A 72,089-nucleotide genomic window follows, 5' to 3' on the forward strand; every position below is an offset into this window, starting at 1 on the left:
ATCAAGCAGAAAGTTCAGAAAAATCCCATTATGTTGTGTCTGTAAGCTGTAGTTCATAAATGGTAGTAGTTTTATACTGGTTAACATACGTGCTTTATGAGACATGTTAGCTAAACTAAATGCGTTAAGCAATTGCTTTTCAATGGCTTTTGTTTCAAGATAACGCAATGAGTTAAGAAATTTGAGTTAAAGGGAACCTGTCACCAGTTTTATGGTGTCCTAACTAAGGGCAACATAAATAAGTCACTGATTCTCTTAGCAAAATGTTGGGTCACTTTCTTTAATTGACCCAGTCAATCTGCCAACATCTTGTATTGAAAAGCTCCAGCTGATAATGATGAGTCCTGAATATTCATGAGCTCCTGACTCTCCCCGCCCACCTGCTGCTGATTGACAGTTATTTTCCATATGAATCAGCAGCAGGTGGGCAGCGGAGTAGCTATAGCTCTGAATTAAATATACGCTGGACTCAATGACATCACGCTGGACTCAAATCAGTTCATTAGCATGCGGCATCTTTGTGTGTATATTATGAGGTAACCATCTGTCACACCAGTAAGTGAATACATCTATGGTACTTTTTTTGTAGTTAATGATTGTATATAATTAGTTAGATTATAATCAAATATCCACATGACAGGTTCCCTTTAAGAGTGAGTGTGTTACCCCTGCTACATCTGTAGTTCCACGATTTTGTATTTCTGGAGTTTAATAATATTACAGGCTATAGCTACTAGAGATGGGTTGTTGATCCAGGGAGATATTCTGATTGCCTGATTGGAGTCGGGAAGGAATTTTTTCCCCTAAAGTGTGGAAATTGGCTTCTACCTCACAGAATTTCTTCGCCTTTCTCTGGATCAACTTGCAGGATAACAGGCCGAACTGGATGGACAGATGTCTTTTTTCGGTCTTATAAGCTATGTTACTATGTTAATTATCTGCCTGTAGGTGTTTATGATGACACCACAGGAGCATCATTGATGTGGAGAGGAGACGAAAGGCACCTCTAGGCCATGCTGTACAGTTCCAACAAGCAAGCAGCTGCATGCGTACGATAGAAGATCCCGAAAGGAAGACAAACGTTGGTAATTATGGCCCAGAGTGAGAAACCATAAAAATTAACCTCTAAACCGTTGTCAAATCGGATCCGAGCTCCAAAGGCTGGCATAATCCAGAACTGTGAGAAGACAAGAAACAAGACTCAGTAAAGGAACAGCACAAGGACAGTAACTGCATTAAACTATCAGATGTAAAATAAGATATGATCATTAAAAAAGAATGGTTGAAATAAAGGCTGCAACTAGATTGGAAATATTTTTGTAGGAAACCAAACCTATGCCATAAATTTCCAATAGGTGCCATAAGTGTAGAAATCTTCTTTACTTTAGACATAGAGGATGTCCTGTTCTTACTATCCTGAGTATAACAGATCATGGGAGAGATCTCTGTATTGACCTTAATATATTTACACATACGGCAATTATTAGACTAGCTGTTCTCAAATTCAAGTCTGCACTCAGCTTTTCTAAACAGGACTACTTTACTACTCTGATATCCTCTTTCTCCCGTAAACCCTAACAACTGTTTAATACCTTTAACTCTCTACTTTATCCCCCATGGCCCCTCCAACAACCCTCAAGTCAGCTGAAAACTTTGCCATATATTTTAGAGACAAAATCAATCTGTGAAATCTTTAAACACCCCCACTACACCCCTACACAGCCACCCAATGCTCTTCCCATATAACCCGGTTTACCACTGTCACAGAATAAAAGCTTTCCACCTGTGTCCTTAACTCATTCCCATCCCACCTCATCCCTAATTTCAACACTATAGTTATCCCTGTCTCAACCCACTTCTTTAACCTATTGCTAACCACTGGCATCTTCTCTTCTTCTTTTAAACACTGCAACCGTCACATCCATACTCAAGAAGCCTCCCCTGGGCCCATCCTCTTTATCCAGCTATCGTCCCACTTCACTGCTCCCATTTGCATCCAAAGTCCCTGAACAACATATCCATCTCGAATTGTCCTCTCACCTTTTATCGCACTCACTTTTTGATTCGATGCAATCCGGATTCAGACCCAAACACTGCACTGAAACTGCCCTAACCAAAGTCACCAACGATCTGCCAAAGCTAAACGTCACTACTCGGTGCTCCTCCTTCTTGACCTTTCTGCTGCCTTTGACACTGTTGACCACTCTCTCCTCCTATAAATCATCCTTGGCATCAAAGACCTAGCCCTCTCCTGAATCTCCTCGTACCTCACCAAGAGAACCTTCAGCGTTTCCCATTCATACACTACCTCCTCATCACGCCCCCTCTCTGTTGGTGTCCCTCAAGGCTCTGTCCTGGGTCACCTACTTTTCTCCATTTATACATTCGCCCCGGGGACAGCTCATAGAGTCGCATGGCTTCCAATACCACCTCTATGCTGTCGACACTCAAATCTACCTCTCTGGCACCAATGTTTCTTTGCTGCTAACTTTGCATGTGTGTCAGCTATATTCTTCTCCTCCCGCTTTCTAAAGCTTAACTCAGACCCCCTACCTGACCTATCCATTACAGTTATTAGCAGAACACTTTCTCCAGTCTCGCAGGTCCCCTGCCTGGGGATAACACTTGATTCTGCCCTGTGCTTTAAGCCACACATCCAAACCCTCACCTCCACCTGCCGTTTTCAACGTAAGAACATCTCTTGTATTCGTGCCTTCCTCACCTCTGAGTCAACTAAAATACTATGCTCTCGTCATCTCCAGCCTGGACTACTACAACATTCTCCTGTGTGGCCTCCTATCCAGCACTCTCGCTCCCCTCCAATCTATTCTTAACGCCCAGTGAATTCAGTTTAAAATACTTACAACTACATATAAAGCTGTGCACAACCTGTCCCCTCCTTATATTTCTGACCTGCTTTCCCGATACATCCCCACACGTAATCTCAGCTCCTCACAGGACCTCCTCCTTAGTTCTCCTCGACTACAAGATTTCTCACGTGCCTATCCCCTACTCTGGAAATCACTACCCCAACACATCAGACTCTCCCTTAACATCCAAACCTTTAAGAGTAACCTGTAAACCCACCTTTTCAGGAAAGCCTACCATCTGCAATGAGCATGCCACACAGCTACATGAGCAGCCTATACCATTACCTACTATGTTCTTCCCTTTCCTTATAGATTGTAAGCTCTTGCGGGCAGTGTCCTCTACCTCTCTGTACAAGTCTGTTGACACTTTCTTGTTTATTATATTTTTAGATTTGTATAACCCCATCTGGATGTACAGCGCCATGGAATTAATGGTGCTTTTAAACAAATAATAATAATTACCCCTCAGCCATGTTTTTTTTCTTTTACTAATTAACTCTATAATTTGAATCATCTTTTTAGATCCTGTAGTCTACCCATTAAATGTATTCCTTCAGTTGCCCGCCTTTTAACCCATTCAAGTTCTTCTATGTCTCTCTTGTGCATTCTTGCCAAAAATTGTACACACTGGGGAAGATTTACTAATCCTATAGGTGGCTGTCTAGACCTGCAGCAGATTTGTCACAGGGGCTCAGGCTGGATGATAAATTTGGTTCATGACTATGGAACTTACTGGTTGGGTTATGAGAGTATTTTATGACAGAATTGTGGTGCCAATTTGGTGCAAAATATCACATCTTAGGCCACTTCTCTTGCCCACTAAACCACACCCCTTGATCCCTTGTGGTACCTCACTAATAATGGCAAACCCTCAAATACCCACCTCTGTAGTACCCCACTAGTAATGGTGACCCCACCAACACTGACCCATGTGCTACCACACTGGTAAGGGTGACCCAATCTGAGTATGTACCGTTAATAACCCTCCTCTGTTTTCTATCATTAGCCAGTTATTTACCCCAAAACATTATATATTTTCACCCAGTCCAAGCATCCTCATTTTATGTACCATGTTTTCTGGGATACAGTATGAAATGCTTTGGGGGGGAAATCTAGATGTATGACATCCAATAATTGACATTGGTCCAGTCCATAGTTGCCAACTGTCCAGAATTTGCTGCACCTGATTTTTAGAGACAGTCCACGCAAATTTGCACTGTCCCCAGTCAAAAAATTGGTGGGGCTAACAAAAACTCCATCCATAATATAACCTATAACTTACTATTATGTTAGTGAGGAAAAGAAACAAGTAAATGTCTTTCATGGTTTTTCTTTTCTTGAGGTGAGTTTTGATGTGAGCTGTCAAGGTTTCTCTTCTTGTCATTTTCTGCTTTGAATTTGTGGAGGCACCAGTAAGAGATTGTCGTTTTTCCATATCTATCTGCTTTATGGTTTCATGTGGTTCCGTATGCCTAGAGGGCCTGAATAATACATTGGGTGGAAGACGATGGAGCCCTTCAATGATAAAAAAGTTTTGTATAGAGTGCTGAAAGATCATCAAGACTGAATAACTAAGGGTTAGTCCACACAAAAAGCTGAAGGGTTGTGTAGACACCATGGCTATAATAGAATAATAGGAGATAGAGTATTGGCCTAATGTTGCCAGAAGTAGTAGAGCCATATCCAGCGTACGACTTGGGTTCTTCTCATTGTCCATGCTTCTTTTATCTAATTTGAAGATAATAAGCCCCATTATATTGGCCAGGCACATGAGAATGAGGCTGACCACGTGAAAAATGTAGAAGGTAGTCAGTGAGAACCATTCAGCATGATTTGTATCCCTACTCATTTCATACAAGATGAACATCGCTAGACCAATTATCAAAATGAACAATCCAGATAAAAGTCCCAGGAGGGGAATATGTTGACGGATTCCTGGTCCTATTCCATGGTAGTGGGATGCACTTTCATCAATTTGACGTCCTACATTCTTCCACATGATGTAAAGCATAGCTGCAGCGAACAGATTATACTCAATGTTGAAGGGGTACAAATAGCTAATCGTAGTGGTGATGATTTCGCACAAAGATCTGCAGGCACATGTGTTCAAGTTCTCATCTTCTTCTGTAAAGGCAAACAAATGTGTTAGATTGTCTGACAGAGGCATATAGTCTACTACTATTGCATAAGGAAGAAAAATGTACATGTATTTTTTATTAAAGGGGGTCTGTCACTTTGAAAATAGTGTCTGAGCTGTAGACACCATGTTATAGAGCAGGAGGAGCTGAGTAAATTGCTATATAGTTTTGTGGGAAAAGATTTAGTGTATTCCTGCTTATTCTGGGCTTCAAAATCAAGGAGGCAGGCCTATCGGTGATTGACAGCCTTCTCCCTAACACTGTGCAGCCAATCACTGATAGGCCCGCCTCCTTGATGTCACAGCCCAGAACAAGCAGGAATTTTAAATAAATGAAATACTGAATCTTTACTCACAAAACTATATATCATTCTGCTCAGCTCCTCCTGCTCTATAAAATGATGCTAGTGACAGGTTGCCTTTAACCAGTTAGCAATAAAGCTTTATTTTTGCACTTTAAAGAGAGTCAGTCACAAGAGACTTCCTTATCCAACTAGACACATAGCATTAGTCCACCCTATTAAAGGGCAGTTTTTCTTTTGTTGATCTGCGGCTTTATTTTTGAGTTATGATACGTTTTCCTAATATGCAAATTAGACGTTTGGTGCAACAAGGGATCATTTATGGTCTCGTCCTACCCAATTCAGATTCCAAAAAATATTAGTGAAATTGTGAATTTACTTGGATATCTGTATTGATTACTAATAAAATGCGGACTAATTGTTATCTAAGTCACAATTAGCTATCCACAAACACAATGTAAATACATTATTACATGAATAAATACAAGAAACAGAACTGGATCGCACATCCTCAATACTATGCTTTTATCTAACTGCTTCTCAGCGTATTTTATCGTATACCTACCCCTATGCTGCATGCTAGACATAAGGCATTAGTATACAATTTCCAAGAGGCAACCTTGTCGCGGTGAGTGGGCCTATGCTTTTTGATCAAATTGTATACTAATGCCTCATGTCTAGCGATGATCACAAGGTATCCATGCCCTGAAGTAGCAAAGCAGCCCCAAACCATGATGATTCCTCCATCATGCTTCACAGTTGAGATGCAGTGTTGGTATGCAGTGTTCTTTTTCCTCTAAACATAACATTGCGCATTTAGTTCAACTTTTGTCTCTTATGGCCCTAAAACATTTCCCCAGAAGCATTGTGGAACATTTTGGTGGTCTTTGGCAAACCCGAGTGGCTTCCTTTGTGGTGTCCTTCCAAGAACCCCACTCTTGTGGTTTTCTAATAGTGGACATATAAATGTGTTCCACAGACTTCTGTAGGTCTTTTGCTGTTGCCCTTGGGTTCTTTCCCACCTCTTTCTTAACTCCTTAAGAACCGGGCCAGTTTTTCTTTCTGTGTTTTTTTTAATCCCTGCTTTCCAAGTTCTACAACATTTTAATTATTCAGCTCACATAGCCATATAAGAATGTATTTTTTGTGAGACAAGTTGTACATTAAAATGGCACCATTTAATTAACCGTAGATACCTTGTATTAGAAAACAAATACTTTTTTTGTGATGTGAAATTGAAAAAATAGTTTTTGGGGTTTTGTTATAACAGCGTTCACTATGTGCTAAAAATAACGTTACAATCTTATTCTGTAGGCAATACCAAATCTCTGCAGTTATGCTTCACTACTTTAAAAATATATAAAAACCTTTGAAAAGGAAATTGCATCTCATTACTCTGACGCTTTTTAATATTTAGGGTAGATATGATGTTTTATTAAATTTTTGAGAAGAGAAGGTGAACATATCGCACATTTTTGTTTTCTTTTTGCTATGGCAGTCATTATGCAAGAAAAATATTTTTAGATTTTTAAGTTTACATTTTTGGAAGTAGCAATACCTATAGTGTTTATTTTTCACTGTTTACTTACTTTTTATATGTAACATTGGGAATGGGGTGATTACCGTATATTTTCAATATTTTTGTAATTTTTTTTTAAATAAAAAAAAGTTTTTTAAATATGCTAACCTCTCATTGCTTGTGCCATAGACTGCAATACAATACTGTTGCACTCCATGGAATTTTTACAGGCTGCCTGTCAAGCCATACTTCAGGCACAGCATGGCATGCAGCTTAAAGGGGTATTCCCATCTGAGATAATAGGGGCATCTCACTAGGGATACCCGCACCTGGGGACATGCACCTACACTGAGAATGGAGTGGGAAAGGTGGTGGCTGGAGGACTCAGGGTTTCCCCGGGTCAGGCCACCACCAAGCCCTGTCCCCATAGTAGTGAATAGGAGTGCACAGCACTTGCCCAACCACCGCCCCCAATCATTTATATGAGGCTGACAGAAATGGCGGTCCCATAGAAATGAGTGGAGTGTGGCTGCGCATGCACAGTGAGCCCTCCACAACTTTTGGATCACCCCAACAAATTCTTTGCAATCCCCTCCTCCTGTAAAGCCCTCACTCCTGAGGCTAGTCGCTATGTCCGTTTCCTACAGTGTCTGTGTATATAATGTCATTTTATAATACTGTTGAGGGGGCCGTGTGAATAAAATCTTTTAGTCCTCCTCCTGGGTGGGCCCCTTCTGAGTTCAGGCCCCAAAGCAGCTGCTTCCCTTATAGCTATGCCCCTGTCTATAACATATATTCTGAACATTTGTTTCTTTAAGGCATGGTCCACATTCACACTAACCAATCTTTCTTGAGAAGAACAGGTTTGTCAGTAACCAGGCTTTGTGTGCCTTTGTTTAATGGATAGAGCAGCCATAAAACTTCCAATCTAATCTCCTTAATTAAAACACAAATTAGCTCTTGCAGGAATCATTATCACAGAGGGTCTCTTACTTTTTCTCTCTGCACTGTGGATGTTTACTCAATGTACTCAGTAAAAGACATGAATGGTAAAATTGTATGTTATTAGTTTAGTTAGATGTTGTTTCTCTAATTGTGACTTAACAACCAAATCACATTTTATAAGTAATCAATGCAGAAATTCAAGTACTGCCAGAGGGTTCTCTTACTTTTTTTGTATCTGTAATCACATTTAGACTCTGTTCACATGTACTGGAGTTTTTCCACGGTCGAATTTTCCACAGATTTCCTCCATATACATTGCAAACCTCTAAAAATTAGCTCTCTCCCCAAAGTAAAGAAACTGTGCATCTGGAGCCACCAGTTGGAAGTTTGCTATCCTATATGTTAATGCTTTCTTTTTCCTTTTGTAAGGAGAGCTAATTTGCTTATCTCTTTAGTGGAGGAGCATTGCATGACTTATAAAGCTCCTACTAGGTGCTTTCCATGAATAATAGTACCCCCAGATCTCCCACAATTCAGTTCTTCCTGCTCTGCACTGTTGAGGAGCAAACACCTGAAAACACCTTTCTACAGATGAGGTACTGGCTTGTCTCTGATCCTAAATTATACCTTAAGGCCTGTTTTAAAACGTCAAATATTGACTCATATGATAGCTAGCTTCCAACTGGTGGCACCACAGGCACAGCTTTCGTTTCTTTTACTTTTTGAAATAGAGCTCATTCATTTGTATACATTTTTTCCATAAAAGCACTGCATGGCCTATAAGACTTAGGCGCTCTCCTCAAGGAGAACTGGTAACCTCCAGATCCCCTAAAAAAGGGTAAAATTACATTCTGCAACAGAATGAGTATATTGTGGATATGAAATGCACTGAGTGCTCTGATTTCCATGTATTCACATGCTTATACATGTCGTGCAAATCCCATTGTAATGGAAATCTGCATAAAAAATCTACTGCAATTCTATCTTGTGTGAACATGGTCTAAAGAACTGTGTACCTTCTTTTTCACTGATGTTGTAAGCGGTGTTTTCAGACTCATTTCCCTGTAGATGCTTTAGTAGTTCATTAGTGTGATGTTTGGCCTCTTCAGCTACTGCAATGATCCATGAGATCAGATTAACTGTCAACAAGACCATCAGAAAGCACCTGTAGTAAGGAAAGCATGAATAACTCCATAAATCCATAGGTTGAAAAATATTAAAATTAACAGAAAGATGTACATTATTAGTAGGATCATTTACATGTTGAATAGTTTCACAAAAGTATTAATAACCTGAAATTGCCATAAAAAACCCCATAAGATTTAAAGGGGTTGTCCAGAATTGGGAAGATTGGTGTGTGTGGACAACAGTGCCCTAAATTTTACACTGTGCCCTACCTTTACCAGACAATTCTTATGCCCCTTTTTGCCATTGAGAAAATCCCAGCCGGAAGTGCAGTTTTTCTTACAGTCAGTGACATACCGGGTCCCTTTCTGCCGAACGAAGCCTATTCTTCCGCCCAGCAGTGAGCCCGGTGACGTCACCGACACTGATGGACGGCCTTTAGCGCTGCCCTAGCCTGTAAAATGGCTATGGCAGAGCTAAAGCCCGCCCAGCAGTGTGTTCGGTGACGTCACCAGCACTGATGGGCGGGCTTTAGCGCTACCCTAGCCTGTAAAATGGCTATGGCAGAGCTAAAGCCCGCCCAGCAGTGTGTTCGGTGACGTCACCGGCTATGATGGGCGGGCTTTACCATTAATTTGGTGATTAACAACCCTGAATATGTCTTTGTTACAATCATGTTTACCTGAGATTCAGTTTTGATCATGTGTATCGATTGTTGTGTGTGCTGATAATCCAATGCATCGGATATTTATGTGTTAATAATCAGGTATATTTTTCTCTTCTCTCAGTGTGGATTAATTATCAGTTAACAATCATACGTTTTTTCTGGACTATTTTTTGATTATCACTTGGTTGAGGAAACATTGCTCCATATTATTCCCCTGATGAACCAGTAATTGGGGAAACGCGTTGGAAGTGTTTAGAGCAATGAGAGGGTGAGGCAGGGCAGGTACGAGACCACAGGCCATCCACCATCAGGGTGTTCCTGTGGGTTGAGGTAGTAGCTAGGGACTTGTCAGGGACATTTCTCCCTAGTGTACAATAACCCTGCTCTCCCCTCTTTGTATTTTTGGATTTTTTGGTCCACTATGATTTATGTCAGTTATTTTTTTTGAGGAATTTGAAGTGATTCAATATTTAATTGGTGATTAAAAGTTACGTTTTATTCCTAGCATTCTTTGACTTCTTTGCAAGGTCAGTTCTGATCCGGGAGCATGGACCAGTCGGTCTCTCTACCCTCTTTCCCTGCTGGCCCAGCCTCTGGAGTAGTTCTATCCCTCCACCCAGCCTGCGGTCTGCTCCTTGTTGGTTAGGCCTCTCCTTCTCTGCCTGTTTGGAGCTTGTGTGCTTCATCCAGCTATCTGAGGGCCAGCTGTGCATGCAAATCTTCACCAGGCAATGGCTGGCCACCTTGGGGTACTTGAAGCACCTTCCCCTGTGTTAAGGTGCCTGAGCAATAGGTTTTAGTCTGATAGTCTCCTTAAAAGGTGTGTTATTCTACTTTCCTCTACCCGTGTACCGACTTCTGACAGTTTTCTAGATTTGACACTTGCTGTCTAACCTGACCTCTGCCTGATCTCCATTCTGAGCTGCCCAACCAGATCTTGGACTTTTTATTGGCTTGCATGAACTCTGTATGCCCTAACCTCAGCCTATCCCTCAGTACGGTTTTGCCTGATCCTTCTGTGTTCTGTGTCTGTTGACCCCTGTGGGTCAGTCGACACTTGAACAGAAACTACTCCAAGAGCTATCGACTTGGTGGTCCCTGACATACATAATGTTACATGCACCCCTTCTCATTTGAGAATATCAACTGCTTTCAAAATAGCTGCCATGTTGGACACCTCCCCTCACAGATTACTTTTGGACCACCCTGTAGTTGCTTACATTATGTACATCTTCCTCATGTTGTTTTCAGTTTGGACACTCCTTATCCATGTTCACCATGTACACCAAACACTCTGGTTTGTTTCCATCCTGTATGTAGCACTTCCTGTTGCTGTATCCAACCAAAGCCATGATGCACTTCTCTTTTCTCTGCTGCTGCTCCAGCACCGCCCAGCTAGTTTATAGCTCCATCCACCCAGCTACTTACATAGACTCTCCCCCGGCACTGCCCCACCCATGGACATGACTTCATAGGAAATAAGAAAGAGCAACGTGGACATGGTCATGCGACCACAGCCCAGATGAGAAGATAGAAGCAATAAGGTTAAAAGAAATACATTATAAAATTACAGCTACCTCTATCAGTGATTATTTTAAAGGATTTTGATGCATACTGCAAAAATCCTTTAAAAGATGTTGTACCACAAAAACTTTTCTAAAGTTTTCAAACCAGCACCTGGATCTGAATACTTTTGTAATTGCATATGTATTTAAAAATTTAGTATAGTCACAGAGTTATCCAATGAAAATCTGTATAGCGCCACCTGCTGTTTGCTCTTTTTGTAATTTCTCTGTTCTGCTCACTGATATGGAAGCACAGGCTCAGTTCCACCCTTTAACTGCCACTAGCTGCAGCAGACAGGACACCCCCCTGAGAAAGAACACACCCCCTAAGCTGACAGCTTGAAATAAATCTAGCAGAGCAATTGGAGCAGTGAATGGGGAGATCTCTGGATCCATATGTGGTACAGGGCTGGTTCTAGCTTTGTTAGGGCTCATGCACACAAAAGTATTTTTGTTCCGCATCCGATGCTCATTTTTTGCATGTCGAATGCGGACCTGTTCACCTTAATGGGGCTGCAAAAGATGCGGACAGCACACTGTCTGTTGTCCACATTCATATGTCGCAAAAATATAGATCTTGTTACAGACAAGAGCCAAAAGTTCTGTTCCGCAAAATGTGTAATGCACATGACTGGTGTTCGTGTTTTGCGGATCCGCAATTTGTGAACTCCAAAACAGGCAACGGAGAAAAAGTTGCAACCCTGGTAACAATGCATATCCTTGTCTGCAAAAAAGACAATAATAGGACATGTTCAATCTTTTTTCTGGGGTCGCGGAATGGACATAAGGATAAAGACAGCACACGGTGCTCTGTCTGCATTTTTGCAGCCCCATTCAAACAAATGGGTCCGCATCCAATCTGCAAACAATCTGGAGCCAAAATACAGTCGTATGAACAGGGCCTTATAGTAAAAGTCACCGACTGCCATTTGTATAGTTAATTCCTCAGATTGCTGTTTTTCCAGAGGTAAATCATTCTGACGTAAGATTGTGTTTGTCTTGATGTTCCTTGCTGGATCCCCAATGATTCATTTACATATATGACTAAATGTACATTATTTTCCAAGAAAGAGTCACACAGATCCAACTTAATTAAAGCTGGGTGCAGCTCGAGCATATTTTTATACCATTGATACCGAGCCTTGATTCCATTAGGAGAAGTCATACCATTCATGATGTGGATCTGCAGCATCCCACATATGTGTGTAAATGGGACACTTTAAATATATGAATATATATGTATTTAACCCCTTAGGGAACGGGCTCATTTTCACCTTAAGGACCAGGCCATTTTTTGCAAATCTGACCAGTGTCACTTTATGTGGTGACAACTTTAAAACTCTTTGACTTATCCAGGCCATTTCTGAGATTGTTTTTTCGTCACATATTGTACTTCATGACACTGGTAAAATGGAGTAAAAAAAAAATATGTATTTATAAAAAATACCAAATTTACCAAAAATCTGGAAAAATTTGCTAATTTTTAAGTTTCTATTTCTCTACTTCTATAATATATAGAAATACCTCCGAAAATAGTTATTACTTTACATTCCCCATATGTCTACTTCGTGTTTGGATCATTTTGAGTATGATATTTTATTTTTTGTGGATGTTACAAGGCTTAGAAGTTTAGAAGCAAATCTTGAAATTTTTCAGAAATTTTCAAAAACCCACTTTTTAAGGACCAGTTCAGGTCTGAAGTCACTTTGTGAGGCTTACATAATAGAAACCACCAAAAAGTGACCCCATTCTAGAAACTACACCCTTCAAGGTATTCAAAACTGATTTTTACAAACATCGTTAACCTTTCAGGTGTTCCACAAGTATTAATGGAAAATAGAGATACAATTTAAAAATTTCACTTTTTTGGCAGATTTGTTATTTTTTCCAGTTATAAAGCAAGGGTTAACAGCCAAACCAAACTCAATATTTATGGCCCTAATTCTGTAGTTTACAGAAACACCCCATATGTGGTCGTAAACTGCTGTACGGGCACACGGCAGGGCGTGGAAGGAAAGGAATGCCATACGGTTTTTGGAAGGCAGATTTTGCTGGACTGTTTTTTTTACACCATGTCCCATTTAAAGCCCCTCCGATGCACCCCTAGAGTAGAAACTCCAAAAAAGTGACCCCATTTTAGAAACTACGGAATAGGGTGGGAGTTTTCTTGGTACTAGTTTAGGGTACATTTGATTTTTGGTTGCTCTATATTACACTTTTTGTGAGGCAAGGTAACAAGAAATAGCTGTTATGGCACAGTTTTTTTGCTATTTACAACATTCATCTGACAGGTTAGATTATGTGATATTTTTATAGAGCAGGTTGTCACGGACGTGGCGTTACCTAATATGTATATTTTTTTATTTATGTAAGTTTTACACAATGATTTCATTTTTGAAACAAAAAATCATGTTTTAGTGCTTCCATAGTCTGAGAGCCATAGTTTTTTCAGTTTTTGGGCGATTATCTTGGGTAGGGTATGATTTCTGCGAGATGAGATGACGGTTTGATTGGCATTATTTTGGGGTGCGTATGACTTTTTGATCGCTTGCTATTATACTTTTTGTTACACCGTTTTTATTTTTATTTTTTTACGGTGTTCACCTGAGGGGTTAGGTCATGTGATATTTCTATAGAGCAGGTTATTACGGACGCGGCGATACCTAATATGTATACTTTTTTTAATTTACTTAAGTTTTACACAATAACAGATTTTTTAAAACAAAAAAAATGATGTTTTAGTGACTCCATATTCTGAGCCATATTTTTATTTTTTGGGCGATTGTCTTAGGTAGGCTAATTTTTTGCGGGATGAGGTGGCGGTTAGATTGGTACTATTTTGGTGGGCATACGCCTTTTTGATCACTTACTGTACTTTTTGTGATGTAAGGTGACAAAAAAATTGTTATTTAGCACAGTTTTTATTTTTTATTTTTTACGGTGTTCATCTGAGGGGTTAGGTCATGTGATATGTTTATAGAGCCTGTCGATACGGACACGGCAATACCTAATTTTTACCAATTTTTTTTTACTTTTTTTGGGGGAAATTATGTTTTTTTTTTTTTTACTTGAAACTTTATATTTTGGGGGGGGGGGGGACTTTATATTTTTGGGGGTGTCTGACCCCCTTTACAATGCATTCCAATACTTCTGTATTGGAATGCATTGGCTGTATGAGTAATACAGTGTGTATTACTCATACAGCTTCCGGCCTGTATGATCCAGGGGGCTGGAGCTTACAGGCTCGTCACCGGAAGGCAGCGCCAATGCCTAAGGAAGGCATTGCGCTGCCTTCCATGCCATCGGGTTCCCCCTACAACCGCACAGGGACGCGATGGCACCACCGCCCGCCGCTGCAACCTACAGTGAAAGCCGCAAACCGCATTTCTGAATTGACCTGTGGTTTGCGGCGATCGCCGACACAGGGGGGTCATGGGACCCCCCCCGCGCATTGACCCGCCCGCCGGCCAGCGGTGATCGGAACTACACAGGACGTACAGGTACGCCCTGTGTCCGCAACAGGTTAATTGCATTGTATGGTATTTCCTATTATCTGGCTGGCAATGTCCTTACACACACTTGCCCCTAGGTGGTTCTGGCACCACATAATATATATATATAGTGGGGTGTGTCTAGCTTAGAGAAGAATGTTATGTTAGAATGAGAGAGGAGAAGCAAGTTCATGGAGGAGAGAAACAGGCCTAAATCGATATGTAGCTGTTTTCCTTTCCTCTGGGCTCTGATCAAGCCTGGAGAAGACAACCACAGCAACCAAGCACCAGACAGTGAGTCTATGTACAAAGATGCAGAGAGACTAGCCAGGGTAACAGCTAAACTCAGCTTATGGACCTCATTAGCACAAGTGCCTGAGAGTAACTTTCTGAGTGCCTGGACACAAATGGACAGTTAGTGCGCAGAATTGTCCTTATCCACTACACAAGCCTTCCGGGTCATAGTGGAAAAACCTACTTATAAGAGTATCCTGCAAGTAATGAAGCAGAAGTGTTTGCCTGCCACAAGGGAGATCGCCCTTAAAGGATAGCTCTAGATATATTAGCATACTTTAGTACCAGAGTGCTATAGAGTGGACTTGGGATTACCCCCAGAATCCTTGCCTGTAAAGTGTCTACTTTAAAAGGGACAACTCCTTCATTGACAACTGCCACTACCTGATAACAGGAGTACAATTGAACTTATTATTACTTATGCTATACAAATAGCTTTCCATTGATGAACTGTACCAACTGTCCAGAGACTATTTATTTTTTTAAGTAAATGTTCAACTAGTTTACAACAAACGACTCCTCATTCTTACTACTGCTACTCTCAACATTTGCACCTTACAGTGCTGGCGTCACGAACCATGGGCCCAGCAGCCACAAGCACCATAAATACCACCACCATCAAGGGCACCTCAACTTCCATCTGGCTGGTGTTCCCTGCAACAGAGTGTGCCCCGGAAGATTTCGTGCTGTCTTCCTCATCACTGCACGCCTCGGCCCACCGTGAGCCTCACGTGTTTTCCCCTGCGTGTCCCGGTCGCTGCAGATCCTCATGTTACATGCAACCTTGCTATCATAGAGTGCAATGCAATGCCTGTGGCTTTTCTGCAATTCTCCTTTCTTTTTACAGCCAAAACACTACTGTTGTGCAAATGTTTTTGGTTGTGCAACCTTTCTGAGAGTTGCGACATGTCACCACTATGTTGCCCCAGCCCTATCACAGCAACAAAAGCTTACAAGATGGATAATTGTGCTTTAGGGTACGACCGTGTGGTGTTTGCAATGCGACCTCGCTGTGTTCGAGCACCGCACTGCCGTGGGGTATAATAGAGCTAAAGATGACTGACCGCACTGTTCAGTGGATCTTTATTGTTAATGGCCACGCATTCACCCTCAATGCCATGCTTGGCATTAACTATACAGAAACACTAAACAGTGCGGTCTTCAATAGTTTCATCAGAGCGTGTTGTGGCCCGTACAGCCGCACGGTACTCGAACGCAGAACGCAGCATATAACCTTAGGGTATGTTTAAACAGTGCAGTAATTATGGAGCAGAAAGCTATGAGGGTACAGTTGCGCTGTGGTTGGCAAGTACTGTGCATCGGGCGGATTGGCCATTGACCTTACAGGGAAATTTCCCAGTGGGCCAATAGCTGGGGGGCCGCCTGATGCCTCCTCATTGCCGGTCAGTGGACGTTTTTGGGGACTGTGGTATTCGGCTCTGTTGGGGTGGTATAATGTTCCGCAATGTGGTATTGCTGGCCTCGCCTTCTTGTGTTGGCCCTGACCGCCATCATTTTGGACCCCACTACAAAATGGGGCCACTTTTACAATTTTTTTACATGGTCACTTTAAGTTCCCAGTCCGCCCCTTACGGTGCCGCCGTACAAGCTGCAGCAGTATCATGTTAACTGATTAGAACTGAATGCTTTATTCCGTGGCCATTGTTAATCGCCATATGGTAACCCACAAAGCTGTGCAGCCATTAACAATGAACATAGAATAAACTACTCGGGTCTGATCAGTTAATGTGATGCTGCTCAGGCATGTATGGCCATGAGGTACTCAGCCGCAAGGTAACTGCGTCCCAACTGCTGTACGACCGCTCTTTGTGGTCATACCCTTACAACCGTAGCAAAACCTTGTGTAAAACTGCAGCAAAAAACACTTGTATCTACAGTACAAGCAGTTTTGCTCTAGCAATGCAGTGGTCTGAGCTACGGTATTATCACCCACGTGAATTGGTCTCATATAGAAACATAGAATGTGTTGGCAGATAAGAACCATTTGGCCCATCTAGTCTGCCCAATATACTGAATACTATGGATAGTCCTTGGCCCTATCTTATATGAAGGATGGCCTTATGCCTATCCCATGCATGCTTAAACCCCTTCACTGTATTTGCAGCTACCACTTCTGCAGGAAGGCTGTTCCATGCATCCACTACTCTCTCAGTAAAGTAACACTTCCTGATATTACTTTTAAATCTTTGCCCCTCTAATTTAAAACTATGTCCTCTTGTAGCAGTTTTTTTCTTTTAAATATGCTCTCCTCTTACCTTGTTGATTCCCTTTATGTATTTAAAAGTTTCTATCATATCCCCTCTGTCTCGTCTTTCTTCCAAGCTTTACATGTTAAGGTCCTTTAATCTTTCCTGGTAAGTTTTATCCTGCAATCCATGTACCAGTTTAGTAGCTCTTCTCTGAACTCTCTCCAAAGTATCAATATCCTTCTGGAGATATGGTCACCAGTACTGAGCACAATACTCCAAATGAGGTCTCACTAGTGCTCTGTAGAGCGGCATGAGCATCTCCCTCTTTCTACTAGTAATGCCTCTCCCTATACACCCAAGCATTCTGCTAGCATTTCCTGCTGCTCTATGACATTGTCTGCCTACCTTTAAGTCTTCTGAAATAATGACCCCTAAATCCCTTTCCTCAGATACTGAGGTTAGGACTGTATCACTGATTTTATATTCTGCTCTTGGGTTTTTACACCCCAGGTGCATTATCTTGCACTTATCAACATTAAATTTTAGTTGCCAGATTTTTGACCATTCCTCTAGTTTTCCTAAGTCCTTTTCCATTTGGTGTATCCCTCCAGGAACATCAACCCTGATACAAATCTTTGTGTCATCGGCAAAAAGACACATCTTACCATCGAGGCCTTCTGCTATTTTGCTGATAAAGATATTAAACAATATGGGTCCCAGAACAGATCCCTGAGGTACCCCACTGGTAACAAGACTATGGTCTGAATATACTCCATTGACTACAACCCTCTGTTGTCTGTCCCTCAGCCACTGCCTAATCCATTCAACAATATGGGAGTCCAAGCTCAAAGACTGCAATTTATTGATAAGCCTTCTATGTGGGACAGTATCAAAAGCCTTACTGAAGCGATGTCTACTGCACCTCCTCCATCTATTATTTTAGTCACCCAATCAAAAAAATCTATAAGATGAGTTTGACATGATCTCCCTGAAGTAAACCCATGCTGTTTTTCATCTTTCAATCCATGGGATTTTAGATGTTTCACAATCCTCTCCTTAAGTATGGTTTCCAATAATTTCCCCACTATTGATGTCAGGCTTACTGGCCTATAGTTGCCCGATTCCTCCCTACTACCTTTCTTGTGAATGGGCACAATATTTGCTAATTTCCAATCTTCTGGGATAACTTCTGTTGTCAGTAATTGGTTAAATAAATCTGTTAATGGTTTTGCTAGTTCACCGCTAAGCTCTTTTAATAGCTTTAGGTGTATCCCATCAGGCCCCTGTGACTTATGAACTGTGCAGTCACGTTTGCAAAAGACGAGCAATCTATTTAAGTTGAACTTAATTTTATATCAATAGCAATGCATAATTCAAACTTTAATTAAGCTCGTCCATACACATAAATTACAGGGATTACGATTCTCAGATTTATATACTTGGTCATTAGTACGTCAGAGCGAACCTCCCTGCGCAGTTGCTAACTATGCCTCATAGGAGAAAAAATTCACAATCTTCATGACCCGGGCAGTCGTAATATGGTTAAGTCAAATTACGGTAAGTCCAAGCCTTAGCCCCAACATTGGTGTCTAGTCCTACGTTGAATTCTGTTATTTCTTTCGCCATTACTAGTGTTGCAGCTTTTTCCGATACTTTTTGTTCCAAGAAGCCAAATCCCTTCTTATGTACTAAAGGTGACACAGGGGAATCAGTGAGTCCACCTCTAATGGCGACACCATCCTCCATTTTCCCCAATCTCTCAAATGTAATAGGGGGCTGAAATATAGTATAGACAAATACCTACCGTATATACAGCATAAAGAATAGTACCATAGAAAGCCCTAATAAGAGTACCAAATCTAGACGAAACTGAAGTAACCACAGCAGCTTGCCGTCTTTTTCCATATCAGATTAATGCTTCCTTCTAACACCGGGGGGAAACATATAATATCACTTTTACATGTGCCGACTGGGCAGCCAATTATCGGAAAGGAACCGTAACCACAACCTTTGTACCAGCCGATAACAGATGAATGGATTGCAAGAGGGCAAGCTCCATATCATTGCAAGCACTGGACTGAAGCTCAGAGTGAGTCCCAGCCACTAAATGGCATCTGTCAGCAGTTTTGTACCTAAACTGGCTGACCTGTTACATGTGCACTTGGCAAATGATGTAAAATGTTTTTTTTTATATATGCAAATTAGTCTCTAAGAGCAACTCTCCCTTGCTTGCAGGGCAATGGCTGTTAGTGTTTGTCACACTGCTAGGCAGAGGCTTCTGCCTAGCAGTGTTCCTGGTGACATCAATGTGATCACTGCTGGGCGGAAGCCTCCGCCTAGCTCACCCATGAAGAACCCGATACGTCACCGGATCTCCAGAGAAAAAAATGTTCCAATCTCCAATGGACCAGGGCAAGGGAGAGGGGCTGAGTGGGGGAAGAAGGGGGTATGTCCAGGTTCAGCTCTGAACCTGGATAACCCCTTTTAGTAAAGGAGCAGGTCTCTATGTATACGCAGTAATAAAATATTGAGGCACTCAGGTTGAAGGTTTTGCATTTGCCCATGGTATATATAAGTCAACAACAAAGTATCTCTGACCAGACGTTTCGGTCACGGTGGACCTTCATCAGTGGTCATGTTATCTGAGTAGTGGGTAGCGGTGTTTCTGGGGCGCTGGATGCAGCTGGCAGTGTGAAAATGATGTCTCATGCTCCCTGAACCACTTTTTCACAATTTGAGCCCGATGAATCCTGGCATTGTCTTCTTGGAATATGCCCATGCCATCAGGGAATAAAAAATCCATTGATGGAATAACCTGGTCATTCAGTATGTTCAGGTAGTCAGCTGACCTCATTCTTGGAGCACATACTGTTGCTGAACCTAGACCTGACCCACTGCAGCAACCGCAGATCATAGCACTGCCCCCACAGGCTTGTACAATAGGCACCAAGCATGATGGGGGCATCACTTCATCTGCCTCTCTTCTTACCCTGATGCGGCAATCACTCTGGAACAGGGTAAATCTGGACTTATCAGCCCACATGACTTTCTTCCATTGCTCCAGAGTCCAATCTTTATGCTCCCTAGCAAATTGATGCCTTTTTTTTTTTGTTTGCCTCACTGATTTGTGATTTTCTTACGGCTACACAGCTGTTCAGTCCCAATCCCTTGAGTTCCCTTCGCATTGTGCATGTGGAAATGCTCTTACTTTCACTATTAAACATAGAAGTCCAGCAATAAAGATACCAAAGTTAAACCGAATCAGGGTATTAGTGTGTAAAACAAACAGTCCAGCAAGAGTACCCTGTTAGATCAAGAGATAACTAAATTTAATAAGAAATGTGAAAATATACATATACAAAAGAATCCTATATAGTTAATCCGAGGTAAGAGGCCAGGGTATAGTCGAATGCACTAGGTAGGTGGTAGATAAAAGGGGGGGGGGGGGAATCCCTAGCACTGATACCCTAAACTGGTCCTCTGCCCAGGGACGTCTCCTAGTGGTGGGGATGCCCTGTCCACGTACCTAATCTCCAACTCCTGACTGTCCCTGGTGAGGTAAACGGTGGAGGGAGACTGGTGATTAGTGGTGCCCTAACGGATAACTAGCACAGAATAAGAGAGGTAAAGAGGTGTCCACTGTATACTGCCCTCGTGGCGTTGCCAGGAGGTACAGGGCACACCAAGAGGATAAAAGATACTTAACATGAACAGACACACGCACGAACAAACACAGATATAAAGAACAATAGATGACCTACAACCCCGACGCGTTTCACCCATACCAGTGGGATCATCAGGGGGTTATACGGGGTAGGTGTACTAGGGACCTGGAACCAGCGATTATAGCGTCCCAGTCCAATGATACGTGCGTAAATAGATGCGTGAATAGATAATCATTTATGACACGACGACAGACCCAGAATAGATAAGTGATTGCCTAATGGCAAATTACATACGGTTACTCGGCGGCATGGTTAGTGAAATCAACTGCCTAGATACACACTGCAGATCTAAATAGAAAACAGGGACTTGGGTAAGAAAATATAGGACAACGAAAGATGAACGCCCATAACACTAAATGTTAAAGTAATAGTAAGTACCTGAGATTGGCGAAGGCAAAGGATCACGTACGGATCATTAGTGAGGAGGCTCATGAATAAGAACACCCAGCCTACCTAGCTGTATAAAACACAAGATGAGGTTAATGTTCCCCGAATACATGACCCATATTGAATAGAGCCCAAGAAAGAGGATCCTACATAGATACCTGATAAGCACACGAAAGATAAAGGTACCACGGTTCGTAGCTCCTAAGGTGCAGGGCTAACCGCCAAAAAGATACCTGAAATGCAAATATGCCTGAAATGGAGTCAGGAATTAAGCTGTATGAAAACAATGGAGAAACTAGTTGTCTAGTACTTACATAATGCCGCCGTCAGTGTGGAGAAAAGGGTCTGAGGCGGTCATACTGGATTGCCCCACCCTTTAAGTATCCCATGCGCCCAGTCCATAGAAAAATGCTAATACCCAGGGGGAGGGACGGCTATAGTACAGCCGCCATAATCAGTGCGTTCCACCGAGGAACGCACTCTAAGATGCGTCCACACAGATGGTCAGCCGGGCGGATATCCGGTGGGTACAATCAAACCAGCCCATGTATAGCCAGCATACGACGTGCGTGCCAGCATGGAACGCACGCCGGAAGTGACGCACAGGAAATTGCTGCCGGGCCGGGAGTGCGGTGTATAGTACGCGGTGTGCGTGCCAGCTTGGAACGCACCGCCGGAAATGACGCACCTGGTTAGTGCCGAGCCGGAAGTCCGATTTGAACCGAATAACTTCGATTGGCAGAAATGTTATCAACCCGAAGTGGGCTGAGTGGGTACAGAAATTATAAGGGTAAAGGAAAATAATAATGAATAATAGTACTGTTACGCGGCAGGAGTAGCCCAGGCCACATATGGGGTAAATTCTAAAAAGGGTAATTCATGAATAAATGGGCATACTGATAAGGGACAAACCAAGGATGGAAGGAAAAAGGGGGGGCAAGAAAATAATGTGCCAGGGGAGATAAGAATAGGCTAATGAAAATATATATATACAAATACTTAAATGCATAAATAGGGCTACCTTGAGGATAACAAGGACGCCCACTAAGGGGTGTGCGAACGTGCAGAGCCACCCCATATAAGTAACTTTCGGTACTTCGCGTACCCAGGCTACGTACCAGGGAAAGAACTTTTTACTGAGGCCATAGGTGCTAAAGGGACAATCACCGGGCAGTGGAGGCCCCGCACATAGGCCAGAGCAGCAAGGCAGCAAGGAAAATTACAGTCAAATATAAAAATAGATGTAGTTGGGCATATGGAGAGAGTGGGCGATTATAAAAAACATGAAAAGGTCAGGCGCTCGTTGAGTCCTCGAGGTGGTTGGGAGCGGAACCTATGAATCCACTCGCTCTCCTTCTGTAAAATACGCCTGTCCAAGTCACCACCTCTTGGAGAGGGGGGTATCAGTTCAAGGACAGTAAACTGGAGACAGGAGGGATCGCCACCATGGCAGTCATTCACATGTGTGGCCACAGGTGTGGGCTCCTTCTTGATGACGTCATTAACATGTTCAAGGATTCTTCTCCTGAACTCCCGTATCGTTTTGCCCACGTAATCCATGGGGCATGGGCACTGGCATAGGTAGACTAGTCCCTTGGACAGGCAGTTGGTGAAATCCTGGACCTGGAACGAGTGACCTGTAGCCGAGCAGGTGACTGATTTAGTGGTTAGGACATATTGGCAGGCCTTACATCGACCACATTTAAAAACACCCATGGGTTTCCGGTCCAGCCAGGAGCCAACCTTCAGAGGTGGTGAAAAGTGGCTATGAACCAAACGGTCCCTAAGGCTCCTACCCCGTCTATAAGAGACCGAGGGGTATTTGCTTATGATGTCCGAAAGATCAGCATCCATGTGTAGGATCGGGCATTATTTGTGAAGGACTTCCCTCATTTCGCGGTTAGCGGAGTCAAAATTGGCGATAATCCGTGCCGGTTGAGGGCCATCATCGGTTCTCCTTCTTGGAACTAAAAGTTCAGTCCGCGGTCTAGCGGACGCACTCTGAAACGCCTCCCGAAGTACTCCTCTAGGGTAACCCCTTGCCAGGAATCTATCCTGAAGCCTACCAGCCTCATGAAAAAAGGAGGAGTCATTGGAGCAGTTTCTCCTAACCCTAAGGTATTGACCCTTGGGTATACCTCATCTAAGAGGGGCAGGATGATAGCTGCTCCAATGGAGAAGGGAGTTGGTGGCCGTGCTCTTCCGATAGATATTGGTTGATAAACTGTCACCCACCTTAGTAACCCTTACATCAAGGAAGGTAATGGACTCATAATCCCATTCACAGGTGAACTTAAGACCCACATCATTGGCGTTAAGATCAACAACGAACCGTTTGAAGCTAAGAGGATCACCCTTCCAGACAATAAACACGTCGTCTATATATCTGGTCCAAAATTGGATGTAATCAGCCCACCAGACGACGTGGTCCGGAAACACGTGGGTGTCCTCCCACCAGCCCAGGAAGAGATTGGCGTATGATGGGGCACATGGGATGCCCATCGCCGTTCCCCTGAGCTGGTGGTAGAACCGTGCATCGAAAAGAAAAAAGTTGTGATTAAACATAGCCCTGAGTTCTACTGTTGTTTATCTTCGATTTGATTTCACCAAACATTTAAGTGATCACAAATCATGATTATTCTGGATTTTTTCCCCGCCACATTTCTTCCTCGAATACGATGGGTCCCCACTATCCTTCCAGTTTTTTTATAATGTGTTGGACAGTTCTTAACCCAATTTTAGTAGGTTCTGCAATCTCCTTAGATGTTTTCTCTGCTTGATGCATGCCAATGATTTGACCCTTCTCAAACAGACTAACATCTTTTCCACGACCACGAGATGTGTCTTTCGACATGGTTGTTTATGAAATGAGAAGCAACTCATTGCACCAGTTGGGGTTAAATAACTTGTTGCCAGCTGAAAGATAATCGCCCATGCAGTAATTATCCAATAGGAGGCTCATAACTATTTGCTTGCTTAAATCCAGGTGGTGACTTTTTTTTTGGACAGGTAGTGTAGTTACAAAGCTAGCACTACTACAGTATAAACACAAGCTACTATAGTGCAATATGTCCGCCAAACTGATATCACTACCAGGCAAACACAACTGTAGACTGCTTGATGAAGAACGAGACGGTCTCTTTGTACGACTATTTGCCGCCCAGAAAGTAAACAGTAGATTATTCTGCAATTACAGTACATTGTCAGATTCTACAGAATTCTAAACCACAGTGTTACATGCTTATTATCAGCTGACCATGTGTGACTCAAGGCATTAAAGGAACGCTAAGCACATAAAATGCACCCAAAAAAATGTAACAATAGCACAGTCCCTCCTCCCCTCCTTATCCCTTTTCGTGAAATATTACAATTAGAGAACCATATAAAGAAATATTCTGTGTCACAGGAGCTCAGCCATTGTCCTGTTTGTGGCTGTGAGACAACTGTCCGCAGAACGAGCCTCCCTGCTGTGCATTGTCTGCAGAAGGACAAAGGTTTGTGAAATGACCCCATCATTGCTAAACCCTGCCCCTCATCTGGCCAAAAGCCAAAGATAGAAGAGATCAGCAGGCGATTCACCCCGTGTTATCTGCAGGATTTCTACAAGACTGTTTCGGTATGTTGAGATGGAGATTTTGTCCCAAGACTGAAACTGCTGCCTGCTCTCAGTTTAGCTCCATGGAATGGAAATAAACCTTGAGCAGGCTCCTGCTGTGGCCTTTTGAGGGGTCCGCATGGCAAGTGTGCCAAAAACAGACCCGTACATTCTTGGTGCGTTCTTGAAAACTGCTTGGCAAAAACTTTCAGCCGCACAAACCACCCCATTGAATGGGAGGGTGGGGGAGGTTTGGCGCAAATTTAGGCCATTTTTTTGTACTGAATCCTTGCTGAAACCCATGCCTAAAAACCTGTCTGCAATCTTGTGTGCCTCCGTGTTTTTTCACGGACCCATTGACTTGAATGGGTCCGCGAACCGTTGTCCATTAAAAAAATAGGACAGGTCATATTTTCTTCACGGACTGGAAACACAGATCACGGACAAGGATGACAAACGGTGCATTAGCAGAAAAATCAACAATGGACACGGGACACAACAACGGTCGTGTGCATGAGGCCTAATTAGTTTACAGATAAGCTGTGTAAAAGTTTGTTTGTCTCTGACTTTAGAGAGGAGACGACCCCTCTTTCTCCCCAGATGTTGTAGCAGGCCATAAAACCTTGAGACAAATTCAGTCCCCTCGTTCTCCTCATATTATTATAGGGTTATTTCAAATCCCAAAAGGATAGACGATTTTGGGAAAACAAATGTATGACTGTCTTTGATACATTTAACAAAAGACTTCTATATAATGCCACCTTGTCTGTGCCTCCTTATGTATAATACCACCTTGTCTATTACCCCTTATATATAATGCCACCTTGTCTATGCCCCCTTATATATAATGCCACCTTGTCTGTGCCTCCTTATGTATAATACCACCTTGTCTATTCCCCCTTATATATAATGCCACCTTGTCTATGCCCCCTTATATATGCCACCTTGTCTATGCCCCCTTATATATGATGCCATCTTGTCTATGCCCCTTTATATATAATACCACCTTGTCTATGCCCCCTTATATATAATGCCATCTTGTCTATGCCCCCTTATATATAATGCCACCTTGTCTTTACCCCCTTATATACAATGCCACCTTGTCTGTGCCCCCTTATATATAATGCCACTTGTCTATGCCCCCTTATATACAATGCCACCTTGTCTATGCCCCCTTATATATAATGCCACCCTGTCTATATAATGCCACCTTGTCTATGCCCCCTTATATATAATGCCACCTTGTCTATGACCCATTATATATAATGCCACCCTGTCTATATAATGCCATCATGTCTATGCCCCCTTATATATAATGCCACCTTGTCTATTTCCCCTTATATATAATACCACCTTGTCTAAACCTCCTTATATATAATGCCACCTTGTCTACGCCCCCTTATATATAATGCCACCTTGTCTATGCCCCCTTGTATACAATGACACCTTGTCTATGCCCCCTTGTATACAATGCCACCTTGTCTATGCCCCCTTGTATACAATGCCACCTTGTCTATGCCCCCTTGTATACAATGCCACCTTGGCTATGCCCCCTTGTATACAATGCCACCTTGTCTATGCCCCTTTATATATAATGCCATCTTGTCTATGCCCCCTTATATATAATACCACCTTGTCTATGCCCCCTTATATATAATACCACCTTGTCTGTGCCCCCTGAGTGTAGTGGCTCTTCTTTGGGCCCCCCATTTAGTGCATTTAGCATATACTCACCTCTTCTGAACGGTCTGCTTGTGTGGAACATCACAGGAGGCACTGCCTACATCATAGAAACGTGCCGGTGCAGTACCCCAGATGGGATAGCTGCCATTTTTTGTTAATGCATTGTTAAGGTAAGGTGCTGCATTTAATGTCATGTAATATGCTGTATATGCTAATATGAAACTCAGTGAGAGACATTTATCAATAATGGCGTAATTTGCGCCCAAAAAATATGCCTGATATATCACAAGGCGCGCAACTTTTTTAAATATAAACTTTATTATCTGCCTATTTCTCTCGATTTGCAAAAGCTTTAATGCCAGTAGCATAAAATGCGGCTTTTTTGAACCGAAACACCATTTCAGCCAACCCTGCCAGACCGCACTTGCGACTTTTGAAGCATATTTGCGACATTTCCAGTGGTAAATCACGACTTTTGTCTCAAAACCCTGCTGTTTAGCTTATTTATATTAGAGAAAAAGAAATGTTTTAATATTTACCTGTCTCTTGTTCCCACAATGTGTAGGTTTTCTTTTCATAACTTTAACTTTGACAAAAAGTTGCACCTTTATGCCATAAATGCGATTTTTTTTCACATCACCTTAAAAACATCCTTTTCCCAAAATAAAGTAAAAAAATTGTAAAAAATTGAGAAAAAAAGAAAAGTAGACATATTAGGTATCACCTCGTCCGTATCGACTGGCTCTATAAAAATATCACATGACCTAACCCCTCGGGTGAACACCGTCAAAAAAATTAAATAAAAACGGTGCTAAAAAAACATTTTTTTGTCACCTTACATCACTAAGTTCAACACCAAGCGATCAAAAAGGCGTATGCCCCCAAAATAGTACCAATCTAACCGTCACCTCCTCCCATAAAAAATGAGCCCCTACCTAAGACAGTCGCCCAAAAAACTATGTCTCTCAGACTATTGAGACACTAAAACATGATTTTTTTGTTTCAAAAATGCTTTTATTGTGTTAAATGTAACAGAAAAATTAAAGTACACATATTAGGTATTGCCACGTTCGTAACAACTTGCTCTATAAAAAATACCACATGACCTAACCCCTCAGGTGAACACTGTAAAAAAAAATGGAGTCAAAAAAGCCATTTTTTGTCACCTTACATCACAAAAAGTGTAATACCAAGCAATCAAAAAGTCATATGCACCCCAAAATCATACCAAAATAGTACCAATCAAACAGTCATCTCATCCCGCAAATATGATACCCTACCTAAGACAATCGCCCAAAAATTAAAAATAAATAGACTATGCAGACACTAAAACATGATTTTTTTTTGTTTCAAAAATGATATTATTGTGTAAAACTTAAATAAATAAAATAAAGTATACATATTAGGTATTGCCATATATCCGTAACAACCTGCTCTATATAAATATCATATGATCTACCCCCTCAGATGAACACTGTCAAAAATAAAAACGGTGTAAAAAAAACGCTTTTTGTGATCTAAGGTGACAAAAAAATGGCTAATACTAAGCGATCAAAAAATCATACGCACCCCAAAATAGTACCAATCAAACCGTCATCTCATCCCACAAAAAATGAGACCCTACCTAAGACAATCGGCCAAAAAAAAAAAAAAAAATAGGGCTCTCAGAATATGGAGACACTAAAACATGATTTTATTTTATTTTTCAAAAATGCAGCTATTGTGTAAAACTTAAATAAATAAAAAAAGAAAAGTATACATATTAGGTATTGCCACGTCCGTAATAACCTGCTGTCTAAAAATATCACATGAACAACTCCTCTGGTGAACACCGTAAAAAACAAACAAAAAAAACTGTAATAAAAAGCCATTTTTGGTCACCTTATATCACAAAAAATGTAATACCAAGCGGTCAAAAAGTCAGACGCACCCCAAAATCATACCAATCAAACCATCATCTCATCCCGCAAAAAATGAGACCCTACCTAAGACAATAACATAAAAATAAAAAACTATGGCTCTCAGAATATGGAGACACTAAAACATGATTTTTTTGTTTCAAAAATGCTGTTATTGTGTAAAACTTAAATAAATAAAAAAATTATATATATTAGGTATCGCCGTGTCCGTAATAACCTGCTGTATAAAAATATCACACGACCTAACCCCCTCAGGTAAACACCGTAAAAAATAATCATTTTTTACCTTACATCACAAAAAGTAAATATTGAGTTTTGTTTGGCTGTTAACCCTTGCTTTGTTACTGGAAAAAAATGATTAAAATGGAAAATCTGCCCAAAAAGTGAAATTCTGAAATTTCATCTCCATTCTCCTTTAATTCTTGTGGATCATCTAAAGAGTTAAGAAAGTTAGCAAAATCAGTTTTGAATACCTTGAGGAGTGTCGTTTCTGAAATTTGTGGGTGCCATTTGTGTGTGGTTTCTATTATGTAAGCCTCACAAAATGACTTCAGACCTGAACTGGTCCTTAAAAAGTGGGTTTTGTTCTAAACTTCTAAGCCTTCAAAATGATCCAAACATGAAGTAGATATATGGGAAATGTAAAGTAATAACTATTTTAGGAGGTATCACTATCTGTTTTAAAAGCAGAGAAATTTACATTTTTAAAGTTGCGAATTTGTCAATTTTGGTATTTTTTTTATAAATAAAAATGAAATATTTTGACTCAAGTCAATCCCATTTACAGGAGAATTCATGGATTCCGTTACCAAGGACCATAACGCAATTCTATGACGAAATGCATAACTGATGGCATTTAGAGGCATTCCGTTATTCATTCCGTCATAATAGAAGTCTATGGCATGCATAACGGATCCATCCTGTTTCCGTTATTCAGGGGAGTCCTGCTCCACCGCTACTCTCCAGGTCCGGCAGTCTCTAATGCAGTCGTGCTCCCTGGTGTTCTGCGGCCCGCACTGCACTGTCACCTGACTGCGTGCAGTGTCAGGTCATAGTGCGCACACCAGGTCCTGGAGCTGTATGCAGTCAATACAGTGCAGCTCGGCCCCAGAGAAGAAAACCAGGGAGGAGGGGTAAGTACCAGCAGCGCCCTACTCCCCACTCCCTGCACCTACTGCATACTAGTGAGCACTTCCATAATGGTAGCAGTCACCATTATTTGCTTTATAGGATGCATTGACATTTCCCCCCCACTTTTGGAGGGAAAAGTGCGTCTTATAAAGTGAAAAATACAGTAGATTTTTTTTTGTTGTTCATTCACTGTTCATATTTTTAATCAATACTTACTTCCTGCATTTTTTCCACACCTGCATAAAACTTTTACACAGTCCTGTATCTATCAGATAAAGTAGTGAGGCAAACATCCTAATTAAAAATATCCGAAATATTTCATTGGGGCGGCATAGCAACTTTTGCTATGGGTCCATATGAGATCTGTGTACGCCCCTGCATATAAATATAATTCAAGTACGTTTCATGGGCGGCACACTGCACAGTATGATGGCTGCAACTAGGAAAAGCGGTAAAGGCTGTCAGTGATGTTTCATAACTAAATCCTTTATTAATCCTCCTGTCAAATCAGAGACATCAGAATTTCTTGGCAGTGCTTTCTTTGCTTAGAACAGATAAATGCGGATTAGCAATCTGAAGCAATACACGTATGAATCACTTTTAATCCATTTATTTTAATTCACTGTAAGCACATTTTGTGCCTATTAAGCATTTTTTTTACCTTGCTGAGACATGGCAGGATTAAAGGGAGTCTTTTACCTAAAATCACCATTATAGAACACTAACATCAGGATCTCCATTTCTCCATTACATTCCCGATAGTAAAATGCTACCTTCCATATTGCTGTCCATCGCCGATTTTCTCAGAAAAAGACTTTTATTCAATATGTTAATTAGCTTCTGAAGGTGCCCAGGAGCGGCATTCATGCGCCAGTTGCCCAGGCCCCTCTTCACTTTTCATACGAAACCCCTCCCCCTAGGGCGGGCCGGAGGGGTGAAGGGGGAGGGGTTTCGTATGAAAAGCGACAAGGGGCCTGGGCAACTACACCGGTGCCAGACGCTACACAGTGGAGAGCTGCACTACACCGGCGCCAGACGCTACACAGTGGAGAGCTGCACTACACCGGCGCCAGACGCTACACAGTGGAGAGCTGCACTACACCGGTGCCAGATGCTACACAGTGGAGAGCTGCACTACACCGGTGCCAGATGCTACACAGTGGAGAGCTGCACTACACCGGTGCCAGACGTTACACAGTGGAGAGCTGCACTACACCGGTGCCAGACGCTACACAGTGGAGAGCTGCACTACACTGGTGCCAGATGCTACACAGTGGAGAGCTGCACTACACCGGTGCCAGATGCTACACAGTGGAGAGCTGCACTACACCGGCGCCAGACGCTACACAGTGGAGAGCTGCACTACACTGGTGCCAGATGCTACACAGTGGAGAGCTGCACTACACCGGTGCCAGATGCTACACAGTGGAGAGCTGCACTACACCGGCGCCAGACGTTACACAGTGGAGAGCTGCACTACACCGGCGCCAGACGCTACACAGTGGAGAGCTGCACTACACCGGTGCCAGACGTTACACAGTGGAGAGCTGCACTACACCGGCGCCAGACGCTACACAGTGGAGAGCTGCACTACACCGGTGCCAGACGCTACACAGTGGAGAGCTGCACTACACTGGTGCCAGACGCTACACAGTGGAGAGCTGCCACCCTATATAAGTGGTGGACAGTGGGCATAGTACAGTCTGTGTGGGCCTGACACACACGGGCTTGCAAATGTGATTATATCACAGAAAAAATTTTAATATAATTTTTTTTTTTTGCAAGGTATTTGAGTGAGTGACACCCTGTAACGGTATGAGTGGAGGCCTAGCCAGTAGCCAGTGGCCACAATACAGTCTGTGTGGGCCTGACACACACGGGCTTGCAAATGTGATTATATCCCTAAAATTCGGATTAATGTCCACTTCGTAGACTGCGATTCGCTCAACACTGATAATAACATGGTTTGTCAGGCTGAAAAAAGACGTCCGTCCGTCCTATTCAGCTTATTATTCTACAAGGTTGATCCAGATGAAGGCAGTCATCCGAGCCAGAAGTAAAAGTCTTGTCCACTGTCTAGTGGCTGTGCCCAGGTACTGCAGTTAAGCTCCTATTCAAGTGAATGGAAGCAGAGCTGCAATACACCGGTGCCAGACGCTACACAGTGGAGAGCTGCACTACACCGGTGCCAGACGCTACACAGTGGAGAGCTGCACTACACCGGTGCCAGACGCTACACAGTGGAGAGCTGCACTACACTGGTGCCAGACGCTACACAGTGGAGAGCTGCACTACACCGGTGCCAGACGCTACACAGTGGAGAGCTGCACTACACTGGTGCCAGACGCTACACAGTGGAGAGCTGCACTACACCGGTGCCAGACGCTACACAGTGGAGAGCTGCACTACACCGGTGCCAGACGCTACACAGTGGAGAGCTGCACTACACCGGTGCCAGACGCTACACAGTGGAGAGCTGCACTACACCGGTGCCAGACGCTACACAGTGGAGAGCTGCACTACACCGGTGCCAGACGCTACACAGTGGAGAGCTGCACTACACCGGTGCCAGACGCTACACAGTGGAGAGCTGCACTACACCGGTGCCAGACGCTACACAGTGGAGAGCTGCACTACACCGGTGCCAGACGCTACACAGTGGAGAGCTGCACTACACCGGTGCCAGACGCTACACAGTGGAGAGCTGCACTACACCGGTGCCAGACGCTACACAGTGGAGAGCTGCACTACACCGGTGCCAGACGCTACACAGTGGAGAGCTGCACTACACCGGTGCCAGACGCTACACAGTGGAGAGCTGCACTACACTGGTGTCAGACGCTACACAGTGGAGAGCTGCACTACACCGGTGCCAGACGCTACACAGTGGAGAGCTGCACTACACCGGTGCCAGACGCTACACAGTGGACAGAGAATTCTGTTCATTGTATAGTTTCTGGCACTAGGCGGAGGATAGATGATTAATATCAAATTCTCGGAATAGCCCTTTAATCATTGTGATCTTTCATATCCTTGACTGTATGGTCTCCTGTACAATGAAGAGCCATATGTAGGAGGATATACAGCAGGACACAGAGAAATGTGTCCTCGGGGGCCATAAGGACTTCATATCCCACCATGTGGTGCTCTGTGCAGTACCATCCGTTAGTTATAGGCTTGTAGAAATGCGTCTAGGGCAGAGTACCTCTTTAATATGGCATTCATTGGAACATGCCACAATTCTTTTTCTGTTGGATTCATCTAGCAGTCTATAAATGCCCTATATGTGGCCCTTATAAACAGAAGAGATGAGAGCGTAGCTAGAATACGTCTTGGCAAAATGGTAAATCATATGTATAGTGGATTATTATGAATTATTATCATTATTAATGTAATGAATTCACAAAATTAAAGTGATTTTAATATTGATGACCTGTCCTTAGTCCGATCCCATAACCCATGCCAATCAGCTGATTGCAGCTCAGTTCCATACAAGTGAATGGGAGCAGCACTGCAGGGACCGGGCATGTCCATGATCCTCTGTGGCCCCAGCAATCAGCTGATTGTCAGGAGTGATGGGTGTCGGACCACAATCTGATATTGATCACCTAGATCAATATTAGTAGTCCTGTAACATTCCTCACATATTTATACATTTTTAATAGTTTTTTTTTTAGGTCACAATAGCGCAAAAATTATCTGAATAGAGAAATGTCTAAAATCCAAATTACATCAAATAATGAAATAATATACAAGGCGGACTCTAATATACAGACAGGAACCAGACAAACACTTTCTGGATCAGCATTGTAAATATAATAATATAAATCTACCCCCTTAGATCAAAAAGAGGGACATTTATGGAGCAAAGAGGGACAGGAGGACTTGGGTCAAAAAGAGGGACTGTCCCTCCAAAAGAAGGACACTTGGAAGGTCTGATGTAAGCATCTTTAATCTCCTGTACTGGCTCTGTCAAATGACCTTCGAAATCCCTTGTTTATGAGGGTGACACCTAAACCCCCTCCCCCCTCGATAAGAATTTCTATATTGCTGGATGAAACCTGCAAGTCCCTGACTTTAATGATATGTCTTTCAACAGGTCTCTTGACATTGTCCTGGGGTATCTGCAAATGTCATGTTATGCTTTGCTAATATTAATATTATGTACACCAGTATGAAGAGGTATGGCTGGCAGGGACAGAGTTAACCACCCTGTTCCTCTCCTCTTGGTAGAGGTGGGCTGGTCCTGCTTCCTGCCAGGAGGGGGAGTTCTAGCGAGGACAATGAGGAGGAAGGAAGCACATTCAATTGCTCCTACTCCTAGAGTCTTAGGGACCAGCAAGATATCCTATTCTCCTGTGAGACCACTACTGCAGAGAGCCTGCAAGAACACCAGGAAAACTGAAAGGATGCAGCTTTCCTAAAAGCTACGGCATTGTATAGACATCAGAGTGACCAGAAACCACAGTGTTAAAGACGCTGCTGCAGGTGAGGGACGATAATACAGACACCCACCACCTAGGATAATATCCAGACCAGACCAAAGCCTGCATGATACAGTGGACACCTATATCCACAAATGACAGCTTACAGCTGTTAGCCGGAAGTGCAAGAGAGAGTCATCAGCAAGGTAGCTAATCTGATTTCAATCAACGACCACTTTGCCAGCCACCATACGCCATTATCAACGACCACTTTGCCAGCCACCATACGCCATTATCTGGAGACAAATCATATTTGCAGGGTTGCGGCCAGATCTCCGCCGGTCCCTATTTAATGGGGCCGGTGGGAATTCAGGCAGCTTCCGGCAATGCTGGATCCAGACAGCACTGATCCCCAGCGACCAACAGCCTGAGGGAGTACACTGTGACACAACACCTCAACAGGGAAACTACCATGACTATCCTCTGCACTGGGTCCTATATGCATTTTGAGGATCCACAAAAAACGGATACCAACCGTGTACATCCCGCAATTTCCGGGGGCGCCCTTGTCAATATGTCTATTCCAGTCCACAAAATGAACAAGAATGGGACATGCTCTATTTATTTACGGGACGGACATAGGGATGCAGAAGGCACACTTTGTGCTGTCCACATTAAAATGAATGGGTCCGCATGCCATCCACAAAAAATGCGGATCGGATGTGAAAAAAAATACGGTCTTGTGCATGGGGCCTTATAGCTTAGAACCCCAAATTGCGCTCCATATTGAAGATAATGCCTTGCAAATAGATTTAGGGTCCAGTCACACATCCGCAAAATGGGTCCGCAAAATTGCGGAACGGGTGCAGACCCATTCATTTTCAATAAGGCCACAAAAGATGCGGACAGCACACTTCCGTTCCTCGGCCCCGCAAAAAAATAGAACATGTCCTATTCTTGTCCGCAGACACGGACAAGAAAAGGCATTTCTATTATAGTGCCGGCCAGTGGCGTACCTACCAGGGAAGCAGGGGAAGCAGCTGCTTCGGGGCCGGGCTGACAAGGGGCCCGGAGCAGTAGTAAACAGTCAGACTGGCCACACCCCCTCTACACTCACTTCACTGCTGCTTGGAATATCCTCGGAGCAGGGAGCTAAGCCCCGCCCATCAGCACGGACCATTAATAGAGGAGCCTGGCTGCTTAATAGTGCAGCCAGGGCACAGTACAGTGTGCTACAGGGAGATCCTGTCTCCCCTCCCTCTCCTAACTATTAGTACAGCCCAGCTTCTGCTACAGAGACTGCACTGTAGTCGGCAGTCACAGGAGGGAGAGGGGAGACTGGATAGTGACAGGAAGTGCTGCAGAAAGAAGATGCTGTGCCTGTCCCTCTCAGGAGCCCATACATTCCAGGCTTATCCCTGCCAACCCTAGCTGTTCTGCATCTCATGTAGCCCCCCCCCCCCCCCCCAGCTGCATTCATCTGCTGTCCTTTGCCCCCCCAGCTGCATTCATCTGCTGTCCTTTGCCCCCCCAGCTGCATTCATCTGCTGTCCTTTGCCCCCCCAGCTGCATTCATCTGCTGTCCTTTGCCCCACCAGCTGCATTCATCTGCTGTCCTTTGCCCCCCCAGCTGCATTCATCTGCTGTCCTTTGCCCCCCCCCGCTGCATTCATCTGCTGTCCTTTGCCCCCCCCAGCTGCATTCATCTGCTGTCCTTTGCCCCCCCCAGCTGCATTCATCTGCTGTCCTTTGCCCCCCCCCAGCTGCATTCATCTGCTGTCCTTTGCCCCCCCAGCTGCATTCATCTGCTGTCCTTTGCCCCCCCCAGCTTCATTCATCTGCTGTCCTTTGCCCCCCCAGCTGCATTCATCTGCTGTCCTTTGCCCCCCCCCCCCCAGCTGCATTCATCTGCTGTCCTTTGCCCCCCCCCCAGCTGCATTCATCTGCTGTCCTTTCAGAAGCCCCCCCCCCAGTCCTGTCCTGTGGCCCCCCTACTTATCTGATGCCCTGCCCTCTAGGCCCCCTAACCATCTGATGCCACACTCCTCTAGGTGCCCATGTGCAGCTTGGGGACACCAGTATGAGGCCAGGGAACTGGAAGATCACGGAGCGGCGGGGAGCAGGCGAGTATGGTTTTTTTCAACAACTGTACAATGCACCGCTAGTTCACATCACATTTTTGTCCCACATTTAAGGCCTGGTTCACATCACGTTTTTCCCATCTGTTTAACGTATACAAAAAAACGTATTCAGATGCCTCATACTGATGCCATGACAGTGACATCAGTTCACCATAGAGTTTTATTGTAAAAAAAAAAAAAAGATAATTTTTTTTTTACCAGACTGTGCAGGATACAAGAACGTGGAGTACAGCATTTTTGTATTGTGTACATCATAGTCCAGTAAAAACACATGTATGGTAAAGAATCAAATGCCACTGTATGACGCCTGCCTGCCCGTTTAAAAATTTGCTGTGGGGCCCAGTCAATTCTAGCTACTCCACTGGTTACCAGGGGCTCAGACCATGGGGACAGAATACATTCAATGTCAGCCCTGCAGCAATACATAGAATGGGCGCCTATGCTACAGCAGGGGTCATACTGTACATACAGTGTAGTGTGATGTCATGTTCACCTCTCCGGGTATATTACCCAGGAAAGCACAATTCTGCAAAAAGGAGATGTTATATCTTTTGGTGGAACGGAAGTGCGGAATGGAACCCCACGAAAGCCCTGCGTAGTGCTTACATAGTGTTTCGTTCCGTGATTCCGTTTCGCACCCTTCCGCATCTCCGGATTTGCGGACCCATTAAAGTGAATGGGTCCGCATCCGTGGTGCGGAATGCACACAGAACGGTGCCCCTTTATTGCTGATCCGCATATGCGGTCCGCAATACGGGAATGGCTGGCCCCTTTCACACGAACAATGCGGGTTGGCTCCAGATGCGTTCAGGGTGCATTCAGTGAAACTCCCACCATTTTTCAAGCAAGTTCAGTCAGTTTTGTCTAAGATTGCGTTCAGTTTTTTCTGCGCGGGTGTAATGCGTTTTGATCCGTTTTTCATGCACGTGATAAAAAACGTAAAGTTTACAAACAATATCTCCTAGCAACCTGGTGGTGAGCGCGGTGACGTCACCAAAGGTACTTTTCCTGCCAGGTCCTGAAAAAAGACAAGCCAGGCTGCGCGATCCAGTGGATGAGGTGAATAATTTTTGAACCCCTCAAGCCACATGTTACTTAGCATTCTGTATTAAAGGGTTTCTACCACTTCAGTTTGACCAAATTAGCTTTCAGACACTAGCGATCTGCTAGTGTCTGATCTCCATAACCATGCAATTCTTAGAGCTTTGTGTGGAGCCGTTTCATTAAAAAACTAACTTTCATTCCTATGCGAATGAGCCTCTAGGTGCTATGGGGGCGTCTTTTCAGCACCTAGAGGCTCGGTCTACTCACACTGTATGCCCGCCCATCTTGTCTTGAATGCCTGCCTCCATCACAGCCATCCGACGAATTCACGCGCCTGCGCCGTTCACTTCTGTCTTCGGCACAGGCGCAGTGAGTGAAGGCCGCTCTCCTGATGCCGGCTTCCTCACTGTGACGTAGTCGGTGCAGGCGCAGTGAGGAATCCGGCACCAGGAGCGTATCATTTACTCACTGCACCTGCGCCGATGACAGAAGTGAACGGCGCAGGCGCGTGAATTCGTCGGATGGCTGTGATGGAGGCAGGCATTCAAGATGAGATGGGCGGGCATACAGTGGGAGTAGACCGAGCCTCTAGGTGCTGAAAAGACGCCCCCATAGCACCTAGAGGCTCATTTGCATAGGAATAAAAGTTAGTTTTTTAATGAAATGGCTCCACACAAAGCTCTAAGAATTGCATGGTTATGGAGATCAGACACTAGCAGATCGCTAGTGTCTGAAAGCTAATTTGGTCATACTGAAGTGGTAGAAACCCTTTAAGAATGCTATTATTTTCCATTATAACCATGTTATAAGGGACAATAATAAAGTTCGGGACCCTATCATATACTAGCAACCATCTGTGAAAATCGCATTGCATCCGCAATGCTTGCGGATGCAATGCGATTTTCAAGCAGCCCCATTCACTTCTGTAGGGCCTGCGCTACGTGAAAAACACAGAATATTGAGCATGCTGCGATTTTTACACAACGCACAAGTGATGCGTGAAAATCACTGCTCATGTGCACAGCCCCATTGAAGTGAATGGGTCCGGATTCAGTGCGCGTGCAATGCGTTGTATAAGACACTATATGATGTATGATAGAATGACACTACATGACAGATAGGGTGTGTGTGTGTGCATATATAATAGGAAAAGGATGGCGTGGCAGCCTGGTCTGGTCTAGATCGTGACTAGTCAAAGGAGCGGGGTTTACACGGGGGGGGGGGCATACAAAAATTTGCTGTGGGGCCCAGTCACCTCTAGTTACGCCCCTGGTGCCGGCCATGTGCAGTCCTCAAAATTCGGAACGCACATGGCCGCTGTCCGTGTTTTGCAACCGTTGTGGACGTGGTTATTTTAGTCACAGGTTTTTATCTCTCTTTTCATGTACCTTGAAAATTGTATCTGCTTTTGTAGCTGCTGCTTGGAACTGAGTGCTGCAGCAAAAATGCAGGCACATATGCAGCAACCCGTCGAGGAGTGCGTGGAGGATGGAAGTGATAGTCGATCTGATGAAGGTAGTAGTAGTGACAGTTCACAATAGCTATCTCCACTCTGGTAGTCCCTAGGGCTGTGCAGTGACTGGAGGGTGCACCCTTCCTTCTCTCGGGATACACCCTGACTTTGAGGCTCCTGTCTGGTGGTAGTTGGGGTGACCTTGATAGTGGACAGTTTGGCAGGTGTGAGGCAAGATTGCTGATGCAAAGGTCCTGCAGATGTATGATGGAGTGAATAACCACATCCATTAGATTCATCTTTAAAAAAAAGTCTCTCTTTACCAAAGTACAAATGGGAGCTGTAGTACCTAAGACAGTAAAGGGCAGAGTATATTACAGTGCAATCCCTTCAAAATAGCAACATATGGACAGCAACAATGATGGAAATGGTAGTATTCCCTCTATTTCTTTCTCTCTAAAGACACTTTGCAGTCTCTCAGCAAAACCACAGGCATGAAATGAGGCTCCTGTTAAACATGTCTGCAGGTTCCAGACTGCTATTAGATATGGATGGCCTATCCATCTCAACATCTCAAAGTATGGTAGGATACTTTAGCAATGTTCCCTCTCATAGAAGCAAAGTCTTTGTGCCATAAATGAGCTTAATACCTTGCTGTCTGAATCCACTGCATGGCGTTGTGGGTACTAGTAGGCCAGAGCTAGTTTGGTAGTAGGGTTGCGCCCTTGGCAGTTGTAGACTCAGAGACCAGGATTCTCTGAACCCTGGTCTCTGATAAAGCGAAGAAGTGATTAATGATAAGCGAAACGCATTGAGGTGGCATAGGCTCCACATTACAGCATGCAGAATGTTCCAGCCTGATCGGTAGTTATAAATTCGGATATAGCATATGCACTCTATTAAATAACTAATATTATTGCTGGTATATTGTTGGCCTGTATTCATTTATTGACTTATTACATATTGCTTATGATATGTATATATGTATATACAGTGCTGCCCACAATTATTAATACCCCTGGCAAATTTTTGACTTAAAGTTACTTTTATTCAACCAGCAAGTCATTTTTTGACAGCAAATGACACAGTTGTCTCCCAAAAGATAATAAGACGATGTACAAGAGGCATTATTGTGGGGGGAAAAAAAAAACATTTCTCAGCTTTTATTTACATTTGAGCAAAAAATACAAGATGTTCCGCACTGTGGGAAATCTCAGAGGACGTGGTTGGAAGCCAAAAGTGACAACTGTGGTGACCAAGGCCATTCTGGTGAATCTGGGCTCTGCTGGTGGCAATGTCTCAAGGCAGACAATCCAACGGACACCGCACACTGCAGACCAAGGAGGACGCCACTTCTCCAGATAAGGCACAAGGAAGAAGACTTCTGGTCTTCTGTGTTATGGTCAGATGAAACAAATGTAATTGTTTGGTCACAATGATGTTTCCTTCATTTGGCGTAATAAAGGAGAAGCCTTCAACCCAAGGAACATCATCCCCACTGTCAAACATGGCGGTGGGAACCTAATACTTTGGGGGTGTTTTTCAGTCAATGGACCAGGGAACCTAATCACAGTAAACGGCAACATGAAAGAAGAGCAATACATGAGGATTCTCAACGACATCAGGCAGTCTGCAGAGAAACTTGGCCTTGGACACCAGTGGACATTTCAGCATGACAATGACCCAAAACACACAGCAAAAGTGGTGAAGAAATGGTTAGCAGACAACATTAACGTTTTGGAGTGGCCCAGCCAGAGTCCAGACTTGAATCCAATTGATAATCTGTGAACAGTGTCGGACTGGGGTACCTAGGGCCCACCAGTAAAATGTATTTTGGGGGCCCACCGTACGGATACATTAGAATATAATAAATAATTTAACAAGTTTTTTTTTATATGAACATAGGCTGGTTGAGGTGCTGTACATTGAATATATGTACATAGTGCAGTAAGTCTACTGTGTTATGTGCCAACCTAGACTAGGGGCCCACCTTGCTCAGGGGCCCACCCTGTACCCCTGTCTGCAAGTCCAAGCCTGTCTGTGAAGGGAGCTAAAGATCAGGGTGATGGCAAGAAGACCCTCCAACCTGAAAGATTTGGAGCTTATTGCTAAGGCCTCTTTCACACAGGCGTCATATTTTTGGCCCGGATAAGAGGCGGGTGCGTTTTGCACGCGCGTGAGAAAAATCGTGCATGTTTGGTACCCAAATGTTGCCCAGAAGTTCGGGCTTGGGATTGATGTTCTGAAGATTGTATTATTTTCCCTTATAACATGGTTATAAGGGAAAATAATAGCATTCTGAATACAGAATGCTTAGTAGGTGGTCAATTGAGGGTTAAAAAATAAAAAATTAACTCACTTTCTCCTCTTGACCGCGTAGTTCCCGGTCTCTTTTTTACTTCTTTAATGATGAGCTGTGGGCTAAAGGACCTGTGGTGACGTCAGATCACATGCTTCAATCACATGGTCCATCACTGTAGAGACCGGGAACTACGCGATCAAGAGGAGAAGGTGAGTTAATTTTTTTATTTTTTTTAACCCTCAATTGATCACCTACTAAGCATTCTGTATTCAGAATGCTATTATTTTACCTTATAACCATGTTATAAGGGAAAATAATACAGTGAATAGACTGTCACCTAGCAACCATGCGTGAAAATCGCACCGCATCCGCACTTGCTTGCGGATGCTTGCGATTTTCACGCAACCCCATTCATTTCTATAGGGCCTGCGTTACGTGAAAAACTCAGAATATAGAACATGCTGCGATTTTCACGCAACGCATAAGTGATGCGTGAAAATCACCGCTCATGTGCACAGCCCCATATATTAAGTACCCTCTAATAAATGAACCTACTTCATTCTCTTTAATATGACAAAACTGTGACACCAAAAAGTATTTTAAAAAAAAACTGTGCACCCCATTTTTTATATATATTAAACTAATAATTTTTTAGAGTTTACCTGGTTGTATTTCTATATATCTGGACACAGTGTTTGCAGGTTATCCAAAGAAAACATGTCTAAAAGACAAAGGCAATGTTTGATTAAATATGCTTACTCTACAGTAACCTACACAAAGTAGAATGAAATCTACTTTAAAGTCAAATAGAAATAACAATTTAACTCATAGTTGATATGCTGTTTAAACCGATAAGCATACGCAAGTAAAAAACAAAAAACGTTGCATAATGGCTATACTTCATTGTACAATCATAACTGTGAAGGAGCAGGTCTTTTTGGAGTTCCCTAAAGTCTTACTCAGCCATAATATTCCCTGTTTCACTTGCACAGCTAGATGCATTTATCTCATAAGCGTGTGGAAATCTCCCTTCTGTTGAATCTACCAGTACCGTGTGCAGTCTCCTCACTTCCCTATATGTTGGTTTTCTTCTAGGGAGCTCAAAAAAGCTGATAAGGAGGGAGAGATCAGCCCTAAAGACACACAGGAGCGCCTCTACTCTTCAGAAGCAGTGTAGGAGCAGTTCTAACAAGCTCAGGATCTCAGCTAGCTCTGACATACCCCCACTTCCTGTGAACCATCTTCTGTGTTTCTGTTACTTGGGACAGATCTTGACCTAACAGACACTGGGCTGCAAGTTAAGTGGAAGTTCTCCCATTTTTAAAGCACTTTCCTTTTAATGTACTGAACATCACTGTATCCTGGCAGAATGCTTACATGACATACTTCCTGTTTTCAGCAGCTTCCTGTGGGGGTTTCTATCCAATCTCAGCATGCTTTGCTCTATAATGTTTCACAGGGCTTTCTCTGCCTAAATAACAGAGAGGGGAGATGTAGAGGTGTTTCTACTACAGAGGGAACAGTGCAGCAGATGGAACAAGCCCTGAGAACCATTACACAGCAATTAAAGTTGGATTTGGTTATTAACAGCAGGAAGCTGATGTAAACAGGAAGTTCTGCATGTAAACATCCTGCCAGGATGCAGTGATGCTGAGACAGCGGGAAGGAAAGTACTGACATGGAACAGGTATATAGAAAAAATATGCAGGATTTTGTGCTCCCTGGGTAGATAAAAAAAAAGCATTATGGGAACAGAGAACTCCATTAAGGAATAACATTTTTGTCTGAATAGTTGAACATTTAAAATTTTTGCATTAACTTGAGTAACTGAAGCCTCATTTTTTATGGGGGACATACAGTATGTAGTACTGTGCAAAAGTTTTTAGTAGGTATAGAAAAAACGCTGCAAAGTAAAAATGTTAAAATAATATAAGTGTTAATAGTGTTTATTTTATCAATTAACGAAATGCAAAGTGAATGAACAAAAGAGAAAACTCCTATCAATATTTGGTGTGACCACCCTTTGCCTTCAAAACGGTGTCAGTTCTTCTAGCCACACATGCACAGAAATTTTAAAGGAAAGTTGTTCCACAAATCTGGGAGAACTAACCACAGATCTTCTGTGGATGTAGGCTTGCTGAAATCCTTCTGTCTCTTTATGTAATCCCAGACAGATTCCATAATGGTGAGATCAGCTCTCTCTGGGAGCCATATCATCACTTTCAGGACTCCTTGTTCTTCTTTACATTGAAGATAGTTCTTAAAGATATTGGCTGTATGTACGAGATTCGAGCTGCAGAGTAAATTTGGAACCAATAAGACACCTCCCTGATGGTATTGCATGATGGATAAGTGTCTGCCCGTATTTCACAGCATTGAGAAGACCATTAATCCTGACCAAATTTCCAAATCCTTTTGCTGAAATGCAGCCCCAAACTTGCAAGCAAGAAACCTCCAACCTGCTAACTGTGTTCTTTAAAGTATAGCCCTAAATTCCCTGTTCCGTGTATGTGATATGAAGGCATCTCTAAGGTCAATGATTTTCTTGGTTTGATTTAAAAAAAATGGGTCTGCAGGATCAGACAGGGACGACTCCAAAAACATCTATTTTAAAGTTTCCATTGATTAAAGGGGTGGGCGCCATTTTCTTAAATCGGCATTGTCTTCTCCATTCATCAGCACTTTGAAGGGAACTTCCAGTTTGGAGCCTGTCTGATTATTATACTATTATTAAATTCCATAATACAACATTATTATTGAAATCACACCATTATCAAGAGGGATCCCCCAATGATAGAACAAGATTGCAGTAGAGAAATAAAATTCCCTGTAGAACATGGTTTATATCATACAGTGTTCTGAGTATTGTCTCCTTACAGATGGCACTAGGATGACCTCATGCTCCAACAAGATGGTCCAGCAGTGGACAACCCTATCTGAAGCAGAAGCACGAAAACAAGTATATTTGATCTCACCTGTACAATGACAAAGATGGCCAAAATGATCGGATAGATAAATTTAATGGGTGAGATGCAGTCCTTGTGGTCCACCGCATGTACAATTTTAACAGATGTCATAATAAGTGTGCCAAGCCCAAACAGAATGACTCCTCCTGTGAAGAGAATGAAAAATCTGTAACTAAATAGTAAGGTTTCAAAAGATCCACATAAGCAATAGTCGAGGAACGTGCAGATGTGGGTGATGCTGACATCAGACTTCCAAGACAATAGCATGAGCACTTAAAGTAACTTTATTAGTAGTGTGGCCACGTATTTCAGTACCAGTACTAGTATCTTCCCCTGGCCACACAAACAAATATGGAGTTTATATACCGTACACATAAATGGTGCAAAAAAAAAAAAGTTGTATAGTATATGGTAATGAAGTAGATACTGTAGTTACATAACATTGGATGTACATCATAATAGACAAGGACCTACCATATACAAAATATAACGTATATAACGGACATAGAATTAAAAATAATAAAATAAAAGGCAAAAAATAAATTGCTGGCGGCCATCATTTTACAGATCAGAAGATTAAGAAGAATAACATGACCTCAAGCAGCAGCCCGGCAGGCTTGCTCATAATGCCTTGCTGGCAGTCTCAGGCAATATTTAGAGCAGGGTTGGGGAACCTCCGGCCCGCGGGCTGCATACGGCCCCCGGCCCCCTGCCAGAACATATTGTGAAAATACTAATTCTTCCGGCTCCGCTCTGTGTCCTGACATATACAGCGTTCAGACATAGTGCACATAGATGCGCTCTATGACCTTACGCTGTGTGCTGTCAGGTCACAGTACAGCACGGCGGGAAGAAGACCAGGAAGTTAAGTGACTCTGCCAAGTTTATTTTATTTTTTAATCGTCTGATCTGAGGTCTGATTGGATGCTGGGGGATCTGATAGGGGCTGATCTGAGGCTAATTGAGGGTGGGGAAGGTCTGATCTGAGGCTGGGGGGTCTAATGGGATCTGATCTGAGGCTGAGGGGTCTGATAGGGGCTGATCTGAGGCTGGGGAGGGTTCGGTGAGGGTCTAATCTGAGGCTGGGGGGTCTGATCTAAAGCTATGGAGGGTCTCATGGGGTCTGATTTCAAGGGTGGGGGTCTGATCTGAGACTGCTGGGTCTGATGCGGGTCTGATCTGAGGCTAGGGGTCTCATTTGAGTCTGGGGGTCTGATCTGAGACTGCTAGGTCTGATGGGGGTCTGATCTGAGGCTGTGGGGTCTGATGGGGGCTGATCTGAGGCTAGGGAGGGTCTTATGGGGTCTGCTCTGAGGCTAGGGAGGGTCTGATGGGGGGTCTGATCTGAAGCTGGGGAGGGTCTGATCTGAAGCTGAGAGGTCTGATCTGAATCTGATGTAGGCTCTGGGTCTGATAGGAGGCTGATGAAGGTGCGGGGCAGATCTGAGAAAGAGACAAAGGCAGGGACAGTTGTGAAGGAACAGGCAGGGACAGTGGCAGAGTGAAATCTGGGTGAACACCTCTCTGGACCCCTCCTGGGTTTTATCTTGGCTGCCATTATTGCCAAAGAAAGAACTAAATAAATTACATTCTGAACTTAGAAATTAGACTGCTATGTTTGGTCAAAATGGTGCCTATACTATATGTAAAATAGAGCGCAGGCGCCATATTGTGCTGCAAAAATACAGCACTCTAGATTTTATTTTATGTACGCGCAATTTCTGTATCATACCCCTAAGTCAGTTATATGTTTGACTAATCACAGCAGCACTCCACCAATCTGAACTTTATTGCAGAGTGGTTAGAAAGATGCCTCTTCTCAATAAAAGACACATGAAAACCCACGTGGAGTTTGTAAAAAAAAAATAAAAAATACCTAAAGGACTCTCAGACTGAGAAACAAGATTCTCTGGTCTGATGATACCAAGACTGCATTTTTCAGCCTCAATTCTAAGCATCATGTCAAGAGGAAAACAGGCACTGCGCATCAACTGACCAGTACCATCTCTACAGTGAAGCATGGTGGTGGTAGCATCATGCTATGGAGGTGTTTTTCAGGGGCTAGGACAGGGTTGAGGGAGAGCTGACTGGAGCAAAGTACAGAGAGATTTGTAATCAAAACATGATCCAGAGCTCTGTGGACCTCAGACTTGGCTGAGGGTTCACCCTACTCACACAGCCCAGACAACACAGGAGTGAACGTCCTTGAGTGGCCCAGCCTAGAGCCCTGACTGGAATCCAATCAAACATCTTTGGAGAGCCCTGAAAATGGCTGTCCACCGATGGTTTCTATCCAACCTGACAGAACTTGAAAGGATCTGCAGAGAAGGATGGCAGTAAATCCCCAAATCCAGGTGTGAAAACCTTGTGTCCTGAGTAAAGGGTCTGAATACTTATGTCAATGCAAGGTTTTAGTTTTTCCTTTTCAATAAATTAGCAAAGATTTTTAATATTCTGTTTTCACTTTGTAATTGAGTACTGAGTGCAGAACAAAGTAACATAGCAACATAACAAAATATGTAAAAAGTAAAAGGGCCTGAAAACTTTCCGAATGCATTATCTGCATTGTATGGTATTTCCTATTATCAGGCTGTTAATGTAATTATCCCCATTTGCCCCTAGGTGGTGCTGGCACCACTTATTTATATACCTTGGGGTGTGTTAGAACTAGAGTAGAGAAAGAGAGAGTTTAGTGCCAGGAGTAAAGCAAGTGTATGGAGGAGAGAAACAGGACTTATCCACCATGTAGCTGCAATTTATTTCCTCCGGGACCTGATCAATCCTGGAGAGGACAAACCAAGATTAGTTACTGCAGCCAAGCACAAGACCATAAGTCTATGTCTAAATATGAAGCAAGCCTAGTGAGGGTTACAGTTGAATCTAGCTTATGGACCTCATCAGCAGAAGTGCCTGAGAGCAACTTTCCAAGTGCCAGGACACAAATGGATAATTAGTGCACAGAATTGTCCTTCCGGGATATAGTGGAAACCTAAAAACCTGATTACTTCAGGAGAGCATCCTGCAAATAATGACGCAGAGAGTTTGCCTGCCGCGAGGGAGAAACGTCCTTATTGGATAGCTCAAGATAAGTAGAAAACAGTATATTTAGTACCAGTGCGCTATATTTTGGACTTAGAATAATTACAGAAGTCTTGCCTGTAAACTGTCAATCCTAAAGATGAACTCCTCAACTGACAATTGAGTAAAACCGGATAAGTGGAATACAATTGAGCTTATTTCTGAGTTATCACTCATGCCATACAAATGAACTGTGTCTGTACTGACTACATGAAGACAATTGATTTAGTAAATGTTCAACTGTTTAATAACAACTGACTCCTCATCATTTAAACTACTACACTCAATATTTGCACCTTACAGTGCTGGCGTCACAAACCAGGGGCCCAGCCACCACAAGCACCCTAAACAACACCACCATCAAAGGCACCTCAACTTCCATCTGGCTGGTGTTCCCTGCAACAGAGAGTGCCCCGGAGGAGTTAGTGCTGTCTTCCCATCCACTGCACTGATGGCCAAGGGAGGCTCTGCTAAGTACAAATGAACTACTACCCCCATCAGCCCACCGTTACCTCATGTGTTTCCCCTGCGGATCTGGGACGCTGCACATCCCAACCAGGAAATGCATGTGAAAGAGAGAGACAGTAAAACACAGAACACAGATAGTTTAGTGTTAGTGTGTTGAGTGAGGATAGATTTATAACTAATTAATAGATACCTTTTAGAGAGAGATACTGTAGGGAGTCAGATTCAATCAGTCAGTGTCATTGTGTTACTTAGGCAGGCACAGGCAGGCTGACAGCCATTGCTGTAAGTGTTGCTGTAACTAAGGCTACATTCACACGACCACATCGGAGGCGCGGACCCATTCATTTCAATAGAGCCTCAAAAGATGCGGACTGCACCGTAGCTGCTAACCATGCCTGCCATTGCACTGGCATCTAAACTCCTACCTTGCATGCTGCCAACATACTTAACACCAAGGGCTCACCAACTATCACCAAGCAGGAGCCTTTACACCAGGGTGTGCCCCGACAGAAAAAAAAGGTCTGCTCTTCTGTGAATGCAGTACCTCTGGGTGTATGTAGAGGCTTTTTATATGCCCACTTTATTAGGGCATGTTCAGACAGTGTATTTTTCTGATGGAAATTGGGGCAGGAATCTGGGGCTGAGCCATATTGCAGATTCATCTTGTTACACACATAAATTTGCACTGATTCCATCTCCTGATCCCTCATGGGTTTCAGATCTGTGCACGGAGAAACCTGTTCCATACTGTGCAGTATGATCTGCATCCTGAAAACAAGCCAATATCTCATAGGAATATGTGTTCTGCTCTGTGAATGTCCTTAAAGAGAACCTGTCATCAACTTTATGCTGCCCATACTAACGGCAGAGTATAGTAGAGACAGGTGAGTTGATTTCAGCGGTCTGCCATTTATAAGTTAAAAGTAAGTGGTTGCCGAGAACCAACATCACAATCATTGCAGACTGGGCCTGGAAAAGAGTCCCGGCCACCTGAGAAGAGTCCTGGTTATTCATGAATTCCTGCTCTCCTGCCCACCTGCTGATGACTGACCGTCCTCTACCTAGTTTTCTCCCTTTCTCTCTAGGAGAGAACTGCCAATCATCAGCAGATGGGGGAGAGAGCAGGAGATTATGAATAACCAGGACTCTTCTACAGTAGATTTGACTCTTTTCCAGGCCTGGGCTGCAATGATTATGATGCTGGTTCTCAGCAACCACTTACTTTTAGCTCATGAGAGACACACCGCTGACATCAGCATTTCTGTCACTATTTATGCTGCCCTCGGTGAGGTCAGCGAAAAGTTTATGACAGGTTCCCTTTAAAGGGCTTTTCTTCGATTTGGATCAACATCCTTTAAATAATCATTTATGGTAGTTGGTAGTAATGTATTTCTGTGGTCACACGACCATATTCATGCCGCTCTCTTATTTCCTGTGGTGTTAGGTCTGTGGACAGAGCAGGGATAGCGGTGTGTCTATATAACTACCAGTGATGTCATTGTGCCTGCTGAGACTAGCTGTCAGACGGAGCACATCTGCATTGAGAGATCTGTGCCGTTCCTAGTGGGAACATGGGTACGGTGACTATTCATCTTGGAGACACTAAAGGGATGCCATATTGTGTTGCGGGCACATAAAGGGGTACCGTATTGTGTTGGAGCACATAATGGAACATTATTCTGTGTTGGGGGGCACACAAAGGGCACCATATTGTGTTGAGGGTACATAATAGTCACAAATTTGTGTTGGGATCACATAAAGCGGTATTATTCTGTGTTGGGGCACAAAAGGGGGCATTAATCTTGGGTTTGGGGGGTACATAAGGAATCAACATATTAGTGGTGTGATGGAGTAGAGCTGAGCATGTGTTAAAAAGTATAGTCAGCTATGTTTTTTCATACAACTAAAGAAAAGTGCTGATGCCTAAAGATCGGACGCCCTGTTGGCATGTATTTGTATGGGACGCATCTGAGTTTACATGCTGGCAATTTAACAGTATGGCTCTCGGCTGTGAGTAAAAGCTCTAACATGCCCGCTTATTCTTAGACACCACCCTTCTGGAAAATGCTGAAATTACCATAAAACCAGTCTAGACCTGTGTCTTGTCTGCCAATCATAAGACTCCTCTGTAAACAACCTTTAGAGCACAAATGGGGTGGGTGGCACTGCCCAGGTTCCAATGTCAGAATAACAGCTCTCCCAAGTCCGGTCCTTATTCCCGCTATAAGTGGTGCTTTGCCTCCAAGCCTTTGAAAATGTCCCATAGAAGAAAAACACATAAGCAGCACTCATCAAAGATGGGTTTCTTTATTCCAAAATTCTCACATTACATCAGTATAGGCATGGGGCGGATCAGCATAAAGCAGGCATGTAACTCATGGCGATGGCTATTCCGCGCCTCTGCTCTGTGAATGTCCTCAAAGGGATTTTTCGATTTGGATTAACATCCTTTAAATAATCATTTATGGTAGTTGGTAGTAATGTATTTCTGTGGTCACACGACTATGTTCATGCAGCTCTTTCTTATTTCCTGTGATGTATGTCTATGGACAGAGCAGGGATAGGACACAATACAGCTATATATACCCAAATCCATTTAGATAAACCTAGTAGATAAGCCCAAAGAAGTTAAATGAGCTTTCCAGGGCTGTTTTCCTAAAGTGCGTTACAGAGAGCTTACTATGGTACAATGTCTGTGATAACCAGATACAGAAGATAAAGTCATACAAATCTGTTCAGCAACTGATAGCGGAGGAAATCTTCAGGAGGAGTCACAGAAAGATTAGGAGCAGACATGGATTAGCAACATGAGGGCAATTCAATTCCATATCAGACGTCAGTGGGAGTAGTCAGGTACACGCGGATGGTAAAACAGAAAGAATCAATAGCACCAAAGACATTCTCCACTCTGATCATTTTTGGTCATACGATATCTCTCTGACCTCTGCGCCTCTTGCTAAACTACACAGCAAGTTAGCAAGATAAGAAGTATAGGTCTGGGCAGTGGTTGATTTGTTCACTATGCAGACCAAATGATTGTGTGGAGGATCAAGGGGTATCCTGGCAGTGGCACTTAAGTGAAGCAGGGAAACCGTAAGCTCCTTGCTCCACCATTCATGGTGTGGTGCTGGCAGGTGTGATGAAGTGATGTCATTGTGCCTGCTGAGACTAGCTGTCAGACGGAGCACATCTGCATTGAGAGATCTGTGCTGTTGATAGTTGGAACATGGGTTCGTGATTATTCATCTTGGAGACACTAAAGGGGTGCCATATTGTGTTGCGGGCACATAAAGGGGTTACGTATTGTGTTGGAGCACATAAAGGAACATTATTCTGTGTTGGAGGCGCACAAGGGGCACTATATTGTGTTGAGGGTACATAATGGTCACAATATTGTGACACATAAAGGGGTATTATTCTGTGTTGGGGCACAAAAGGGGGGATTAATCTGGGTTTGGGGGTACATAAGGAATCAACATATTAGTGGTGTGAGGGAGTGGAGCTGAGCATGTGTTAAAATGTATAGTCAGCTGTGTTTTTTCATAGAACTGAAGAAAAGTTCTGATGCCTAAAGATCGGACGCCCTGTTGGCATATATCCGAACCACTGAAGTCTATGGATACGTCTGGTTAGGAGATTTTCCTTGTGTGCTCACCCAATGTAATGCAGGCTCAGACTATCCACATGGAGTCCATGAAGACATAGGGGCCGAATACACAAAATGGCAGATTATTTTAAATCACAAATATTAGCAAAGTTGTGTCCTTAGGATGTTAATACAGGTGAGTTCAGGAGGGCACCTGCACCCGTTGGCCAAATGCATAAGTATCTGATGCTCCTAGCATTAATTAAGGCTTAGAGCATCAGACCGTTATGTATCTGACCGGAGGCCATGAAGAGGGTTCGGGCAGCCTCCCCCGGCCAAAGGCCCACCACGAAATTTCCCTGTAGGATCTATGACCAGTCTGCCCCATTTCTATTCCATGTCCTAGCAGTATGGGACACATCTGAGTTTACATGCTGGCATTTTAACAGTATGGCTCTCGGCTGTGAGTGAAAGCTCAAACATGCCCGCTTATTCTTAGACACCACCCTTCTGGAAAATGCTGAAATTATCATAAAACCAGTCTAGACCTGTGTCTTGTCTGCCAATCTTAAGACTCCTCTGTAATTCTAATAATGTTCCGTATCTTAGCCTTGACTAAAGACCACTAAAAGAAGACTACTATGAGTGGTCTACTACATTTATGATATGGTTGCATTTGAAAGGGGTTTGCGTTTTCCAATTACAGCACCATTCTTGTCCTTGAGCTATTTCACATATTTCAGCATTATAAGCCATAGCATTCCTAATACAGTTTGGGACTCTACACGTATCCTTCTGTACATCTCCATTTATGAGCACGTTTCTCCATCCTCTTTTATTATTTTTAAGTATTTTTATATTCAATATAAAAAATATATGCAAAAAATAAAACCAAGCCATATAATACCGTGCAGTAACATGTAAATGATAGCACCACCTCACTGACCTCTCATCCATATGGGTCCTGCTTCGCAGTCCTTAAAGAGAACAGCGTTTTTGTGCTTCCAAGTGAAGTACATTTGAAAAATCATCCACGAAATGGAGATTACCATCATGATGGACAGAAAGACAAGAAAGTCAAATTCAAAGATTTCAACGTCTTCTGTGTACACACAAGTTGCCAAAGCCCCACCAAAGAGTAAGACGTTGGAGCCCAGAAGTCCAGACACGAGTCGTCCACCTTTTTTCCAGTCATCCCCATTTCTCTCTTGTGTGTTGTCCTTTAGTTGGTCACCAAAGGTGTGCAGGTCTAGCTTCCTTTCCATGGTCATTAGGTCAGCAGTAAAATTTTAGGTATATTTTGGGTTCCAACAATTGGTACAAGATCGCAATGACTGCTTTTCCGTGGTGTCTTCTTTTTGGGTTGTCTTACTTCCTCTTATGATTCCCCGTGTCTTTGATTCTCCATTTACTCCATCCACTCAAATGAACGCGTACTGTTGAATCAACCAGGACAGTGTTTGACTGGGAGTATCAGACCTGTTAAGTAGCATTTGGGAGGAGTTACCTGTGATATAAGGTCAAGTGAGAAAAGACCAAAGACCATAGGAGGAGGAAGCAGTTACAGTGCATATAGGTGCCAGATGATGGTGCTGGAGGGGAAGGAGTGGCAGACAAATGTATTCAGATTATGTTTGTGTTCTTCTGAGGCAGCTCTGAATATAATACTCAGATGTTGGCATCACATTAGTATTTTGAAATAAAAGAGCAGATTGGCATTTATTGATCTGTGCTACATTGTAGTCTTTGGATGGATTTTGATATTTGTGTAACCTTAGTTAACATTTAACAAAGTATACTATTTGGAATTTCACCAGATGTTTTACAAAAAGTGAATTATAGGAAGGTCCAAGACATGAAGTTACAGGGAAATATGGTTCCCAGCCAGACCCTCAATCTGATGACCACACAAATATGCCTAATAATTGGATATATAGTATATACTGATATTATTTAGTTATATTCACCCATTGAGTGATATCAGTATTCGCTCATTGTGTCCCTTGTTGGCATATCAAAGGCTACTTTCACATCTGCGTTTTTAATTCAGTTTTAAGAGCCGGCAGAGAATCTCTAAAACCTGAATTAAACTAATCTGTTTTGTCCCCATTCGTTGTCAATGGGGACAAAATTGATCAGTATGCATCAGTTCAGTTGCGTTTTGGGGCCGGACACAAAACCGCTGCAAGCAGCGTTTTTCTATCCGGTTTGCAATACTAAACAAACCTGAACAGGCATGAAAATCAATGTAAGGCTACTTTCACACTAGTGTTTCTATTTTCCGGTATGGAGATCCATCATTACTGATAATACAACCGTCTGCATCCATTATGAACTGATCCGGTTGTATTATCTTACCCAAGACTGATCCGTCATGAACTCCATCGAAAGTCAATGGGGGGACGGATCCGTTTTCTATTGTGTCAGATTGTGTCAGAGAAAACTGATCCCTCCCCATTGACTTGCATTGTGGGTCATGACAGATCCGTTTTGCTCCATATCCCAGGACGGAAAGAAAACCGCAGCATGCTGCGGTTTGCTCTCCGGTATGAGAACGGAACGAAATGAATTTTGGAGCATTCCATTCTGTTCAGTTACGTTTCACCCCCATTAACAATGAATGGGGACAAAACTAAAGCGTTTTTTTCCGGTATTGAGACCCTATGACAGATCTCAATACCGGAAAATAGAAACGCTAGTGTGAAAGTAGCCTTAAATGGAACTGATCTTTTTAATTCAGGTTTTGAGTTTTTGCCGGATCTCAAAACCTAAATTAAAAATGCAGATGTAAAAGTAGCCAAAGACAGGAAGAGCATATTGTAAAAGCAGTTGGTCAATATGGCCCACAGATTGGAAGATACTTGGATGGTCATAGGGTGGAGTCAATGGTGGGGGCTGGGACACAGGAAGACATAGGCTTTGTGAAACTTGGGCTTTCCCCTTCAACCCCTGGACCAACAGCACTTCAGGAGCAAGCTAAGTTATATTGTATGTGTGATTTCTGTGTAGTAGTTATATTCCATTTACACGTGGGACTGTGGATCCTGCGGCTTGTACGTGTTTATGGAGGTCTAGAATATATATATGCAGCAGTCTCTATAGGTACATGTACTAATGGTCAGGTACTGGATGTGAGTCGGTTAGAAGAGTAGATCCAGTAGACGGTATATGTTGGGATCTCGATATATTGTATATACCAGAAGTAGGCAACTCCAGGTACTCCAGCTGTTTTGAAACTACAACTCCCAGCATGTGTACTTGCACTGCTCTTCTCAGAACTCCCACAGAAGTAAATGGAGACTGCTGGGAATTGTAGTTTCACAACAGCTGGAGTGCCAAATGTTGCTGATCCCCTGGCAGTGGCGTCTCTAGCGTTCAAATTTTGGGGGGCACACTGGGGGCCAGGACAAAAGTAGGGGGGGCAGCTATAACAACGATACATTTACACAAGTACGCTTAGAAATGCTGCAATACTTTACCCAATACCTAAAACCGCAACAGGGAAGAAAAGTCCTGCTGTCTGTGGTTTAAAAAAACAATCACTCAGATTTCAACATGTCCTAGTTGCCTGTGGATGACACTTTTATAGGGAGGGGGATCTGTGGAGGACACTGCTATGGGAGGGGGGAACTGTGGATGACACTGTTATGGAGGGGGATCTGTGGATGACACTGTTAGGCCTCATGCACACGGCCGTGTTCCGCGGCCTAGAGCGGTCCGTGGTATGCCGGGCTGGATTCCTGTTCAGAGCAGAAGCGCACGGCGTCATTGGTTGCTATGACGCCGTGCGCTTCATGCCGCCGCTGCACTACAGTAATACACTATATGAGTGTTCCTGCTCTGAACAGGAATCCAGCCCGGCATACCACGGACCGCTCTCGGCCACGGAACACGGCCATGTGCATGAGGCCTTATAGGGAGGGGGATCTGAGGATGACACTGTTATGGAGGGGGATCTGTGAATGACACTGTTATGGAGGGGGATCTGTGGATGACACATACCTTATATAGCATCTTATGCTATATGTGTCATCCACAGATCCACCCCATGACAGTGTCTTCCACAGATCCCCTCCCTATAACAGTGTCATCCACAGATCCCCCGCATGACAGTGTCATCCACAGATCCCCCTCCCTATAACGGTGTCATCCACAGTTCCCCCTCCCTATAACAGTGTAATCCACAGATCCCCCTCCCCGCCTCTCACAGGAGTGTACATTTGACATTTCTAAACTGTAATCCATATCCTGCAGTAACTTTAACTTTAAATCAGGATTAAGCGGCCGCTCATCTCTACTAGTACCTTAACCTTACACCACTCGGCTAGCTTCGGTAACAGGGCCAGGCTACAGCCTTCAGGTACTGCCTGTTAGTTGTTACTGAGCGAGAGCTGATTTCTGCAGGTCAGAGGATATGGATTACAGTTTAGAAGAAATGTACACTCCTGTGAGCGGTCCAGTGGCGGATCCAGAGCCTGGTCTCAGGAGGGGCACTTCCAGATTATTTTCTGTCTGCCGCCACAAATCAATGGTACTTATAGAACAGACTACACAGTGTAGCGGTATACTGTATATTTTGTGGCACAGTGTATGCTATATGTGTATAAAAACAATGGTACTTATAGAACATACTACACAGTGTAGCGGTATACTGTATATTGTGTGGCACAGTGTAGAGGTATACTGTATATTGTGGGGCACAGTGTAGCGGTATACTGTATATTGTGGGGCACAGTGTAGAGGTATACTGTATATTGTGTAGCACAGTGTAGCGGTATACTGTATATTGTGTGGCACGGTGTAGAGGTATACTGTATATTGTGTGGCACAGTGTAGCCTATATGTGTATAATATAAACATATTTCACATGAAAACTTACAATTACTTGGCTTGGCCCTTGGGGATCTCGGACACCACTTGGCCGGGGGCTCGGTGGAGCTGATGTGTTTTATCCTAATGAGAAAGATTTCATAATAAGGATTTGGAGAAGGGGCAGAGGGATAGCAGAGCAGGGAGAGGCTGGTGCTGCTACTAGGGGGTCATACCATGGGGGAGTAATAAAGCCCACCATAATGCCCCCCAGTAGAAATAATTCTCCTTATAATGGGACAATGCAAAAAATACCTCCAGTTGAGCTAATGTCCCCATAATGTGCCAGTATAAAATACCCCTATATAGTGCCCCCAATAAATGCCCTCATAGTGCTCCTCTCCCCCCTTCCTCCTAGTGCCCCATAGTATAAAATGCCCCATATATCGTACCCAGTAGATGCCCTCAGTGTCCCCCATAATATGCAAGTATAAAATACCCCTTCTTAGTGCCCCCCATTGATGACTCCATAGTACTCCTCTCCCCCCTTCCAAATGCTACTGTACAGAGCCCCCCATATAAAATACCCCTTCTTTTTGGCCTCAGTAGATACCCCTATAGTGCCCACCAATAATGTGCCAGTAATAAGTGCCCCTAATAACATGCCAGTAATAAGTGCCCCCGATAACATGCCAGTAATAAGTGCCCCCAATAACGTGCCAGTAACAAGAGCCCCCCATGTGCCAGTAACAAGAGCCCCCCATGTGCCAGTAACAAGAGCCCCCCATGTGCCAGTAACAAGAGCCCCCCATGTGCCAGTAACAAGAGCCCCCCCATCATCTGCCAGTAATAAGTGCCCCCATCATGTGCCAGTAACAGGAGCCCCCCCATGTGCCAGTAACAAGCGAGAGCCCCCATGTGCCAGTAAGAGCCTCCCTATTATGTGCCAGCCCAGTAACAAGAGCTTAGATCCCCCCCCCCCAATGTGACAGTAACAAGAGCCCCCCCATGTGCCAGTAACAAGAGCCCCTATGTGCCAGTAAGAGCCCCCCCATCATGTGCCAGCCCAGTAAAAAAAACATTTATACTTACCTCCATGTCAGTGATGCGATGCTGGCCTCTTCTGGCCTGTGTCCCACGCTGTATGGCTCAGGCAGGGCGATGACATCATGGCGCTGCCTGCGCCAGCCTCTGATAGGCTGCCTGCCTAGTGCCTGCAGCCTATCAGAGGAAGGGGAAGGGACACACCTCTCCCTCCCCTGCCCCGCCGCACTAGAACAGGCAGATGACTATGGAGATGAGCGCAATGGAAGCGCTCATCTCCCAGTGCCCGGCTGTGGCCGCTCAGTTGGGGGGGGCACACCATGATGTAGGGGGGCCGTGGCCCCCTCTGGCCCCCCCTTGGCGATGCCACTGTCCCCTGGTATATACATACACATTATTAGCCACATTGGCTAAGCATCCAGAGAGGGCAGGAACAGAGGCGGCTGTGTGTGGCGGTGTATTCCATGTAATGTCTTGTATCTGCATCTTCTTGTAATGTCCATTGCTTTGTCATCTCTATGTTACCAGTAAAGTATTTTTCTATATAAGTATCTGCAAGGGTTGTATATTACCCCTGGGGTATATGAAGGACTGGAGGGGTGTATATAATACACAGAATAAGTGGGTTATACAGGAGACAAAGGCAACAGTCTAGGAACTAAAAAATGGGACAGAATACGGAGATAGATATAAATCTCCAATTTCCAATAGCAAAATCTCCCATTATCACTTGACCTAACATGAGTTGTCTGATTTAGAGAACTAATTTTGTAGCTGCCCTCTTTAACTTCCCCACTACCCAGCATCCTCTATACTCTTCTGGCCACTGTGGATCGCTGCCTCCTCGAACTGCTAGTGTTACTCATAAAGCACACTGGATTCTTAAAAGGGTAGTGTGCACCCATGCTGCTGTGTCCCAGCCTATTCTGTAGTGCCAGACTATCTAACCATTTCCAGGCGGGGCCATTTGCCCCCATCCTGACCAGGCCTAATTTTGCTAATCTGACATGTGTCACTTTATGTGCTAATAACTTTGGAACACTTTTACTTATCCAAGCCATTCAGAGACTGTTTTCTCGTGACACATTGTACTTCATGTTAATGGTAAATTTTAGTCAATATGTTTTACCTTTATTTATAAAAAAATTCTAAAGTTAACGAAATTTTAAAGAAATTCACTGTTTTCTAAATTTGAATCTCTCGGCATTTAAGACAGATAGTGATACCTCATAAATAGGGATGAATGAACCCGAACTGTAAACTGAACATTTTCGTAAAAGTCCGGGTTCGGGGTCGGTCGCTTTCTTGGCGCTTTTTGAAAGGCTGCAAAGCAGCCAATCAACAAGCGTCATACTACTTGCCCCAAGAGGCCGTCACAGCCATGCCTACTAATGGCATGGCTGTGATTGGCCAGTGCAGCATGTGACCCAGCCTCTATTTAAGCTGGAGTCACGTAGCGCCGCCCGTCACTCTGCTCGGATTAGTGTAGGGAGAGGTTGCAGCTGCGACTGTTAGGGCGAGATTAGGCAGTGAATAACTCCTCAAAAACACTTAATTCAGTGATCGATCTACAGCTGTGGATCATTGAACTGCTGCTATTTAATTGCTCACTGTTTTTAGGCTGCCCAGAGCGTTTTTCAGTCACTTTTTTCTGGGGTGATCGGCAGCCATTTTGTGTCTTGTGGTGCGCCAGCACAAGCTGCCACCAAGTACATTTAACCATCAATAGTGTGGTTATTTTTTGGCTATATCCTACATCAGGGTCAAGCTGTCACCAAGTGCATTTAACCATCAATAGTGTGGTTATTTTTTTGCTATATCCTACATCAGGGGCAAGCTGCGCCTGTCACCAAGTGCATTTAACCCTCAATAGTGTGGTTATTTTTTTGCTATATCCTACATCAGGGGCTTGGCTGTGCTTGCTAATTTATTGAGGGGTGAAATACAATTGCCAAAATAGCAGTACCCTAAATCTGGTGTTTCAGCTGTGGCCAGCCAATTGTAATACTGTCTGCTGTCTGGCAAAGGATATATTTTTGTTCTGGGTTGAAATACAATTCCCAACTTAGCAATTCCCTAAATCAGTTGTTTCTGCTGTATCAGGCCTACTTTAAATCTATCCATAAAAGGGTATATTAGATTGAAGGTGCAGATAGTGTCATTCTCAATAACTTCACACACACGCTACTGTGCATTTCCAAGTCTAATTCTGTCCGTAAACGTATACCTGTCACCCAGCGCCTAAATAATAGGCCTCAAATTTATATTCAGCTAAATCTGTGTTTATTGCTGAGGCTGGTCAATTCATTTAGTGTCCGTCAAAGCACAGTTTTTGTTCTGGGTTGAAATAAAATTCCCAACTTAGCAATTCCCAAAATCAGTTGTTTCTGCTGTATCAGGCCTACTTTAAATCTATCCTTAAAAGGGTATATTAGATTTAAGGTGCAGATAGTGTCATTCTCAATAACTTCACACACACGCTACCGTGCATTTCCAAGTCTAATTCTGTCCGTAAACGTATACCTGTCACCCAGTGCCTAAATAATAGGCCTCAAATTTATATTCAGCTAAATCTGTTGTTACTGCTGTGCCTGTATTAGTGTAATACGGTACCTAAATAGATAGCCAGATAGTGTTAGGTGTCTGTAAAAAAAGGCCTGAATTTGAATTCAATACATTGGGCCAAATAATATTTTTCTAATTGTGGTGAACGGTAACAATGAGGAAAACATCTAGTAAGGGACGCGGACATGGTCGTGGTGGTGTTAGTGGACCCTCTGGTGCTGGGAGAGGACGCGCCGTTCTGCCACAGCCACACGTCCTAGTGTACCAACTACCTCAGGTCCCAGTAGCCGCCAGAATTGACAGCGATATTTGGTGGGGCCCAATGCCGTTCTAAGGATGGTAAGGCCTGAACAGGTACAGGCATTAGTCAATTGGGTGGCCGACAGTAGATCCAGCACGTTCACATTATCTCCCACCCAGTCTTCTGCAGAAAGCGCACAGATGGCGCCTGAAAACCAAGCCCATCAGTCTGTCACATCACCCCCATGCATATCAGGGAAACTGTCTGAGCCTCAAGTTATTCAGCAGTCTCTTATGCTGTTTGAAGACTCTGATGGCAGGGTTTCCCAAGGGCATCCACCTAGCCCTTCCCCAGCGGTGAAAGACATAGAATGCACTGACGCACAACCATTTATGTTTCCTGATGATGAGGACATGGGAATACCATCTCAGCACGTCTCTGATGATGACGAAACACAGGTGCCAACTGCTTCTTCTTTCTGCAGTGTGCAGACTGAACAGGAGGTCAGGGAGGAAAACTGAGTGGAAGACGATGCAGGGGACGATGAGGTCCTAGACCCCACATGGAATGAAGGTCGTGCCACCGACTTTCACAGTTCAGAGGAAGAGGCAGTGGTGAGACCGAGCCAACAGCGTAGGGAGCAGTGGGCAAAAGCAGAACACCCGCCGCCAAGAGACTCCGCCTGCTACGGACCGCCGCCATCTGGGACCGAGCACCCCAAAGGCAGCTTCAAGGAGTTCACTGGCATGGCACTTCTTCAAACAATGTGCTGACGACAAGACCCGAGTGGTTTGCATGCTGTGCCATCAGAGCCTGAAGCAAGGCATTAACGTTCTGAACCTTAGCACAACCTGCATGACCAGGCACCTGCATGCAAAGCATGAACTGCAATGGAGTAAACACCTTAAAAACAAGGAGGCTCCCCCTGCTACCTCTTCTGCTGCTGCCGCCTCGGCCTCTTCTGCTGCTGCCGCCTATGAAACCTCTATGAAACCTCTATGAAACCTCTGGAGGAACGTTGGCACCTGCCGCCCAGCAAACAGGGGATGTACCACCAACACCACCACCTCCGTCACCAAGCATCTCAACCATGTCACACGGCAGCATTCAGCTCTCTATCTCACAAACATTTGAGAGAAAGCGTAAATTCCCACCTAGCCACCCTCGATCCCTGGCCCTGAATGCCAGCATTTCTAAACTACTGGCCTATGAAATGTTGTCATTTAGGCTGGTGGACACAGACAGCTTCAAACAGCTCATGTCGCTTGCTGTCCCACAGTATGTTGTTCCCAGCTGCCACTACTTCTCCAAGAGAGCCGTGCCTTCCCTGCACAACCAAGTATCCGACTGTGGCAAGGTCCACCTAACCACAGATACGTGGACCAGTAAGCATGGCCAGGGACTCTATATCTCCCTAACTGCATACTGGGTAAATGTAGTGGCGGCTGGGCCCCAGACAGAGAGCTGTTTGGCGCACGTCCTTCCGCCGCCAAGGATCGCAGGGCAACATTCTTTGCCTCCTGTTGCCTCCTACTCGGCTTCCTCCTCGTCTTCTTCCACCTGCTCATCCAGTCAGCCACACACCTTCACCACCAACTTCAGCACAGCCCAGGGAAAACGTCAGCAGGCCATTCTGAAACTCATATGTTTGGGGGACAGGCCCCACACCGCACAGGAGTTGTGGCGGGGTATAGAACAACAGACCGACGAGTGGTTGCTGCCGGTGAGCCTCAAGCCCGGCCTGGTGGTGTGCGATAATGGGCGAAATCTCGTTGCAGCTCTGGGACTAGCCGGTTTGATGCACATCCCTTGCCTGGCGCATGTGCTGAATTTGGTGGTGCAGAAGTTCATTCACAACTACCCCGACATGTCAGAGCTGCTGCATAAAGTGCGGGCCGTCTGTTCGCGCTTCCAGCGTTCACATCCTGCCGCTGCTCGCCTGTCTGCGCTACAGCGTAACTTCGGCCTTCCCGCTAACCGCCTCATATGCAACGTGCCCACCAGGTGGAACTCCACCTTGCACATGCTGGACAGACTGTGCGAGCAGCAGCAGGCCATAGTGGAGTTTCAGCTGCAGCACGCACGGGTCAGTCGCACTGCGGAACAGCACCACTTCACCACCAATGACTGGGCCTCCATGCGAGACCTGTGTGCCCTGTTGCGCTGTTTCAAGTACTCCACCAACATGGCCAGTGGCGATGACGCCGTTATCAGCGTTACAATACCACTTCTATGTCTCCTTGAGAAAACACTTAGGGCGATGATGGAAGAGGAGGTGGCCCAGGAGGAGGAGGAGGAGGAGGAAGAGGGGTCATTTTTAGCACTTTCAGGCCAGTCTCTTCGAAGTGACTCAGAGGGAGGTTTTTTGCAACAGCAGAGGCCAGGTACAAGAGGTGGAGGAGGATGAGGATGAAGCATGCTCACAGCGGGGTGGCACAGCTCAGGCCCATCACTGGTGCGTGGCTGGGGGGAAACGCAGGACGATGACGATACGCCTCCCACAGAGGACAGCTTGTCCTTACCTCTGGGCAGCCTGGCACACATGAGCGACTACATGCTGCAGTGCCTGCGCAACGACAGCAGAGTTGCCCACATTTTAACGTGTGCAGACTACTGGGTTGCCACCCTGCTGGATCCACGGTACAAAGACAATGTGCCCACCTTACTTCCTGCACTGGAGCGTGATAGGAAGATGCGCGAGTACAAGCGCACATTGGTAGACGCGCTACTGAGAGAATTCCCAAATGTCACAGGGGAACAAGTGGAAGCCGAAGGCGAAGGCAGAGGAGGAGCAAGAGGTCGCCAAGGCAGCTGTGTCACGGCCAGGTCCTCTGAGGGCAGGGTTAGCATGGCAGAGATGTGGAAAAGTTTTGTCAACACGCCACAGGTAACTGCACCACCACCTGATACGCAACGTGTTAGCAGGAGGCAACATTTCACTAACATGGTGGAACAGTACGTGTGCACACCCCTCCACGTACTGACTGATGGTTCGGCCCCATTCAACTTCTGGGTCTCCAAATTGTCCACGTGGCCAGAGCTAGCCTTTTATGCCTTGGAGGTGCTGGCCTGCCCGGCGGCCAGCGTTTTGTCTGAATGTGTATTCAGCATGGCAGGGGGCATCATTACAGACAAACGTAGCCGCCTGTCTACAGCCAATGTGGACAAGCTGACGTTCATAAAAATGAACCAGGCATGGATCCCACAGGACCTGTCCATCCCTTGTGCAGATTAGACATTTATAACTACCTCCCCTTAACCATATATTATTGTACTCCAGGGCACTTCCTCATTCAATCCTATTTTTATTTTCATTTTACCATTATATTGCGGGGCAACCCAAAGTTGAATGAACCTCTCCTCTGTCTGGGTGCTGGGGCCTAAAAATATCTGACAATGGACTATTCCAGTGTTGGGTGACGTGAAGCCTGATTCTCTGCTATGACATGAAGACTGATTCTCTGCTGACATGAAGCTGGAATCTCTGTTATGGGACCACTCTCCTCTGTCTGGGTGCCGGGGCCCAAGTATATGACAATGGACTGTTCCAGTGGTGGGTGACGTGAAGCCTGATTCTCTGCTATGACATGAAGACTGATTCTCTGCTGACATGAAGCCTGAATCTCTGTTATGGGACCTCTCTCCTCTGCCTGGGTGCCGGGGCCTAAATATCTGACAATGGACTGTTCCAGTGTTGTGTGACGTGAAGCCTGATTCTCTGCTATGACATGAAGACTGATTCTCTGCTGACATGAAGCCTGAATATCTGTTATGTGACCTCTCTCCTCTGCCTGGGTGCCGGGGCCTAAATATCTGACAATGGACTGTTCCAGTGTTGGGTGACGTGAAGCCTGATTCTCTGCTATGACATGAAGACTGATTCTCTGCTGACATGAAGCCTGAATCTCTGTTATGTGACCTCTCTCCTCTGCCTGGGTGCCGGGGCCTAAATATCTGACAATGGACTGTTCCAGTGTTGGGTGACGTGAAGCATGATTCTCTGCTATGACATGAAGACTGATTCTCTGCTATGACATGAAGACTGATTCTCTGCTGACATGAAGCCTGAATCTCTGTTATGGGCCCTCTCTCCTCTGCCTGGGTGCCAGGGCTTAAATATATGACAATGGACTGTTCCAGTGTTGGGTGACGTGAAGCATGATTCTCTGCTATGACATGAAGACTGATTCTCTGCTGACATGAAGCCAGATTCTCTGTTATGGGACCTCTCTCCTCTGCCTGGGTGCCGTGGCCTAAATATCTGACAATGGACTGTTCCAGTGTTGGGTGACGTGAAGCTTGATTCTCTGCTATGACATGAAGACTGATTCTCTGCTGACATGAAGCCAGATTCTCTGCTGACATGAAGCCAGATTCTCTGCTATGGGACCTCTCTCCAATTGATATTGGTTAATTTTTATTTATTTTATTTTTATTCATTTCCCTATCCACATTTGTTTGCAGGGGATTTAACTACATTTTGCTGCCTTTTGCAGCCCTCTAGCCCTTTCCTGGGCTGTTTTACAGCCTCTTTAGTGCCGAAAAGTTCAGGCCCCTATTGACTTCAATGGGGTTCGGGTTCGGGACGAAGTTCGGGTCGGGTTCGGATCCCGAACCCGAACATTTTCGGGAAGTTCGGCCGAACTTCTCGAACATCCAGGTGTTCGCTCAACTCTACTCATAAAATATTCATTAATTTCCATTCTCTACTTTATGTTGGCATCATTTTGGTAATGTAATTTTTTTTTTTAGGATGTTAGAAGGCTTACAATTTTAGAAGCAATTTTTGAAATTTTTAAGAACATTTCCAAAGTCCGCTTTTTTTAAGGACTAGTTCAGTTCTGAAGTCACTTTGTGGGGCTTACATAATAGAGCCAACCCATAAATGACCCCATTTTAGAAATTACATCCCTCAAATTACATCCCTGGTTTTAGAAATGCTGTTAACCCTTTAGGTATTCCATAGAAATTAAAGCAAAATAGAGGTGAAATTTAAAACTAAATTTTTTCCTGGAACACATCAAGGGTTAACAACAAAATAAACCTCAATATTTATTACCCTGATTCTGCAGTTTACCGAAACACCCAATATGTGGTTGCATACCACTGTTTGAGGCATACAGCAGGGCACAGAAGGCAAGGAACGCCATATGGTTTTTGGAAGGCAGATTTAGCTGGAATGGCCTTTGGGCGCTATGTTGCATTTGAAGAGACCCTGAAGTATCCCCACAGTGAAAACCCCCAAAAAGTGACCACATTTTGTAAACTACACCACCTAAGGAATTTTTAAGGAGTGTAGCGAGCACTTTACTCAACAGGTGTTTCATGGAATTTTTATTCTTGGGTATGAAAATGAAAAATTACATTACAAGAAAATGGTTCTTTAGGCCCAAACTTTCTTTTTCACAAAAGATGACAGGAGAATATCCACCCACAATATGCTACCCATTTTCTCCTGAATATAGTAATACCCAAATGGTGGTTGTAAACTGTTATTTGGGGATACGCCAGGGCTCAGAAGGGAAGGAGCAACATCTGGACTTTCTAACATGGAATTTTCTGTCATGGTTTTTAAGAGTGATAACTTTTTTAATTTGTTGTTGAATGAGATGCGTATGAGGGCTTATTTTGTGTGGGACAAGCTGTCGTTTTTATTGGCACCATTTTGGGTTACATTTGGCTTTCTGGTTGCTTTTTATTTCCTTTTTTGGGAGGTTAAGTGATAAAAAAAGCTATTTGGTGTAATAACTTGATGGGATACCAAATATGTCTACTTTTTTTATTTTTACATTTTACACAATAAAAACATTTTTAGAAAAAAAAAAATCATGTTTTCGTGTTTCCATTTTCTTAGAGCCATATTTTTTTTATTTTTCTGGCTATAGTCTTGTGTGAGGGTTTGCTTTTTGCGGGATGAGGTGAAGTTTTCATTGCTACCATTTTGACATACATACGACTTTTTGATTGATTGATATGCTTTTTGTGAGGTGAGGTGACTAAAAAAAGCTGTTTTGGCATAATTTAGTTTTTTTTTTACCCAGTTCACTTGATGGGGTAGATCATATGATATTTTTGTAGAGGTGAGCTAACTAAAATATCAGTTTTGGCGCAATGTTTATTTATTTTTTACGGCATTCACCTGATGGGGTAGATCATCTGATATTATTATAGACCCGGTCATTGTGGACGCGGTGATACCAAACGTGTCTTTTTTTTTTTTTTTCTTCTACTTTTAACATTTTTTAAATGACGGATTTGGGGGGATTTTTTTTTAAATGTTTTTTGTTTTACACTTTGTGTCCCCCATAAGGTCATACAAGACCTCTGGGGTACATTTACCTTCATTTTTATTTTAACTATTGATTTCTCCTGTAACTGGGGCTGACTTAGTAACACCAGTTACGGGAGAAATACCCCCTCCAGAGAGGTTGTACAGCATTATACAGCACTGTACAGCCTCAGTGCAGGGCTGATTGTGGTCTATGGAAGACCTGGCAGCTCCTGCACTCCCCCGACCCTGGCGGTCACATGACTACCGGGTCAGGGCAGGAATAAGCATAGCGCTTCCTTGCTGTATACACAGCGCTCATTCAGCGCTGTGTATACAGCGATCTAGAAGGCAGGGACACCCAGAAACAGCCCTTGTCTTCTCTCTGGGGTGCCCTGCTGTCACTGACAGTGGGCCCCCAGCTCGGCAGCTGCACAATTAGCGTGCAGCTGCCATCTCTGAAAAGACGTTCAGAAATGTCAGATCAGAGATAAACCCGACTGCCCAGGACGTTTATATTCAATGGGCGGCCAGGAAAGGAAATATGTCATTAGAAAATTACATTTTGTTTAAATCAAATTTTTAAACACATTTTTAAAGAATTTTTGGTGATATTTTTAATTTTCCATGTCAATATTTATTATTTAAACAAAACCCCTACAATCCTGTACAGATCACGTTACTGTAGTTATCTGCTTATCATTACAGGTAGGTTTACAATGACAGATTGCACCTTTGTCTATAGGTAACACAGGATCCACCATTCACAATAAGCGATATCTCAGCTTATTTTCTACTTGCTTGTACAATAACTTTTGCACAGGTCACAGAGCATGCCTAGAACACTCTCCCATTGAAGTCAATGAGGTCCCCTCCTGTTCATTGTGTCTATAGCAAGTAATTCCTTAAATGCTTTGTAAATGCTGTTAAGAACAGCTCAGGCAAGATGGCTGCCCCCATAAATATGTTCAGGAAATAGGATCAGAAGATTAGAGGGAAAAAAAAGATACAGTATTTTTTGCCCTATAAGACACGTGTGGGTTTTAGAGGACAGAAATAAAACATATATATATATATATTTTTCATCAGACCTCCGCTCAGAGCCTCAGTCAGACCCCTAATGTTAATCAGACCTCAGATCAGACCCTCAATGTTAATAAGACCCCAATCAGACCTCAGATAAGAGCCCCAATGTGCATATCACCCCCTTTAAGATTTCAGATCAGACCCCCAATGTGGATAAGATCCCCCATTCAGACCTCAGATCAGACCACAGTGCAGACAAAAAAATATCAACTTACCTCTCCTGCTCTGTCCACCACTCCTGACATCCACACTCTTCCTGGTCTTCCTCCTGCGATGTGCTGTGACCCAACTCCGCACAGCATGAGGTCACAGAGCGCTGATGTCCTCACTCTATACTCAGGTCACAGCACAGTGTGGAGCCGGCAGGAGAAGGCCCCATGCAGTTACAAGAAAAACGACGACCCTTGTCACCCATGCTATATTGTGATGCTCCTGATGTACAGTATATGCCTAACCTAATTCTCTTATAGCCAAAGAGGAGAGAACACAAGAATGGGGTAATGGTACTGTATATATGCATGCATGATCTTTTAATATTTTTTAAGGTGACGCATCATCGTGGCAAGAGTGCGCCGAGGACGGCTTACATTAAAGTGGGGGAGGGGGGGGGTGTAGTATCCTGAAACACTCTGCTTACTACTGTGATTATGTTTCATGAAAATGTGCTTGTGCCTGAGTTCCCACAAAGTTGACAGGAAGGGGGAGGTTCTAACAAGCCTCCCAGGGCTGACTCCGCCCTGCTCTCTGGGAGAAGAGAAGAAGGAGGAGAGTGTGAGGTTTGTGGGAAAAGCTGCACCTCAGCAGCCATTTTGCAGAGTTATTAAAGCTCCAGAGTTATTTATATGTATCAGCCCATCAGTGGCGTCGCCAGGGGGGGGGCCAGAGGGGCCCACGGCCCCCTACATCATGCTGTGCCCCCCCAACTAAAATGCCCCCCACAAGTGAGCCGCCGCAGTCGGGCACAGCACAGGGAGATGAGCGCTTCTATTGCTCGCATCTCCATAGTCATCTGCCGGCCTGAGCTGCAGCGCTGCAGGGGAGGGAGAGGCGTGTCCCTTCCCCTTCCTCTGATAGGCTGCCGGCCTAGTGCCTGCAGCCTATCAGAGGCCGCTGGCCGGTGCAGGCGACGCGATGACTTCATCGTGCCGTCTGAGCCATACAGCGCGGGACACAGGCCGGAAGAGGCCTGCATCGCATCGCTGACATGAAGGTAAATATGAGTTTTTGGTTTTTTTTACAACCGTGTTACTGGCAAATTGGGGGTGCGGCTTATTACTGGCACATTGGGGGGTGGAGGCTTATTACTGGCACATTGGGGGGCTTATTACTGGCACATTGGGGGGCTTATTACTGGCACATTGGGGGGGCGGCTTATTACTGGCACATTGGGGGGGCGGCTTATTACTGGCACATTGGGGGGCGGCTTATTACTGGCACATGGGGGGTGGATTATTACTGGCACATTGGGGGGCGGATTATTACTGGCACATTGGGGGCGGCTTATTACTGGCACATTGGGGGCGGCTTATTACTGGCACATTGGGGGCGGCTTATTACTGGCACGTGATGGGGGCTTATTAGTGGCACGTGATGGGGGCTTATTAGTGGCACGTGATGGGGGCTTATTACTGGCACGTGATGGGGAACTGTTGTTACTGGCACGTGATGGCGGTTGTTGTTACTGGCACGTGATGGGGGCTGTTGTTACTGGCACGTGATGGGGGCTGTTGTTACTGGCACGTGATGGGGGCTCTTGTTACTGGCACGTGATGGGGGCTCTTGTTACTGGCACGTAATGGGGGGCTTCTATTACTGGCACTTGATGGGGGGCTCTTGTTACTGGCACATTATTGGTGGGCACTATAGGGGCATCTACTGAGGCCACAAAGAAGGGGTATTTTATATGGGGGGCTCTGTACAGTAGCATTTTATACTGGGACACATTATGGTGGGTACTATGGGGAAGGGGGGAGAGGAGTACTATGGAGTAATCTACGGGGGACACTAAGAAGGGGTATTTTATACTTGCAAATTATGGGGGACACTGAGGGCATCTACTGGGGCAGTATACATGGGGCATTTTATACTGGTACATTATGGAGGGCACTAGGAGGAAGGGGGGAGAGGAGCACTATGGGGGCATTTACTGGGGGCACTATATAGGGGTATTGTATACGGGCACATTATGGGGGACATTAGCTCAACTTGGGGCATTACAAGGGGGTATTTTTTGCACTGTCACATTATAAGGAGAATTATTTCTACTGGGGGGGCATTATGGTGGTCTTTATTACTCCCCCATGGTATGACCCCCTAGTAGCAGCACCAGCCGCTCCCTGCTCTGTGACCCCTCTGCCCCTTCTCCAAATCCTTATTATGAAATATTTCTCATTAGGATGAAACAGAACATCAGCTCCACCGAGCCCCCGGCCAATGTGGTGAAGTGGTGTCCGAGATCCCCAAGGGCCAAGCCAAGTAATTGTAAGTTTTCATGTGAAATATGTTTATGTTATGCACATATAGCATACACTATGCCACACAATGTACAGTATATCGCTACACTGTGCCACACAATGTACAGTATACCGCTACACTGTGTAGTCTGTTCTATAAGCACCATTGTTCTGTGGCGGCGGACAGAAAATAATCTGTAAGTGCCCCTCCCGAGACCAGGCTCTGGATCCGCCACTGGACCGCTCCCAGGAGTGTACATTTCTTCTAAACTGTAATCCGTATCCTCTGACCTGCAGAAATCAGCACTCGCTCGGTAACAACTAACAGGCAGTACCTGTAGGCTGTAGCCTGGCCCTGTTTCCGAAGCTAGCCGAGTGGTGTAAGGTTAATGTACTAGTAGAGATGAGCGGCCGCTGAATCTGGATTTAAAGTTAAAGTTACTGCAGGATATGGATTACATTTTAGAAATGTCAAATGTACATTCCTGTGAGTGGCGGGGAGGGAGATCTGTGGATGACACTGTTATAGAGAGGGGGATCTGTGGAAGACACTGTTATGGAGGGAGAAATGGGGATGATACTGTCATGGGGTGGGTCTGTGGATGACACATATAGCATAAGATGCTATATACGGTATGTGTCATCCACAGATCCCCCCCCCCATAGCAGTGTCATTCACAGATCCCCTTCCCCATAGCAGTGTCATCCACAGATCCCCCTTCCTATAAAAGTGTCATTCACAGGCAGCTAGGACATGTTGAAATCTGAGTGATTTTTTTAATTTATTTTTTAAACCACAGACAGCAGGACTTTTCTTCCCTGTTGCGGTTTTAAGTATTGGGTAAAGTATCGCAGCATTTCTAAGCATACTTGTGTAAATGTATCATTGTTATAGCTGCCCCCCCTACTTTTGTCCTGGCCCCCAGTGTGCCCCCCCCCCTCCCCAAATTTGAAAGCTAGAAACGCCACTGCAGCCCATAGAAGGGATTACAGAAGATCCAGACAAACTAGAGAGGGAGTGAGAACATTGGCAAATTAAGGTAATTGTCGTTTATCAGGCTCTAGACTAATTCTATAAACTATCGGTATAAAAAGCGGTATTTAATTCTATGTTGGGGCTGGTGTAGTTTCTGTCCAGAACTTCTGCCAACCAAAAATTAAAACTACGTCAAAGCAAGTAGCAAAATAGGACTATGCAAATAGTTGTCTAGAATGTCAGAAATGAAACAAAAATTGTGGCGTATACACGTCATATATTTGACACAGCAGCATTCTCCATACATTCTGGCACAAATGAAGACTCAATTCACACTCGGTGGCAATAATTTATGGCATTAATAGAATTGTTTCTATTTTTGCAGATGACACTAAGATCTGTAATGAAAGATGTCCATAAATTAGCATCTACTTGGCAAATCAGATTCAGTGTGGATAAATTAAGTCTGGGAACTAATAATTTACATGTATCATGTCCAAAGGAAATAACACGGGGAGAGTCACTAGTTCCAAGCCCCATTGTGGCATAAATGTCCAAGATATATTTTTAACATCCTTTTATATATGATGTCTTTTTTATTTCATTTTCAAGCTATATCAAAGTAGATTAATAGGGAAGTATTCATTTAATTTGCCATAGATGGTAAAATAGTGAGTGATAACACATAAATGGGTGGTCCCACTGAAATATGCTATGCTACAGTTTTCAAACCAGCACCTGGATCTGAATACTTTTGTAATTGCATGTAATGAAAAAATTTGTTTAGCCACTGAGTTATTCAATAAAAATAAATCTATCTGTATAGCGACACCTTCTGTTATTTATTTATTTTTCCTTATTTCTATGTCCACCTAGCTGAGGTGGTCATACATGCTCAGTTCCATTCCTCAACTACCACCAGCCATATCTACAGTTAGAAGCTGTGACATTTACAGTGAAAGAGCATTAAGGACATGCTCCCTGAGAAGGGACATACCTCCTAAGAAAGGACATGACCCCTGAGAAGGACACATCCCCTGATCTGCCATCTTGAAATAGATCTAGCAGAGCAATTGGAGCAATAAAATGGGGAGATCTCTAGATCCATGTGAGGTAGAGGGCTTTTTCTAGGTTTGGTTTGTATAGGTTCTAGGTTTGAAAGAGATTGTCAGATACTATATGATGTCTTATTTTCATTTTTTGTTTTTTAAGTTAATCGTGAGGCAACCCCTTTAATTTTTTTTTTTTTTTTACTTCCCTCACAGACCAACTAAACAATCAGAATCCTTCTGGTTATTTAGGCTGTTGTGGGCAGCAAAAAAATTACAGCAATTATAAACATAAAGTTTAGTGGCTCCAAGATCCAGTTTCAAATGCTGTATACAGTCCTGATCAAAAGTTTAAGACCACTTGAAAAATGGCAAAAAAAATCCTATTTAGCATGGCTGGATCTTAACAAGGTTCCAAGTAGAGTTTCAACATGCAACACGAAGAAATGGGAGTGAGACAAAACATTTTTTGAGCATTCAATTTAATGAAAAAATAATAATAAACTGAAACAGGCTGTTTTTCAGCTGATCAAAAGTCATCAGAGAATAAAACTTTCTTCCACCTTTGAAT

General features: G+C 44.0%; 1 protein-coding gene across 2 annotated transcripts; it reads right to left on the reverse strand.

Annotated features, from left to right (window-relative positions):
• Positions 1-560: 560 nt before the first annotated feature.
• LOC122941186 (proton channel OTOP2-like) lies at positions 561-52,596 on the reverse strand. Of its 2 annotated transcripts, none has more exons than XM_044298234.1 (6): positions 51,974-52,596; positions 43,905-44,041; positions 41,592-41,650; positions 8,790-8,938; positions 4,148-4,994; positions 561-1,177 (listed from the first exon to the last, which is right to left on the reverse strand). In XM_044298234.1, the coding sequence occupies exons 1-6, from the start codon at positions 52,296-52,298 to the stop codon at positions 1,126-1,128; spliced, it is 1,569 nt and encodes a 522-aa protein (XP_044154169.1). In that variant the 5' UTR covers positions 52,299-52,596; the 3' UTR covers positions 561-1,125. The 2 variants fall into 2 exon arrangements, with proteins under 2 accessions (XP_044154169.1, XP_044154168.1); XM_044298233.1 differs by having other exon boundaries at positions 4,153-4,994; positions 51,974-52,593.
• Between the last annotated feature and the right edge of the window lie 19,493 nt (positions 52,597-72,089).

Source organism: Bufo gargarizans, chromosome 6 (genome assembly GCF_014858855.1).
Source record: "Bufo gargarizans isolate SCDJY-AF-19 chromosome 6, ASM1485885v1, whole genome shotgun sequence".
Taxonomy (NCBI): Eukaryota; Metazoa; Chordata; class Amphibia; order Anura; family Bufonidae; genus Bufo; species Bufo gargarizans.

Bases quoted from the DNA above. Each gene is read 5' to 3' on its own strand.
- LOC122941186 (XM_044298233.1), bottom strand. From the start codon at position 52,298: ATGACCATGGAAAGGAAGCTAGACCTGCACACCTTTGGTGACCAACTA. The intron at 4,995-8,789 runs GTACACAGTTCT...TTGCCTTTACAG, and splicing joins CAACATCAGTGAAAAAGAAG to AAGAAGATGAGAACTTGAAC. The intron at 1,178-4,152 runs GTAAGTTATAGG...GTCTTCTCACAG, and splicing joins TTTTCCTCACTAACATAATA to TTCTGGATTATGCCAGCCTT.